Source organism: Sus scrofa, chromosome 7 (genome assembly GCF_054392235.1).
Source record: "Sus scrofa isolate SSC_HxYL_T2T_F1_AM1 chromosome 7, Sscrofa_HxYL_maternal_Yorkshire_Landrace_v2.0, whole genome shotgun sequence".
Taxonomy (NCBI): domain Eukaryota; kingdom Metazoa; phylum Chordata; class Mammalia; order Artiodactyla; family Suidae; genus Sus; species Sus scrofa.
The window spans coordinates 114,155,270-114,227,358 of NC_139389.1; the positions used below are offsets into that span (position 1 = coordinate 114,155,270).

The 72,089-nt window shown below is 37.3% G+C and overlaps 1 protein-coding gene and 1 long non-coding RNA gene across 2 annotated transcripts; one reads left to right on the plus strand and one right to left on the minus strand.

The window, feature by feature from the left end:
* Positions 1-25,534: 25,534 nt before the first annotated feature.
* Positions 25,535-40,159, minus strand: DIO2 (iodothyronine deiodinase 2). Its single transcript, NM_001001626.3, is given in 2 exon segments — positions 25,535-31,220; positions 39,635-40,159. Coding segments are annotated over 2 exon segments (798 nt in total). The 5' UTR covers positions 39,857-40,159; the 3' UTR covers positions 25,535-30,644.
* On the plus strand, positions 39,734-45,446 carry LOC146401867 (uncharacterized). Its single transcript, XR_014811241.1, has 2 exons — positions 39,734-39,872; positions 44,749-45,446. It is a non-coding gene; the product is annotated as an uncharacterized LOC146401867 (long non-coding RNA).
* The last annotated feature ends 26,643 nt before the right edge of the window (positions 45,447-72,089 follow it).

The following is a 72,089-nucleotide window of genomic DNA, read 5'->3' on the forward strand; positions in this document are numbered from 1 at the left end:
GAAGTCATAAAATCAAAGACTCAGAATACAAAGTAAGACATGACAGAGATGGTAAACATACTTTTAAAAAAGTCCAGCAAAATGTTAAGGAACTGACATTTTGTTAAGAGTTAATTTTTTTCTCTAATCACTGGCATGCAGCTCTGTCTTATGGAGTGACTGATTTTTCACTTTCTAGCAAGGTTTACACCTAGGCATTCAGAGGTTTTATAAACTCTTCAGGGTTATTCTCCATAAGTATCCTCATAGATCAATGGTTCTTAGATTTGGCCATGCATCAGAATAAAATGGATATCCAGGCCCAAACCCCAGAGGTTATCAATCATTGATCTAGATTAGGACCTCTGTATTTCTATGTATTTAATTCTACTGATGATTCTGATTCACAGTTAATTTGGAGAACTACTACCATAGAGTGAAGGAATACATGTAACTCCTATCTTAGTATTGACCATATATTTCCCATAGTTCCCCAGGTTAAACTTGAAATTTAAATCATTATAATACTGGGTTATAAGGATCATATGGCACATGCCCCAAAATATCTATAAGGATAATTTATGTAAGATAGTAGGCACTATGAATTTAGAGATGTTCCTGGCTGACCTGGGATGTACAGGCTTTGTGGAGCAAGGTTATTTGACCTGGAAGCTGGTAAGTAGGTAGAATTTTATATGAAGAGGCAGAAGAGCCCATTCCTGACAGATGAAAGCAGCGAGAACAAAGTCATGGTTGGGAAAGCACCAGGCAGAGTCAAGGGATAATAAGCAGGCCCAGTGCGGCTGGGAAGAAACAATAAAGGAAAAATACAAGGAAGCATAACTGAATGTTAAATTGTGCCTTGTGAGCTTAAAGTGCTTTGGAAATTCATTTGGTTAGAACAGCCAAGAAGACTTCATGAAGACAACAGAACTTGAGCAGGGTCAAGAAGGACAAGGAGGATTCTATTAACAGAGAGAAAAGGGAGAAAAATTATTTTTATTTGGATGTTTCTGAAACTCAAAAGATAAAATGAAGTACTATGTGACTATCCTATTTTTTGTGTAGATGCACTAGGGTCTTATATATCCAGTGTAACACTACTATAAATGTTTACTAGTTGTTTATTTATTTAAATGTCTATATCGTACATAGAGCTTGAGTCAGTTTTTAGGAAATTAAGATCATGATATTTTAAAAACTAAAATTAGGAAAAAATACAAATAAAACGGGCATTAAACAAAGGTGGGATTTTCAGCCACAATTTTCTCTGAGTTCCTTAGGGATTAAAGCAAAAACAGAAACACGATCAGTTACACAACTCTCAATATATACATGAAAATATATAAGAAATTATACTAATTTTTTTGTGGGAAGGAATATTTAGCCTCCAACCAGTACCAGAAGAAATATGTCACTTGCATTTCAAATATGGAACAATGTTCAATGAAGTTTTATATGTGTTCTTTAGTGGAACCACAGAAGACAAGCAAACCTCAGAAGTTACCCAATTATAGCCTCCCCAGTGAACTTCATGACACATCCATGGCTCACACATGGAGAGCCAAAGCAAACTTAATTGTCAAAAGATTTTCCTTACTACAGGCCCTAAAACTCTGGAGGAACCAGGATCATCAGAAAGGAATGTTCCTGATGCATCTATACAAAGTTGGTTCAGCTGCTTTGATTTAATTAACATCCAATGGATCCAATCAATTAACAATGTGGTTCATGAAAAACACTCCATCAAAATTCTATAGTATGAAAATGAAAGAGCCAACTAACATAGATTTTTATCTATTCAGATGGCTATGTATAATATGCAGACCATGCAAAGACAGCTTTTTTCTTTAAGTAGAGTTCTGAGTATTACTGGGAAGTGGCTAATCATCTGATGATAATAGCTTATATATGCAAAATGTTTGGGGAACTTATTCCCAAGAATAACCATCTTGTGAGGCTGTGTGTTTTTACTTATAAAACAGGAGGTTCAATAATGACCAAAGTCTACATCTAGTTATTAATAGAAGAGGAGGAATTATGGTGTTTTATGAAGAATTCTGGAGTACCGTATACAAGGTTCTCTGTCCAAATCCTGCATTTACTAGTTGGGTAGTTTGATATAATCTTCCTAATTCCAAATTCTTGACTCTACACTCTCAACTTTGGTCTCCAAGTTTACTCCTCTAGACTTATTATTTATTTTCATTCCCATTTGAAATTTGGTACTTGGTTCTACTCTTACTTTTTTTGACTGGGCCAACTCCTCTGGTCTCAGCATCCTCTGGTCTTGACTAAAAACTCTTATCTGGCTCCAGCAATAAAGAACAAAGCCATTCAGATGGCCCTAGATGGGACCAGCCCAAGCATCTACACATAACACAGGCAACTCCCAGAGGCAGTAAGGACGAAACAGGACTGATTTCAAATGGTAGGGAACTGGGGAAAGCTTAATCGGAAAAGAGGATTAAGTTCCATATACATGATATACACTAATACATACCAAAGAAAATACAGGCCCCTTACCCTGGGATAAAATGTGTTTAGTTGTATTCCAAGTGAGATTCGATGAGCAATGTATCATCAACAAATATAAATGCAAAATCCTCACTACTTCTGTTCGCTTTCTCAAATTATGAACAAATTATTTTCCAGCAGAGGGAGGCATATATTTAAAATCATTCTATCAGTTTCACTATATAAATAGAACCATATGGATCTCAGCCTCCTATTCTAGTATTGCAGTACTATCTCTGCCCCCCACGTCCATCCATTGACAATATCAGATTTAAGATATATTTAATTAAAGTGCTATCAATGAAAAAATAAAATGAGTGACACTGGATGGTAACAATTAAAGCAAAGTTACTTGGTGTCCTATTTATCTGTCATATTGGCTGATTTATAAGCTTCCTACAAGAAGTAATTTAACAGTTCTTTAATAGAAGGAGGCTTGATAAAATACCAGCAGATGGCATTGTGGGTAATGGCCCAGACTATAATGACTTAAGTAATGACTTGTCTTATCTATTTACCTTTACTTAAAGGCTGAACTTGCATATGTGCACACACATGGACACACATTGTCTTCTCGTGGACTAGGCTGCCTAAAAGCCTTTTAGTAGAGAGAATATAAACACAATTAAATAATCAAAATATATAAGACTCAAGAAAGGAGCAAAAAATGGAGAAAACTACAGTAATAATAAATGATGATGATGATGATAATGGTGATGCATTCCAAACAAAAAGTACTTAGTACTTTCATTCTAACTTGCCTTATCTGTCTATTAAAAGATACATGTCATCTTCCTAGAGAACATGCCTTTTAACTCACGGTAAGATTCACAGGGATCCTGAGTTATTTACTGCCAAAAAGGATGGATATAACTTGTTTATTTCCAAGAAATGGAAACTACCTAAATGTCCATCAACAGATGAATGGATAAAGAAGAGGTGGTACAGGTATATGATAGAATATTACTCAGCCAATAAAAATCATGAAATAATGCCATTTGCAGCACATGGATGGACCTAGAGATTATCACACTAAGTGAAATAAGCCAGAAAGAGAAAGACAAATATCAAATGATATCACTTATATGTGGAATCTAAAATATGACACAAATCAACATATCTATGAAACAAAAATAGACTTACAGATATAGAGAACAGACTTATGGTTGCCAAGAGGAAGAAAAGAATTGGGGGTCTGGGATTAGCAGAGGCAAACTATTATATATAGGATGGATAAGCAAAGTCCTACTGTACAGCACAGGGAACAATATCCAATATCCTATGAGAAACCATAATGGAAAAGAATATGAAAAAGAATATATAACTGAGTCACTTTGCTCTACAGCAGAAATTAACACATTATAAGTTAGCTATACTTGAATAAAAAAAAGTTTAAAGGAAATGGCTTATTTCTTCCAAATAGCCCTTTGGTATCCATAAACAATAGCGTCAACTCTCACAAGCAGTAAGGAGCTAGCATAGGACTCCTACCAAATGGCATCTCTTCTACTGATTAATTTCTCTTGGTCCCTATCCTCTCAATTATAGATCCTATAGCTACAGCCACATTCTGAGTTGCTTCCACTGACTTGTGGGAGTAAAAGTATAATTGAAACCTTTCCTTAGAGAAAAAGACCAGGTCAAGGATGTGGCGTCCTATCTACTGTTTCATTTTAAGTATTGGTAGTATAGGAGAGTCAGAAATTCAGCTGTAAACCAGGGGGCCAGACAGGAGTAGGGGTTCTGGGACAGAAGAGGGACAGTCTGCAATGACTGACTCCTTTGGCCAAACTATACAGTGGGACCCAGGAGCTTCAAAGACATGTTCTCTCTTATGCGTTGGGCAGAGATGATTTAGTTTTGAGCACTGTTTATGACTAGTCTCTATGGGTGGAAATGAAAGGATTTTATTTCAGGGAAGTTGAGCTTGCCTCTGACCCCTGGTCCTGGTGCCCTAGACAGTACTACTTGCCTCTGGCCATGATGAGATGGTGTGTGAGGTCATTTCTGGGCAAGGTTTCTATGGAACAGAGACAGGGTCCACTGGGGCTAATATGTGAGAGAAATTTCAGAGCCCTGTTTCCTAAGAGAGCTGGAAAAGACATTATTAGGTACTAAGAAGAATAGCCTGTGGGCTTTTAAAATAAAATTAAAAAGGCAAGGCAAAATGAACATTTTCTCAGGAAAACTTGACTTGGACATACTTTCTGTGGGTGGAGCAGCAGACGAGCACTGACCTTGCTGACCAGTTTTGGATAAAATCAGGAAACAAGCAAAGCTGGCCATCTGAGCCCATTCTAAGCACTTTCAGCCTCTCGACCCCCCTGGCCTTCCCTGGCCTCCCCTGTGATTCATTCCAGGTTTGCCCTCCCTGGGGGTATTCCATCCTGCAAAGTTAACAAGCTGGTTTTCTAAGCTGTCCAATACAGTAGCCACAAGCCACACTGTGTCTATGGAACATCTGAAATGTAGTTAGCCTGAACTTAAATATGCTATAAAGTATAACATACAAAACAGATTTCAAAGACTTAATACAGAAAAAGAATGTAAGATATCACCCAAATGTTTTTAGATTGACTACATGTTGAAACAAAAATATTCTGGATATACTAGGTTAAATAAAATATATTATTAAAATAAAACTGTTTCTCTTTACTCTTTTTTTACAATGTGGTTATTATCAAATTTAAGATTACATTTGTGGTTTTCATCTGTGGCTCATATTTTCTTTCTTTTGGACGCCATGATTCTTTATCCTCAGGGCTTTTATTCCTAATAATGATAAATTTACCCTTGTCTGTGACAAGGATGAGCTTTCTCAAATAACGTGCTTGATTTTAACAGGAGCTAGTGGAGAATGTATGTGAGGGATCAGGTAATTCTTCTGTCCTGAATGCTCTTCCAGTCTTTTTCATTCTGGTAAACTCTTATTCATCCATGAAGATCCGACCAAACGTCTCCTCCACCAGGAAGCTTTCCCTAATTCTCTCAGGCAGAGAGAGTCCCTTCTGTACTGTCTCAGCACTCCATCCCAGCCTCTACAAGAGCACTCTAAATCATGACCATGTACTTTAATTTAGATGTCTTCCCTTCTAAGCTGTGAACTCCTTCAAAGTAAGGACTGGGTCTTATTAGATTTAACTACAGTTATAGCTCTGAGAGTTCCTGGTGTAATGGGTTAAGAATCCCAGTGCAGTGGCTCAAGTCACTGTGGAGGCATGGGTTTGATCTCTGGCCTGGCACAGCAAGTTAAGGGATCTGACATTGCTGCAGCTGCAGCTACAGCTTGGATTTAATCCCTGGCCCGGGAACTTCCAAATGCCATAGGGGTGGCCATAAAAAAAATAAAAGAATATAATAATTCTGTAAGAGTCATGCTAAAAGTGCTTTCTTATACCTTAATTTATTCAGTTATAAATTCACTTATTCATCCTGAAATCAAGCTTTCTGAGCCATTCAACCAGCAGCAGGAGCCTGCCCATACCCCTTGTTCTTCAAACAACCCAGAGTTTGGGACCTCATAGTGAGTTTTTCTCTCATGGCCTGCCATCCTAGCTACTTGCAATGAATTCACTTAGAAATAATTATCTCAGGAATGACTGAACACAGAATTTTAACCATGACCCTTGACTGCCTATGTAAGTGTCCTGGATTTATCTCCTTGTGCATATTATATGTAATCCAATTCAGGCCAGCTTTGTGCCCTGCTCTTGCCCTGATCCCTATTCTCTTTCTAGTACTGTTCTCAGTGTTCTATTGTAAACTATCTTCTTACCTCACCCCTGTGAATACTCTCCTGCTTCCAAATGCAATGTTTATTATGTTGCTTGGGTGTTGACTCTCCTCAAAGCCAGTAGAATATGGGATTCATTAGTAAGATGATGAAACTATGCTCCAAAGACTTGGTAATTTAGCAGGATTCAATCCTCTTCTCTTTTCTGATAACGGCCAATCTGAGGGCTGACAAAGTCAGCTTTCTAACACATCTAAATTAGGCTGTCAATTTGTTAGTCCTTGTGATGTGGAGAGGTGTCCGGTGTGTAGTAAAAGGTGTCAGGACTTTGTTTAACTGCTTGGAAGTGTTGGAAGAGTTTCCCATCTGCATAAACACCCCCATGGAATACCCAGGAACAAGCCTTACTCCTGCAGCCAGCAGCCCTCTTTCTAATGGTTGCTGTGTGAGCCACCTATTCCACTTGGCTTTTGAAAAAGTAGGCCAGCCTTTGCAAAGGGTGGCCTCAAAAGAGGAGGCAGCCTCACGGTTCTTGTGAAAGAGACATAGTCAAAAGTCTATCTTTAATTATCATTGAGATAGTGAAAACAAACCAGATTGCCAGATGACTATCATTAAGTTAGTGAAAGCAAATCAAAGGACATTTTGAAAAGTGTTAAACTTTCTTTGGTCTTGAGGAGGTAGGGACAAAACACTAATATTTTTCTCTGGTCTTAAGAAGGTACTGACAAGACATTAAAAGGAAAAAGGAAATCCAACTGATGCATATCTCTTCATGTTTAAATATGAGATTACACAACTGTGGAAATTTAGTTCTTAGCTTCCTTGCCGAATTTCTAGTTTTCAGGTCCACTGGGAGAGTTTAGAGATTAAAAACTTGCTCTGCCTGGAATGCTCCCAGCCCTCCCACTTTGCCTGAATAACATCTACCACTGCTTCCCTTCTCAGCTTGGACACCACCCCTACCGCAAAGGCTTTTCTGATCTCCCAACACGGAGACAGAAGTGCACTACTGTGTGCCCAATTCCCAGCACAAGGCTTGACCCATGTAGTACTCAAGAAATGTTTGCTCAGTGAAGAAATGAATACTAGCAGAGGGTAGGCAAAAAATAAAACAAAACAAAAAAACACTTACAGGTCAAGTTCTACCTTAGCCATTTATCAGAGTCATTAACTTTTCCAAGGTTTGTGTGCTTATCAGTTAAAAATGGCAATAATAGTGTCTATTTCATAGAGCCTTCTAAGAGCAAGTAAGCGTAGGTGCTAAAAGCATTTTGTAAACTGAAATGTCTCATAAAACTTCCTTTTTATCTACATAACTTCCTTTTTATCTACATATTCTCCATGAGGGTTTAATTATAATGCAGCATTTCAGAGTTCCCATTGTGGCTTAGCTGGTTAAGAACCTCACTAGAATCCACGAGGATGCAGGTTTGATCCCTGGCCTTGCTTGATGGGTTAAGGATCTGGCGTTGCTGCATACTGCAGCATAGGTCACGGATGCGGCTCAGACCTGGCATTGCCGTGGCTGTGATGTAGGCCTGCCCTACAGCTCAGATTCGACTCCTACCCTGGGAACTTCCATATGCCACAGGTGCAGCCCTAAAAAGACAATGATAATAATAATAATAATGCAAGATTGCAAAATGTGAGCCGAAATTATTTGGGAAGCAGGTTTGAGAGACTCAAACATTTTCTATGCTAAGTGCAATTCCACAGTGGACTGCATATAATCCATGGCTGATATGCAGAGAATTCCTTCTGGGCAATCCAGGCAGTGTAGCCCAGGGGGCCCTAGAAGTCTGAGTAATGGAAGAGGAGACACTAGATAAAGGAGATGATTTTGTGCCTCTCATCACCTGTGTCCATAGTGAGAGTCAACTGAGTTTTGAGACCAGAGGTCAGTGAGAGAGCTCTGGCATACAGTTCAAACATCCAATATTTTAGTAGCTTTGTTAAATAATTGGGTGGCACGTGCAGTTTATTGTCTTGCCGTCCCATGGAGCAGTTTCTAGCAAAATCAGGAACATCCTTTGAATAATATATAATCAGAAGAGTAAAAGAAATGTATATAGAAACTTCACTCACTAACTTCTTAATTCATATAGCATTTAGAATCAACTAGGAAGGCGGGTGACTATAAAGGAAAGGAGAGGAAATATTTGTTAATCAGGAAAAAATAGATTTGTATGTTGTACCAAGGGTCTTGTGGATATTTTTGCTAAGTTGTTGATTCTATTAACAGTATTTATGAGCTTAGTATGAGAATAGTCAAAGAAAGAAAATCAAGCCAGGTTACCACACTCAAATCTCTGATCAATAACCCAAATGACCTTGACAAGCTGTTTAATCTCTCATGCCCCAGCATCCTTATATGAGAGACAAATGACCATATCTAGTAGAGTTAATAATTGAATCTTAAGAATAAGGGATTCTGTTCTCCCGGGTATAGTTGACATAAATGTGATTATTAGTTACAAGGATAGACACCCAGCAAGCTCATATACAAAAGATTATATAGGCAGCTGAGAGAAGAAAAAGATGAGCAGGTCCACACAAATATAATAAGTGGAAATAGGAATTTCAGGAGTGGAGCAACCCATCTGTTTCTCTTTTGGTCTCGCTCTGTCTCCTCTTTTTGTGTATGTGGGTGGCATGCACAAGTTCCTGGGTCAAGGACTGAACCTGTGCCACAGTGGTAGCCAGAGCCACAACAGTCATGATGGAACTCTAACTGCTGAGCCATCAGGGAACTCCCTGTCTTCTCTTTACCTTGACTGGCCTCCTTTGGTTGCATATGTCCCACATAATATCTAGGCTATCTACCATCAATATTTTCTAACACCTAGGAATATTGGCTTAGTTAACTCTCCTTTGATTCAGTCAGGTAAGGCCATCACATTCAGGACTACATGATAAAAGAATGCATAAAGCTCAGAGTAGAGGTAAAATTTTTTAAAAACGGGATGGAGACAGAGATGCAAATCATTTTTAAGTGTCTAAATCTGCTCTTCAAGAGCAGCTTAGGGCTTATGGATGGTACTAAGGATGTGGAAGGCAGCATGGATGAAGGAGGAATATGTGGGAAATGGTCTCTTTATTTAGGAACCAGGCCAATAAAGCATAAAGCCAGGGAGACCAAAATCTGATACATCCCGTCCCTTTTCTTGTGTTTCTCCTCAATAGGAAATAATGATTTCAGCCTTCTGTGAGTCACAAAGAGAAAGAAAACTCTTCAAGGGGGCCTCTAATTGTGGTTTAGAAAAAAAATGCCTTATAAAAATCTGTGCCTCATTTCCCCCTTACCAGCCAGTACACTCAACATATGACTACCAGTAACTCAAATATTAATATAACCCTAGATTTTATTTTTTTAATTTTTTAATTTTTATTTTTTGTCTTTTGTCTTTCTAGGGCCGCACCCGTGGCATATGGAGTTTCCCAGGCTAGGGGTCTAACTGGAGCCGCAGCTGCCAGCCCATGTCAGAGCCACATCAACGCCAGATCCAAGCTGTGTCTGCGACCTACACTACAGCTCATGGCAATGCTGGATCCTTAACCCACTGAGAAAGGCCAGGGATCGAATCCGCAGCTTCATGGTTCCTAGTCAGATTCATTTCTGCTGCACCATGACGGGAACTCCTAACCATAAATTTTAAATGCCCTTCAGTTGCCCTGTGATTGCCTTCTGCCAACTAGATCATGTGATTCACAGCAAAAGTACAGATAAACACCCCATACTGGCCCATTCACCTTCCTTTCCACATCTGCCTCCACCTTTCACCAAAAAGAGCCTTAGCCACATGGAGTGGATACCCACTTCAATCCGTATTCCTCCTCCAAAATGACTTTCCCTTGGCTACCACATGGGGTCAAGAGAAAAAGAACAATAGCCTTGTTCACTCGTGGGAGGACAGACTGGAAAAGCAGACTCGGCAAGCACTGAGTTCTCAGGTTCCCAGAGCAGTAAAAAAGTGAGAAGTCTAGTGTAAGGGTGCACATGTTTTTGGAGAGGTTGATCCTACAAAGCCCTGAGTCAAGGTCAGAGACCTTAGTTGCCATGGTCCAAGAGCACTGCTGGCTGGCCAGGAATGGCAGGAATTACCCAGGCACACTTTGACCTAGGTGCAGTCTTTGACATTGAATCTAGAACTATGCTTCTAAACTCAAAGCAGAGAAGGTAGCAGGAACTGTAAGAGTCATTAGCCATAGGGAGCTGAGAGTGTCTGTATTTCTGCTCATATGCTGTCCAGGAAGGGGAAGATTATTCAATGAGACTGTTATAGCTCCAAAAGAGGGTTTTTTTTTGATGGAGCACAGCCATTATTCCATAAAACCCCAAAGATCTGATGTGTCTTCAACACCAGAAATGTAACATATTTGAAATCAAATTCACCATCCTTTTCTTTAAAATGTTTCCTCTCTCTACTGTCCTATCCCTGCTAAGAGCACCATTGTGGTCCCAATGACTCTGATGCTGTCTTTGGTTTTTCTCTTTCCTGGTCTCTCTAACACTGAATACTGTCACCAGGTCCCCTTGACCATTCCTTTCTATTACATCAAATGTCTCTCCCCTTTCCTATCCCTGGTACAGAGACGTAGTTCTCTTATTACTTCCCGTCTAGACCATTACAATAAATTCTGGTCAATTTTCCATTTGAATCCAATCTAAACAATAACAAGACTTCTGTCTTAATCTTCTCAAAATACAAATCTGTTCACATCAATTCTCTTCTTTAAAAAGCTTCAGTGGCTTCCCACTGACCAAGAACTTATGCAAACCCCTTAGCGTAGTATTCAAGTCTTCCACAACACAGCTCCAGCTCTGGAGAGCTTTTTTTTTTTGGTTGTTATTATAATAAAAATCTCAGGAAGTGATAGAACAACTATGCAAAAAATATGAAAAAATTATATATATATATCTTAACCCTAATTTCACCATTCAAAGATTTTTTTGGTCTACCCACCTATGTCCTTATTTTAAAAAGTGAAAACATTTTTTTTTCTTTCTCATTTGATAGACTATCAGTAGCATTTTCCTATACTTGAAAATACTTTTTAACTGTTAAAATACGATTTGCTGCACTGGCTCGAAAATATAAATTCTTGTTATGTAATTATTTGTATTATAAAAAGCATGTAAAATATAGACAATCATTAATAAGTAAACAAGTAAACTTACTCTATACGTAAATAAAAGAACTAATAATGGTTGACACTTAGTATAATATAGCAACTGCTTATATTATTTCATTACTATGTCATGACATTTACCTAAGGTTATTTTCTCTTTTTTCTCCAGTGATTTGGAGGGTTTAAATCATCTTTTCTTTCCAAAGATGATGAAAAGATTAATTTCTATTTGAAAAATATTATAATCTAGTTATTCCCTAATTATTAGCATCAAGAGTGAAAAAAACATTTATTTTCCTGATACATAAGATATTTTATGTTATCAGTCTCTTGTTTCCTCATCAGTTTCCCAGTTTTTGCTTACATGAAAGTCCCTGGGCTAGGGACTGAATCTTAGCCACAGCTGCAACCTATGCTGCGCAGCAACGCTGTATCCTTTAACCCACTGCCCTGAGCCAGGGAGCAAACCCATGACTCTACAGCGAGCGACTGGAGTTGCTGCTGCTGAATTCTTAACCCACTGTGCCACAGTGGGAACTCCTATAGAATCTGAATTTTAAGACCAAATTATTATTGCTTTTTTATTATGAATCTTTTATTGTAATGATTATTCTTGATATCCAAAATCTTTTATCACCCAAGAAATAATTATTGATATTCAAAGAGTTTTATTGCTCAAAATCAAATCTTTTTCTTTTTTACTACAGTTTTCTTATTTTTGATTTTACTATTTTGTTTTAATGGTTAATTGTCTTCTTAGGAAGTTTGTTCAGGTAACTTCTCTTTTCAGGAGGGTATAGTGATGATATACTCTCCTAGTCCCTGCAAATCTGACATATATTTCCCTTGCCCAAACACATTAATAGCAATTCTTATGTGACAGTATAGAATTCTTATATGACAATCTTTTAAAATCCAAAGCCCTTTGAGGAGACCTATGATGGCAGCCTATGTTAGTTCCTTTTAACCCAATCTTTTAAAAATAGCCTCTATGCTTCTAAGTCTATTTATATCTTCACTCTTTAAAAATTTCAACAAGCTCTACCTAGGTCTTGATATATTTTCATTAAATTTACCTGATAATTGGTGAGTTCTCTCAATCAAAAACTTGGATCTTTCTTCATTCTGGAACAATTTCTTCATTTACTGCTTTACTTCTTTCTGTTCTTCCATTCTGTTCCTTATTGATTTACATTCTACTATGCGCAGAGTTTTTCCTAAATCTGTATCCAATTTTCTCTTTTTTTCTCTCGAAAATTTCATTTTTTATCCCATAGGTCCTTAGAGATATTTTCAAAGTTTCAAACATTATTTTTCAGTTTTTAGAGTACTCAAGTTTTCATCACTTCTTTATCACTAAGAATTTTTAAAAATTTCCATGAAATCTTTCATGATATAATCTATCCCTTCACAACGACTTGCTCAACTTTAACAGCTGTAGTAATTTCTTGAATCATCTTAATAATGAGAATTCTTCTAAATTTTTCTTCTTCCACTCAAGAAGAGGTGGTCTTATCTTTTTGAATAGAGCATCACTTTTATGTGTTTGGTAATATTCCCTATTTACATGTCCTTATACATGAAGAAAGAAATTCAATCATCCATGGCTTCTACTAGAAAAGGAGAAGCCCAATGTAATTTCTCCATTTCTTTAGGATAAAAACTTCTTATAATTTTTGCTTCTTATGACCTCTTACTGCAGGCCTGCTATTCCTGTGAACTAGAGTCCCGTCAATACAGTCCACCAGTGTCTCCTCTAATTTCTACTTTCCCAAGCAGAAAGCACTTGGTTTTTTTAGAAAGAGAAGTTTTAGGTCACTCTTCTATGCTTTCTTTAATATGATCTTTTTTGAACTTTATTTCTTAACATTTTTAGAAGATGGATTTCATGAATGCTTACTTTCCCACATTTTTGCATGACCTTGGCCATTTCTATTGGTATCTGGCAATGGGGTATCTGCTAATGTCACCATGAGTTCAAAACCTCTGTTTCATGAAGAAGAATTATATTTCTCATTAATGTTTTTACCATATATCATATGATTTCTGGAAAATATGATTTTTCTTATGCTGCCTCACCTTTCTGGAAGGTCTTTCCTAGCATCTCTTCTCAATTTACCTCTTCCTAATTAAATAATCAAGAGTCAAGGAATTTTCAATGAGGAGTATAATAAAAATGTTCACAAAGGCAAGATAGAATACAGAACTCCCTCTTACATATGCTCTCATGCATTGTTTGTTGATGTACAGTAGAGTCTACCATGAATGAAAGTCACATATAATTATACCTTATTTCCCTAGTTAGAGCATTCAATCTTTGAGAGCAGGCATCATGCTTTGTTCATATTTATTTCTTCTGTAAGACAATGACAGAAACATTCAAATAGGAGGGGCTTAAAAAAGAAGCCTAAACTTAGTTTAAGGTTGGCTATTAGTTTTTATACACTCCATATCAATACATACATTATTTCTATTCCCCATAACAAGCATCAGAGGTAGGTATCATTATTCCTTTTTGTAGAAAAGATATCTAAGGCACAGACAGATGAATAACTTTAAAATTATGCAGTTAATGATTGAAATTAGATTCACACCCAAGTATGACTCCAACGTCCATGTAATTTTTTTGCCACACCATTTTGATTCAGTTAAATTTTAATTAAGTTTAGATGACCTCACCAGGCATAAAACTCATTGAAGGAATATAGCCAGGTTAGCTATGAAACGGCATTCCTCCCTCACTTTAGCCTACTTCAGATCATCTCTTTTTGATCAAAACTGGGAAATAGACCCTAAAATTTCTACTGAATTGCTGCTTGTGGTAATTTTGAAGCCCTTCATAGTGTTATCTTTCCTTTTCTCAAATAATGTGACAATTCTTTAGGTCTTATGTAAAGTAACTAGCCATATCATACCTTGGGAATAGGAAGTGAAATTTAACCAAGAATATAGTTTTTCCTTATATCTTAACTACAGTGTCATCCTACACATATTATGATCCAATTCTACTGGGATAGGTCTATCTTTGATGGAAGCAGCAGAGAGATAATATGCAGCAGCTGTTGTTCACTGATCGGGGAAGTTTTTTTTTTGAAAACGGTAAGGGTAGAAAAAATTCTTTCAAAGCATAAACTGGCAGCCCATAGGCCAAACCCAGCCCGCTGTTGTGTTTTGTTTGGATTAACAGTGTTTTAAAACTGTTTGACTTTGTGGCTAATATTTGAAAGTTTGAAATTTCACATAAAAATCCAAATTTATATAAATCAATATATATATATTATGAAAATGAAGATCTGATCACACCAGACTTGCATTCCTGCATGAAAACTACTCAGGCTGTATAGCAGCAGGAATGGCTGGTGCCTCCAACTGCGGTCCAGTGAGTTTGGAAAACACTTATGGAGTAGATATGCAGAAAGAGCTAAAAGGAACCTTAGCAAAATTAAGCCAGTTTCCTCATTTTAAATAGGGTCAGGAAGGTGCTATTCCTCTGAAGTCACATAGTTGGTTGGCAACAGGGCTACAAGAAGCCAAGTATTTGGATCACACAAGCCATAAATCTGCTTACCGATATACTTAATAATGCAATAAGGACCTCTCATGAAATTACATTATTTGGTACTTAAAAATGGAGATTTTTAAATTAATTTATTTTTCTGTTTTGACTGCACCTGCAGTATATGGAAGTTCCTGAGCCAGGGCCAGGGATCAAATCTGAGCTGGAGCTGAGACCTATGCCTCAACAGCTACAACAACACTGTATTCTTAACCCACTGCACTGGACTGGGGATTGAACCAGGGACAAGCTGGATCATTAACCTGCTGTGCCATAGCGGGAACTCTCAGTGAGATGTATTTTAAAATGTTTATCTGTCGTTCCCATGTTCCTTTGACCCATTTTCCCTTCTCTCTTTGCTTTAGCATAGTACCTTACTGAATGACAAATAAATGCTTTGAGATAAGGATACAAAATTATTTGAGTGGCCATATATCCACATAGTTCTGAAAATAGGATACTACACAAGGTCCTCCCTATATAAACAAATATGTTGATAAGTATATTAACCTTATTATAAATATACATTATTTCATTCATTATTCAACAAATATTTACTGAGCATCCTCCATGTTCAAGAAACTGTATTGGGCATTCACTGGAGATAAAAAGAATGAACAGTACGCATAAGATCTCTGCCTTCATAGTCATAAGTTAGCAGTACTATCTGTAACAGAATCTCCAAAAGTGAGTAATCTATATTTGTGCTTCTCCAGATCTAAAAGCAGAACTTCTTTATAGTTCATAGAGTAAAGCAAATATAATACACATAATCCATGATGGGTTATTGTTTTTTTTAACATTATAATTTGTGGCAAATTAGAATCAGAAGCTCAAACAAAGGCAAGTAAATTAATGAGTCAAGGATAGAACACATTTTTTGGAACTAGGTAAAAACATTACTGTTTAATAATCCACATTTCTAGCCAGTAATTTTATTTTTTGTTTGAAGCTGAATTTTAAGGCATGCCTAGGATGCAAGAATATTTATACTGGAAGAAAAAGTTCCCGACCACCCATCAAGTCACAGAGTAATTGTCTTTGAAATATGCATGCTGAATCAAAGCCTTTACTGCAGTTGGTGGCAGATGTAAGAGGAACAAATAATTTTTTTCTTATTTCTCAGGGAACAGTCTTCTTGCCACAAGATTCAGTCCAATAAGTATGTACTGAGTACTAACTATGAATCAGGCATTATATTTATCACTGGGAGGACTGAAAGATATTTATAACATTTACTTTCCTATACTAAGTGTTCATTAAAGACAGTAATTAAGGGAGTAGAAAAAACTTAAGGCTTAGCTATATATTGTCTTATTATCTTGATCAAAAAAATAGAAAATGAGGAGTTCCCACGGTGGTGCAGTGGGTTAAGAACCCAACTGCAGCGACTCAGGTCCCTGTGGAGGTGGAGGTTCAATCCCCAGCCTGAAGCAGTGAGTAAAGGGATCCAGTGTTGCCACAGCTGCAGCATAGGTCACAGCTGAGACTTGGATTCAATCTCTGGCCCAGGACCTTACATATGCCACAAGTGCAGCTATTTAAAAAAAAAAAAAAAAAAAAAAAAGCAAGGACACAGTAAATTAGAGGATCCATGGCACACTTCAATGGGGTAATGAGTAATCTTGACGGATAGGTAACTATGGAGTTAAGAAGAAAGAGGGGACCTTAGGGCAAGATCAAAGCCTCATTGGTGGTGGATTCTTGCTATTATGGAAATTAGACACCAACCAGTTCCCTAAAGGGAATGAAGAATGGCTAGAATAAAATAATAGATTTGTTTTTGAAAGGTGAAAAAGAAGTTAACAAGAAGAAACTAAAAAAAAAATAAATAAAAGGAAGAAGGAAATTGGTTGACCTACCTAACTAGACTATGCTTGAGTACAGTTAGATGTAGTTACTGAAATGAGGGCATTGGTAAGATACTCTCTCAGCTCCACATTCCTTTACATTGTCTTTAGTGTAATTTCCTAACTTCAGCAATCTCTTCCTTCTTGTTCCTGCCCATACATGTATTACCTGATCCAGATATTTAGGCAAGTGGTTGTATTTAGTCAGTACTTAATTAAATAATAATATATAGAAATGTAGCAGATAACCTCTTTTTTATTAGTTATTTGAAAACAAGAAATCTCAAGGAAAGGGCCAAAAGTCTTTTGTGCCATTTATAGCAGCTTTCATGCTACCTTTCACAAAGCAGATGATCAATATATACTAGATGCAATATATACACTTTATGTCAAATTAATCTTAAATGAGGTATTTAGGATCTTGTATTCTGTAGGGATTTAAATGATAATTTATAATATAGATATTGGGTCAAAGATAGGAGATAGTGACAGATTGCATAAAAGGTATAAAGGTACAGTAATCATTTCTAGTATTTTCAAGGTTCACAGGCTAAAAACTTCAAATATTGTTGACTTATTAAAATAACAAAATAGCTACATATGATGGGAGAAGCAGTTTGTGGAAGATAAACTCCTCTTTGGACACTTTGATTCTTAACAGCTGATAAAATATTCAAGTTGCTAGTTAATATTAAAAAAAATGCCTATGGGAAACAGAAGATGAATGTTAGGTCTGAAGTTATAGGTTTGGGATTCCCTCCATCAGCATAGAACTGATGATAACAATTATTAGAATAGATAACATTCCATAGAAGCCAACCATATCAAGTTCTGCTTTCAGCAATAGGATCAACACATATTCCAAAAAAACCTATTACAAACCCTGAGAAATTCTGGATAAAATAAAACAAATAGACTTTTAAGTCCTAGATGAGCAAAGTGGAAAAAACTCACACATTAAAAAAAAAAAAAAAAAAGGGAAGACTGAAATAACCTAAAACCGAGTGTAAATATGTGTAAAAGTCACAGACTGCCCATGGGCATCTCCTGACAGCAGGAATCTAGAGGCTCAGGTTTTAATGGCCAAGACCAGGAAAGATGAGAAAGACCTCCATCTAGGTCACAGGAATAAGTCAAATCTGAGACTTCTGCTGAAAGTTGGGTTACTCAGAAGGATATTCCCTTAATAAAAACGTAAGTCAGAAAACAATTTATCCACTGGGAAGAGAGCAAAAGAGGAATGAGTTTGCCTTAGGTCTTGGTTGAAAGGAAAAATGAGTCTCCATACTGACAACTCATTATGAATGAAATTCATGACAAGTCTGCCTTCATGTGGGATAGGGAGTTGAACATGCATTCTCTTTGCATTCTGGTAAACAGGCTTCCAGGTTCCTAGTGGCCCAGGACACCTGACCGAAGGAAACACAAATCCTGTCTAGATAAACAATTCTCTGAACCCAGATTCTTCAGAAACTCCATAAATTAATATCAGCCAAAAGGAAGAATACAAAGTCAAATTATCAAAAACACAAGTAAAGAATGCACTAACAACAAAAATAAAAGAAAAACAGCCTAAGACCTTCAAATGTTGGAAAAATCAAATATAAATTTACCTTAACATATGTCTTAAATGTTTTTTGGGGAAAAGAGAGAATTAAAAATAAGATCATAGAAGATGGTAATTTCAACAGATAACCAGGAACATTTGAAAAAAACTCAAAAGAACTTTCGCACATGAGTAATATTAAATTTTGAACTTAAAAACTCAGTGGATTGGTTACACAATAAATTAGACACAAGTGAAGAGAGAATTGACTCTTCCATAAGACAGATCATAAGAGTCAAAAAAATGCAGCTCCCTTGATATTTTAAAAAGTATAAAAGACTTGGAGAATAGAATAAGGAAACATCATCTATTTGGAGTTAAAGAGGAAAAAAATAAAGAAATGAAGGAGAACTGATATTCAAAGAATTGATGGCTTTGAATTTTATATGTGTATCTTCAATTCAGGAAGCACAACAATACCAATAAAAGTAAATAAAATGAAGTCTCCATTTTAGTGCATGAGAGTGAATTTCAAAGCATTATTATCAAAGAGAAAAATAAAAATGTAGCCAGAAAGAGGGAAAAATGTATACAAACTGCTAACAGACTGTCAGCAGATTCTTAACAGCAATACTGGAAACACCAGTAAAATAATATCTCCAAAAAACTACATGTAATTACATCCCTGCCTAAAGAACAAGAACGAAAAATCATATTTTTAGATAAAGAAAAAGTCTACTACAAATGCACCATCACTAAATAAATTTCTAAAGAATAAAATTTAGGAAAAAATAAAATTAATTGTATTTTCTATGAGGTGGGCCCGATAAGAAAGACTGGTAAGCAAATAAATTGGTAAACATGCAAGTAAATATAAATGAACATCTATGTATGAAATAATAGTAATTTGAAAAAGAACTAAAATACTGCACCAAAATATAACATTTCAGAATATGTGTGACATTTATTGAGAAAATTACAAAATTTAATTGATAAACAGTAAAGAATACCTAAACAAATGGAAAGATATGGTCATGTATAGAAAGATGTAACACCACATAAATCTCAATTATCCCACAAAGCAATTTTAAATGCAATAAAATTTCAATTAAAGTGCTAAAAATGTTCTTTCTTAGAACGTGGAAAACTGATTCTATTTTTTTTTTTTTTGGCTGCACCTGTGGCATGTGGAAGGCCAGGGATCAAATCTGAGCCACAGCTATGACCTACCCTATAGCTGCAGCAATACCAGATCCTTAACTCACTGTGCCACAGCATGAATTCCATATCCTAAAATTTATATGAAAAATCAAAATGTCAAAAATAACCAAGATGCTCCTCAGGAAGACAAGTATGTTTGAGGATAGTAGGAGAAGGAATTTGTAATAATAAAGCTTTTTATGAAACTATAGATTAGTTTTCAATTACATGAAACATTTCACAGGTCAAAAACTAATACTGGGAACTTGTCATGGTTCAACACAATAATAAAAAAAGGTGTAATATAGTATTGGTTTTGAGAACAACAAAGAGACAAGGAAAATTCAGAATAGAGAACACTGGGACAGACTCATGCATATATGGAAATTTGTCAAAACTGGCATCATAAATCATTGGATGAAAAAAATAAAGATGTGATAATTATTATATGTTAGGAAATAAAGTCAAATTAGATTTCTTATTTAATGCCATAGAAAAATTAGCTCCAGGTGGACAAAACACATACTTAAGAAAAACAAATATTAAAACTACTAGAAAAAATTTAGGAGAAGGTCTTACAAATATGATCCCTCCTTCTTCTTCAGTGATAGAATCTTCAAATGGGCACACGGCTATTTAAACTAAAGACAATATTTTATAAACTTCTTTGCAGGTAGGGTCATTTTGTGACAAAAGTTCTGGCCAATGGGATATAAGTGAAATGTCCATAAAACATTTTATAAGAATCTCCTTAAAAGACAGTTGGCAGACCCATATTTGCCTTTTTTTCCTCTTCCTTTCTGCCCTTATGCTTGGGATATGGGTATCTAAGAACTATACAGCATCATGAGGGCTGGGAAGAAAGCTAAAAGCCTAGATCTCTAAGGACTTGATGGAACTGAGTTTTCATACCTGCTGCACATCACCTATGTCTGGATTTTTACATGAAAACATAACCTTCTGTCTTATTTAATTCATTATTATTTTAGGTCTCTGCTCCTCACAGGCTAAAGCAAACTAAATACTAACTAGTGCAATTTGCAATAGCATGTCCTCTCTCCTTACTTCAGAAAGCCTATAAGAGAAAAACAGAATACACAGGAATATTTGGGTTGTTTCCATGTCCTGGCTATTGTGAATAGTGCTGCAATGAACATGCGGGTGCATGTGTCTCTTTTAAGTAGAGTTTTGTCCAGATAGATGCCCAAGAGTGGGATTGTGGGGTCATATGGAAGTTCTATGTATAAATTTCTAAGGTATCTCCAAACTGTTCTCCATAGTGGCTGTACCAGTTTACATTCCCACCAACAGTGCAGGAGGGTTCCCTTTTCTCCACAGCCCCTCCAGCACTTGTTATTTGTGGACTTATTAATGATGGCCATTCTGACTGGTGTGAGGTAGTATCTCGACATGGAAACAACCCAAATGTCCATCGACAGATGATTGGATTCGGAAGATGTGGTATATATACACAATGGAATACTACTCAGCCATAAAAAAGGATGACATAATGCCATTTGCAGCAACATGGATGGAACTAGAGAATCTCATCCTGAGTGAAATGAGCCAGAAAGACAAAGACAAATACCATATGATATCACTTATAACTGGAATCTAATATCCAGCACAAATGAACATCTTCTCAGAAAAGAAAATCATGGACTTGGAGAAAAGACTTGTGGCTGCCTGATGGGAGGGGGAGGGAGTGGGAGGGATCGGGAGCTTGGGCTTATCAGACACAACTTAGAATAGATTTACAAGGAGATCCTGCTGAATAGCATTGAGAACTTTGTCTAGATACTCATGTTGCAACAGAACAAAGGGTGGGGAAAAAATGTAATTGTAATGTATACATGTAAGGATAACTTGATCCCCTTGCTGTACAGTGGGGAAAAAAAAAAGAATACATAGGAATAATCCTATAGGAACATCCACTTTCAATAGACTAAATGGGAAGAGAAAACAGTGAGAGAAAGAACGTCTAAGAATTAGAAGGACCACATGCTGTGAAATACAAAGAGGGAGGATTATCTCTGGGCTTGTCTAGATTAGAAGGAGGTCACTGGTGACTTTAGAGGACCAGTTTCCAAAGAATGACTAAGTCAGTGAAGCAACACAGCACTCATGGGATTACTGCCACTTGCACGTTACTTGGAGGCCTTCCAACTCCACACACAACCAGTATACAAAACACATTTGGTGCTTTCTGGGCTACAGGTATAACTAGATGTATCTGAATCATCAAGAAAAAGACAGAGTCCTTACCCTGAATAATTTCTTGATATCTTTTCCATAATTGTGGCACACCCAGTAGGAACATGCCTGATCTACTCTACTTGGTCACAATTGAATTGACAATCCAAATGGGGTCCAATCTCTCTCTCTCCTTCGCTATATAAGGGGATCATTGGTTTCCTCTGTGGTTTAGAAAGTAATCATTTATGCCATGGAATGAACTACATACATCGCCATCAATAATGTATTGTAGATGTGTATATGAGTGTCTACCTGTAACAGAAAATCTCAAATCTTCTAAAGGTGTTAACTAAAATGTGGGCCTGATATCACTCACCATCTGTAAGAAGCCCTGGGCACCAGAACAAGAGAAGAAGTGGATGCCGGCCAGAACATAGAACTTAGCAAAATATGAACAGGCATACCTCAGTATACCCAAGGGAGATGCTTTTTAAAAATGTGTTCAAACCGAGAATACATATGCCAAAAGAGATTTCTCCATAAGAAATAGTGGTAAGGAATAAATTTAGGGGATTTCAGTCATTACAACGTATAGCCTATACTTACAATCCTTAAAGTATGATGGGGCACACACTTAAATGTGTAGAATCAGTAGTAGAGTTGACCCAAAAAAATAAGCGTTGGGTTTTATGAAGGGAAATGCAGCCATTACAAAAGCAGGAGAGGTTTGTCTCAGTAGGATGACTGCTGTCGGAAATGGGGGGTTAGATTTCCCTTTTCCATCAAAGGGTGGGAATTCCTAAATGTTGCCTTAGGATTTTCTTCACCTCAAAGAAACTTTCCTGTGCCACATATTTACAGTGCATTCCTCCCAGTAGAATTGATAGAGCCTCTAACCCTCAAGCTATTAATGTAACAAGTGTCATCTATTAGGCATAGACAAATAGAAACAGAGAAGGTAGTGAAAACTCTGTAGTGGAAGCAGGAAGACCTCATGAATCACCATTCTGCAGCATTAAGTGGAGATGCCACCTCCTGTGGAAGTGGCCTATGAGGACACCGAAGCCTGTGGTCTGTACGTATGTTATTCAGTTGCCTAAATTGCCTCACATATGTTGTCTAAACTGTATGAATCAAAAATTTTGGCCTGAATTGCAAAAATTAAGTCAACAATACAATCCACTCCATCCCATTTCATATCCACGCTCACCGCATTTGGATGAAAGTTCTCACATTGGGGAGGAGGGAGAGGGAAAATAAGAGGGGAATAGCAGCAAAGCCAGGAAAGGAAACAGAAGTTAAACTCCCTTTTCTGAAGCAGGAATGCGAATAAGAGGGTTCCTGGATCCCTAGAATTCTTTCAGTCCAATCTCCATGGTTTGGGGCAGTTAAAACAGCTACCATTTATCAGGAGGTACCTGGAATCTCTGCCACCACTCTAGAAGACCTAGGCAGCTGCAAGACCCAGAATTGTTCCCTGGATATATAAGCTACACAATACAAATGTAAGTTTGAGCTCCAAGGGGAGCAAGGTTCTAGCCAGTCTTGGCTCCTGCAGGTAGACCCAGGAACTCCCAATGGCTATATGTGCAGGTTCACTTCCTGATTAAAAGTTTTCAAATTTTTGCACTGGTATATGGTGGGGATTTATTCTATGCTTCTTACTCTAGCATATCATCCTCTTTTCTATTTCACAAATATAAGCCACAGTAGTTGACCAAGATGACTAAGCCACAGTGAATCCTCATTCATGTGAAAACTGGGAATGAATTGTGAATGCCTTTGCAAAACGCTCCAATACGACACATTATTACACTAAGGAATTTTATTACAAATTTTCCTGGAATATCTTTCAGGGCTCAATGTTGGCTGGAAAATCCTTTTATTTTTCAAACGCCCTTTTTCTATGTTTCTCTCCAGTTTCTTCTAGAAGTCCTTCTGGATGGAGTTAAATGGCAAAACTTCAAGGTTTTAAGGCTCAGTACATTTGGAGATTATATCTGTTACATAAGATATTATTGTGTTTTTATTTTTTATTTACCAGTTACACTATAAGCACAGTGTCAAAAAACATATTTTATACCATCTGTATATATACCCACTGAAGGTAGTGTTTTTATGACTAATGCTTTATTTATGACAATAGATGCTCAAATATACATTGGTGATTTAATGTTAGTTGTTTAACTGCCTGCTCACCCAGGAGAGGAAGAAATAGAGAAATATAAAACATACCTCCTATCCTCAGTTCTCTCAATTTTTGTGAAATGGATTGAATTATCCTTCTAAAAATGATTGACATATTTTAAGGTCTTATTTTTTTTGACTGATTAGGCCTTAGTAGTCACAGCGAATGAACACTGTAAATATATACTGACTTACTAAATGGAAGACAGTCCACCTTCTTCTCCATCTAGATCTTGCCCATCATCCTAGGTCAACTCAAGTCCTTTCAAACTCCACAAAGTCTCCTCTGAGAGCTCTATCCTTTCTCTGAACTTGTTTTCAACAATTATACACATCTAGTCACTTACTGAGGTGCCCTTCATTTTTAGGGAAATAAAAATAATGGCTACTGAGTTAACTTCTGATACTTTTGTGTATTATCACCATTCCTTGCTGCCCTTCTGGTAACAGACCCTACCCTCATGACAACAGAGTGGACATGTAACACAAGCTGATCCAGTTCAAGTCCTTCCCTTGGGAAAGGTTCAAGCTCTGAACCATCTTATAGTTAGAATGTAAGCGAGGCACTTCCCCTAGCCAGGTCACCCAGCATAAGGAGAAGCTGGTCCAAAAGAAAAAGCTGACACTCAAAAAAGAGAAGAGACAAAAGACCTAGCAAGTACTGAAGATTTCTATGTCACTGGATTTCAATATCCCTGGGGCAAGTTTCATTCCAACCATTCCCAGGGTTTGGTTCTATCAGCCAGTATATTCACTTTTTTTATAAACTAATTTCAGTTTATTACTTGCAGTTTTGATGAGTCCATGACAGGTCCCTTGAGGGAGTCATGTCTTTGTGAGTTTAGTTTTACCGCTTTTGTGCATTGCATCGCACCTAGCACAGGTGCACCCTGCAAGGAATAGAAACTCAATCAACAGTTGTCAAAGTAATGATTCTTTACATTTTCATTAAAATTCTGAAATATCATATAAGGCATTACAAATATCAATTACTACATGTAGGAAATCAAGACCAAGAGTCTCAAGAGATACTAAGACTTGGGTTATGTCACCTGTTTTCAGAAACAAAACACACGTTTAACTATGTTACTAATTCATTATTCGTTAATAGACCACAGCCATTGTAAATCATTCTATCCTTTATATCTTCTTATAGAGGAAAGCACTTGATATAAATGTGTTCAAGTGTTGCTTTTTTTAAATTCCACACTATTGCATTGCCAATCATGAAACAAATTATACACACACACTCACACATATATACTGTGTGGGTAATGTATTGCTTTAACCAGCTTCCTGGAAAGTTTATTTATTGCACTTAGAAAACCAGAGGTGTAAATATAACAAAGTAAAAGTTTGCTCCACAGTCTCTAACAGGCCCCTTTCCATGAAATCTTTGTGCAACTTGTTCATGAATATGGAAAGTATCTGAAGATTTTCTCTTAACTTGTCTTGATTTCCTTGAAGACTCTGGCACACAGCATGAGATTAAAATAACCTGGCATCACTGGCGATTTTGCCCACAAATACCAAGGAATAAATATTAGAATGATGGATTCTCTTTCCCTTGTCAACCATGAATGTGTTCCAGCCAGGGGCAAGTTCTAGAGAGTAATTTAAAAATAAACAAATAGAACCAAAGAGTAACTTTGTTCTTTTATTCAAAGTTTATTAAAATACAAGAACAAATTTAAAAGCACACGTACCACTCAGCACCAATATAATTACACTCTTTCTACTGGCAATCTCCAGAGCATTTCTGATTCTGCAACTGAAAAGCAGAGATAAACACACACGCATTCTCACCACATTTACCCAGGACTCATAGCATTGTGCCCCGAATAGTCTCCTTGCTAGGGAGACAGAGATGGGCAGAGGCAAACGAATGTGACTACATCCAACCACTAACTGAGCCACTGACTCTTTCGTCAGTAGTTATCATTTGCACATTGGTAACCTCTGCACATCTCCGTCTCCCTCTTCGGGTGCCCGATTACTTGGGCTAGTGATAGCGTCTGGTGATAATGTGATGCAAAACTAAACAAAACTGGCCAACATTCCCTCCCCGATACCTTTTAATTGCTTTGGTTATAAAATACTGGATACTTATGTCTTCACATCTTCCAACCTTGACACAGAAAAACCACACCAACCAGTGACATGGTCTAGAGAAGTCTTGGGAAAAATTTATTTCTCATTCCCTTCTGTGGGCTTCTTTCATTTATATGTTTACCTATTTGCTTTGGGATGGGGGAAGGATGGAGATTTGAGCCAAAATAGAGACTTCATTAAACATCTCCTGGGTCTTCGAAGTCTCCTCGGTAAATACGCAATAAACTCCCTGGAGCTCCAGAGCTGCTGCCCAAGATAGGCAGCAAGCCCCAACTTGTGTGAGCAATATTGTTTGGATATCTGTACATGTTTGCTTTCTATTGGTTCAGATTAGCCTTGGAGCAGAACTGGATCTCTTAAGTCTGAGACCTTGCTTCTGGTGCTCTCCAGAATGCAAGGCGTTAGGAAGTAGCCCAATGTTTTGCTCATGTTTAACAAAACATTTTAGCAATGTTTTGCTGAAGTCACTCAATGACACTCATCAGTCCTCCTCCAAAGGTGGGAAATTCTTTTCAAATCTTCCCAGATCAGCAGACCAAGCCCTTAGGGTCTTTAAAGTTAGCTACTTCCTTGATCTCCCAGGTCCTGTTCCCTTTCTCTCAGAGAGGACCTCAGGACTACAAAGAGAGCGCTGGTCACTAAGCAGAAGCTGATACTTATGCCCCATTCTGGACTTACACAGGAAGACTGTGTTTAGCTTCTATTTTCAAGATTAAAGGAGGAAGTAGAGAGACCGTCAGAACATAACTAAAAACACTTTATCTTTGATTTTTGGCGATATCATTAAAAAAAAAAAAACCTCCTGGAATTAAAAGCCTCAGTGTTAATCTCCACTGCTCAGAAATCTAACACTGGGCATATTCCAAAAAGCTCTAAATGCTGGTAAGGTGTCTGTTAATCCTTGAATGGGACAGAAGTTGGTGCCTACATTTTCCCCTTTGTCAATGGCCATGTGATTCTAACCAAACTCATTAAACTTATTTCCCAAACTAGGTAGACTAAATGCCCATGTTTATCTTCTTATGATTTACAGAATGGGAAGCTCTGTACATCAGTGCATTCTTCTTGCTGTGAACATTGCCCATAGGATATGCTGAGAGCATCTTGTATCTGGCTAGGAATTTTCCCAAACGCATAGACATTGTCTTTAACCTGCTTCTCTGGTGTTTTATGCAGCAAGGCAGCACCCATGAATGACCTCACCATTTCATAATTTTTATTCAGGGGCCCCCTAAATTAAAAACATTCAGGCAAAATGAAAGACAGCAGGGCTTTCTTCTCTCCTTGATCACAGAACTGACATTTCCTGGTGGACGGCAGAAGAATTTAACTAAATCAATAGGCCATTTCAAAGTTGATATTACCAAAAATCGGGAGTACATTCTATAAACAGGGTGAAGACAAAGGACCAGAGATCCAAAACATGAATATGAAAAGCCGTATGAGTTAAATGACTGTCGCTTTAGCTATACAAAGCAAGAACAGCACTACTACCCTCCTCCAAGGACGTCAGTTACATTTTAGTATCAAACACTCCTACCCTATTTTACAGGCATTTCATTCATGCCCATTCAGGAAAGTGATCACTGACTCCACTAACATTTTCCCTAAACAATAAAATAAATGTTGAATAGTTTCAAGACATAAGGCTTTCAAACACTAAGTGTTTGAGTAAATCCAGATGCTATGATAATACCTAAAACTGCTTGGAGACTATTTCAATAATAGACAAGCTAACTCAGTTTAAAAGGCTAACCTGATAGCTTCATGTAAACATAGCCTATGGGGGTGGGAAATGTTAGGTACTAAGATGATGAAATTATATATATAAATTTCACTTTGTGAGAATAAGAATTACAGTTCTTCAAAGGAACCTACCTTATAAAAGATAGGATAGGTGGGGTGGATATTGAAAATCTAATAATTTTTCTGAGCATACCAGCTAAACATTAAATCTCCTCTAGCTCAAATAATGAGTTCTTGTTAAGTTCATAAAAGATATATCACAGGAAATCATAAAATTTTATGTTGAGATAAATAAGTTACATAACTATAGGCTTATCATAACTCTGATAACACCAAGCCATTCTACATAGTGTAGGATTCCTGAGCTTTGTCAATTCACTTTCTCCATTGGCCCCTAACAGCCTTTCTTCCAGTAACTCTTCTATGTTCCACTGAACATAACTTTTTCCCTGATATTCAGCCTATGCCTTTGTATTTTTACTTCCTCTGTTTCACTTCTCCACTGGTCTATCCTCAGGGAGAGGAATTACAGCACGCAACCTTTTCTTTCTTTAAAAATATATCACAACTGGGTAGTTTTTCCATCATCCTTTTCCCCAGACCCTAGCACTGACTGCCTTAGCCAAATCTCATCCCCCCACCAGCTTCTCTGACATCCTGTTCCATTATTGTACATGTGGAACAAAGGGGAAGTTTGAGGACAACAGTGAGAGAGTGCTGCCACCAAGTCTTCATTTTTCTTCTCGAGGGTACCACACAGATCTCAACACCATTTTGAATTTAAAAATCAGTGGGGCCCACTGATAAGCCTCGAGTTATATAGTTTAACAACTGAGGACTCAGAAATAATCTATTCTCAATGTGATTTTCCAGAAATGTATTCAGTAGCATTGCCTTTTCAAAATTTGATTTGTTTCTTTGTGGGTGTGTTTTGCAGAATTTAGAACACCAGGAAGCTTCAATGTTGCAGTTAAAAACAATCAGTTAAAATGGTGCTTTAATATCTAAACAATAAATGATGAAGTGATATGACTTGCTCCATTTTTTTTTTTTTAAATAGACTTTTGGTTCTTGCACACTGAGTTTCCACTTTTTTCTCATTTCAGGCAACTAGTTCAGGAAGATATTTTCAACTTTAGATGTCTTTTTCTATCAGTTTTATTTTATGATTCAATTATTAATGGAATGGTCATAAGAGTCTTGGACTGTACATAAAAATATAACCATATACTGTGATTTGATAACATCCTCGAATTTACAATAGAAAATGTATGATACAAAATTGGTTGGTCTATTCTTTTAGAGGTTAGGGTATTAGTTATTATATTACTTATAAGTAAAACTATAGTATTTCCATTTTAAAGAGAAATATGGTATATATATATATATATATTAAAATTGTATAATCATGTACTATAGAGATCTTAGATTACTACAACTCAGCTAAGAGGAACAAATTTGGAAGACCCAAGTCCAAATTCAAAAATTTATGGGAATTCCATTTTACCAAATTCCATGATACTGAGAATTGCCTTACATCAAAGCCTCCAAAAATTACTGATGGGAATTGTCTCAAACTTTCTCTTAACTCTATTTTGTACCAGAAGAAACCTTGTTTGTTCTCGCCTCTCATTCATTATAGTTCACCTACTTTGGGAGGAAAACAATGCTGCAGCTGAATGGCCACGGCACCTATCTCCCATAGCAGCTGAGAATACATATATATTTATATATTGCTGAGCTCAGCATTCAGAGAACACTACCATAGAGACTGACACCAAGAATGAGTGGGGCCACATCAAAACTGTAGGGATATGGAGAGGGACAGACCAGTACCACTGGACCCAGTGGTTTTACCTTTCATCAGTATTATGGGGTGTAATTCACATATTGAAAATATACACACCAAAAACCTGTTTCTAAAAGTAATAAAAATATTAAACTATGTCTTTTCCCTCTCCATCTGCCATTCTCTATCTAGGAATATATGATAGATTCACTGATTTCATATGTATATTTTCTATGCTACATTGGTTGGGCCTCTTTTTCTGGCCTGGTGTTATGTTCCCATGTTTCTGTAGCTAACAAATTAGTGCCACTCAATGGTTTCAAGATGAAGCTCTATGAAACCTTCTAATTGTTTTCTGCCTCATTTTCCTAGATTGTCAACTTGATTTTCTTCTAGTGCTTCCCCCCACCTGCCTAGCAAGTAGCCATCAGATTTCGGATGATCATTCTAACCCTCCAAGCAGGGATCATTCTTGATATCTGCAAATATACCTGTGAGTCCTGGGATATTCAGGCCAACATAGAGCATTACATGGCTAGGCATTAGAACATCAGAAAGTACTCTAACATGTTAAACACTAAGGTCCTAGCCACACGGCCTGGGTCTGAAGACTCATTATAAGTACATATTTAGGACTTATCCAGTTGGGCTCTATCCATGCTGAAGAAAGCCTAAGCAATACCCTTTACTAACAATGATGGTAGCTCCCCTAGCATAGTAGTTGATAAGGTAAATCTTTCCTTCGGGTCCCAAAGCATGCATCAGCTGTATCACTTCTTTCTCAGGGAAGACTGAACACATGCTGAAATAAGATTTCTTCTTTTCCATCTTGGAATCTTTTCATTTCAGGGCTTTTCACTAGGAAGAGAAATGATGGGGCTACTTTTGAGCCCAAAGCCATTTAAGTGGTGAAAGTTTATTGAGATGTTAGAGGTTTATGCTCTTCTGACTTGTAAATTCCTGTCTTTCAGTGAGATAATAGGACTCAGTTGAAACAGTGGATTCAGTTCTTAGTTTCCTTTTCTTTACACACACACACACATATATATATATTTAAAAAGCTCTGTTGCAATCATACTTTTAACCAGCTAATCTAGTTTTCATCTCTTGCTGAAATTCTTCTCCAGCCAACGCCGGACTTCTTGAAGGTTGTAGTAGAAGGGGCCCTTCCCTCCTAAATAAGCAATTTTCTGTCTCTGCACAATACACACACGTTCAAACGCTACCCCATAAGCTACGTTGGCATTATTGTCCATGCGGTCAGCCACAACTCGGCACTGGGGCGGCAAGGAGAAACGCTCCAGAAGCTGATGAGCTGCTGCACATCGGTCTTCCTGGTTCTGGTGCTTCTTCACCTCAAAAGACAAAGAAGAATCCCCAGGTACTGCCCAACCATCTGAAGGATGAGCCTCATCAATGTAGACCAATAGGAAATCAGCCACTGATGAGAACTCCTCCACCAGTTTACTGAAGGCTGGCAGCTGGCTAGTGAAAGGAGGTCAAGTGGCTGAGCCAAAGTTGACCACCAGTGGGCGCTCAGGGTTGGCAAAGTCCAGAAGGTGGCACTCAGCTCCATCAACTGTTTTCTCCTGGGTACCATGTCCATGGTTGTTGCTTCCTTCGGGATTGGAGACATGCACCACACTGGAATTGGGTGCATCTTCACCCAATTTCACCTGGTGGTGAAAAATGAAAGAGGAAGAGATTAAACACCTTGTCACTTCAAGTCAGATCATCTAGAAACAATTGACTCTAATAAATTGTGGTATTTTCTTCAGAGGATATGGTAAACATGTATCAATTTGAGGAAAGAGCCATCATGGCAGGTAATGTAATGAATGGCACTAAAGAGAATAAAAGTCTTTTTCATTCTGTGGAGTCACTAAAGGTAATTATTTTCCTCATTGAAGACACTGGAGCTAACTCTCTTCATAATTAAGTTGAGACTGGTATTCGTTACTATCCTTTTTGTGTGTGTCAGTGCTTAGCACACAACGTATAACGAATGATTAATTGACCATTTTAAAAGTAAAAAGTGAACGGTCTACTTTAAAATAAATTATCAGAGTTGTGGGACATCGTACCTCTTTTTGAATTCTCACTTCTGAATTCTAAAGTACTCAGAAAAGACTTTTATTTTCTTGCCTGATGCTAAGTCATTTAATCTTAAACAATGGACAAAGAGAGCAATGGGCTCTCTTCCTGGCCAGAACTAGAAAACCTGGGGTTCCCATTTATAAGAAGGCTTCCTCCCACTTAATCTCTTCAGCACTTCAGCTTTCCCATCTGTAAGATGGTGGTAATGGTGCCTGTCTTCTTCAAACAGTTATAAGAGGATAACACAAGGAAAAGAACTCTTTGCACACTAGTAATCACTGCAGGGGTGTAGGCTGCCATTATAGATGCCATCCAAACATGTGAAACAGAACACCATTTTCCTAGGTAATTCTATGTGTTTTCTGTTTTCTTTTGCTTTTTAGGGCTACATCCATGGCACATGGAGGTTCTCGGGCTAAGGATTGAATCAGAGCTGTAACCACTGGCCTGTGCCACAGCCACAGCAACATCAGATCCAAGCCGCATCTGCGACCTACACCACAGCTCACGGCAATGCAGATCCTTAACCCACTGAGCAAGGCCTGGGATAGAACCTGCATCCTCATGGATGCTAGTCAGCTTTGTTTCCCCTGAGCCACAGTGGGAATTCCAGTTCTACGTTTTTTAACGTAGAAGTGATTTGAGCTGTCCTCAGCAGGATATCCTTCTTGGAGGTGTTTATGGCTACTGCATACTTTGGAGTTCTTTTGACTAGGGCCACACTATTTCCACTAAACAAACAAATGAATAAACAAAAACATCGTTTTATTTTTTGTAGAATTCTACTTTTAACTTCTCATTTTTCATCTATTTTTTTTTTTTTTTGCTTCCTTTGTTAGAAGTCACAAACCATTTACTTTTTTTTTTTTTTTCTATCTTTATTTTTATTTTTTTGGTTTTTAGGGCTGCAGATGTGGCATATGGAAGTTCCCTGGGTTAGGGGTTGAATCAGAGCTGCAGCTGCTGATCTATGCCACAGCCACATCAACTCAGGATCCCAGCCGCATCTGCAACCTACACCACAGTTCATGGTAATGCGGGATTCTTAACCCAATGAGAGAGGCCAGGGATCGAACCCACATCCTCATAGATACCAGTCAGGTTCATTACCACTGAGCCACAATGGGAACTCCTCATTTACTTTTCTACCATACATTTTATTAACAAATTACTCTGGATTATAAAATCCTCAGGCAGAAGAGGCACAGAAGAAAATTGTTGCATTGGCTCCCTTTGCACATGGTTTAAATAGGTGAACACAGACTGAAAGTTTGCTGGTCTCTGAATCTACAAATTGATAATAAAAAAACAGGCAACATAAAAGAGCCAATTACTTCAGTTTGAATTAACACAACTGGACCTTCCTCTAGAATGGTTTAATCAAAGCCAATAACATTGGGGACAATGTACAATAGTACAATTGATTTTTATACACTATCCTTAATATTGCAAAACACTTCCAACTGGATCGACTTTTCCCCTCATATAAACACCACCACATATAACATTGCTATTCACTGAAGTCACTTAGAAGTAAACTGTTGAAAACTCAACAATCCAAACTGATAAAAAACACTCAAGGGCTTTTATTAAGAATTGTCTATCCAACATTAATGCATATAACTCATTTTAATTATCGAGGAGGAAGAAGCCCTTTCTCTCCATCGTGAAAAATCTTAGCAGAGCAGGTTTGAAACAAGTACTATTAGTTTTCTAAAGTAACCTTAGAATAATAATCTTCTTTCTTAGAAAAGGAAGCTGTTGGTATGATTTAAATAAGTATGTTTGTTTTCAGTTATAATCAGAGAGGAAGTTATTTTATTTATATTAATTTTCTTGGGGAATTTGCAAGTGACACTAGATGAAGGAACCTAATCAGCCAATTTTAGATGGACTGTTTTATATAAGAGACACTTCTAAGGTTTTGAAATACACTTAAAATTTAAATATAGATTTTTAAAGGTATTATCAACCTTTTCATCCACAGGTTCTTTTTGTACTCCTTTGTAGATTTAGGGAATACGCAGTATTAACATCACCTTCTTGTTAGATCTTTCCCACTTAAAATAGCAATAATGATCCTAGGATGGCTGCTTTTGACAATACTTTTGTGCTATGTTTCTCAACATACTGTGATATAAAGATCTGAATGCATTCAGATTAGTCTAAATCCATTAGCTGCGGTAGCAACCTCTCTGTAAGTGAATAACCCATACACAGGAGAGAAATCATCTCTGGACTAGAGATTTGTAGGTTCTTGGTAGGTGAAAACATCCATCTGCATTTTGGAGTCATTTTTAAGAACTCTGAACAATTGTGCAGTCTTGTTAAATGGGCCTCTGATGCCCCTGACTCTCACCCAAGCAAGACTGTTCATCCTTACATTATTCCTGACTATTCAACTGAATAATCTAACCTGACTTCAGTCACAGGTGACTCGCTTGTTACCTGTAATTAATTTTCTTGGAAAGTTAAAGCACCTTCTCCTTCTTAGTAACAATGTGGAATTCAGTCATGTAATTGCTTTCAACGTGCAGATTAGTTCACCTTAGAAGACTTAGAACAAGTCCAACACCTTCACTCTAACATCAAAAATTAGGAAAGCTGCCAAATATATAATGCCCTTTCTGTATGTGGGGGGGGGGGGCATTTTGTTAAGATGGGAAAAAAATTTATACATATACTTAAAAATTTGGGGTTGAATACATTCTTGAATGAGTGATAGTTGCTATTATCCTAGTTAGAGATCAGTGAAGAATTTTACACTTAATAATAACTCTGACCTATAATGAACATAATCACATTTGGGTGATGGATGAGCTCACTGAGACAGATTATTTAGAAGAGCGAATCCTGGAGCCCCACAGTAGAGCACACTGCAGCAATCAACACCTAATGCTGCTGTTCTGTTCTTGATTATCTCAGCTGAGTAGTGCATAAAATGAAAGCAGCCAGTCCTCTTTATTTTGCTGAGTGGCCATAGGACTCAACTTCAGATGAGAATATCATAAACAGAATTATCCTTTTCATGAGGGTGACTCGGTAAGAGTAAATGCATAGGTAAGAACAATGTTGTTAAGAAAACATGAGGGAACAATATACACCCATGACTTGGAAGGCCACATCTGAGTAGAGCAGTAGTCTGCTTTTATTGGTATCACATACTAATCATAAAACTTGTCCATTTTGCTAAACACTTCTGTTAGAGGACAATAGAGCAGCAATAAAGAAAAAAAAAAACTTCAGCAATTAAAAAAAGTCTGCTTTAAAAAAAAAATCTTTTAGATGGACATCATTGTCCATTTCTTATCTTCCCATTCGGTTACCATGAAAATTAAATTCCTGTTATGACCAACATTTCAAATGGAGAATTTCATGGTTTGCTTGGCATTACACCCAGCTGAGATGGAACGGGAGAAGCACCATGGTCTTCAATGATGGAAGATTCTTTGCTTTCCCCAGGAGCAAAGCATTCCTTGACAAAAAGCCAAAATGATGAAGAAAATAAAGTTGGTCCCATAATAACACTGAGGCTGCAGGAAAGAAGCTCAACAAAAACAAGTTATCCCCTGGTACTTCCAAACTTTGTTTTAATTTCCCACAGTGGCACAGAAAGTCTCCTGGCCACAAGTTACCTATCATCTTAATTTCTCCTTCTTAGAGGGTTTGTGTTTGGTTTTTGTCCTTAATGAGACATATTTGCCAAAGAGGCATTCAAAAGGCATTTTTTACTCTTGCGGAAGAGTAATTAGGTCGGTACCTCTTTCCCTGCCAGCATTAGCTGCTCTAAAGAGAACCCTGCCCAGTATTTAATGCCCAAACACAAGAAGCATCATTTCCACTAATTGGTTTTGAAGTTCCGATGTTCCCAAAGGGTGCCTTTATTTTGCAAGGATCAGAAAGGACATACGTAAAATGTAATATCATCACTGACTTTTATCTCTCTCATCTGCACTATTAAGTTGTCCTTTCTTATGGTTTTGTATTCAACATCAACACAACACCAACAAGAGAGGTAAATAAAGGGTTTATAATTTTACAAGAGAGGACATCTCTAGGCCAAGCTCAAATGTTGCAATACCCATATTTATAAATATGAACAAGAGTGTAAATACATGGCACATATTTAATTCCCTTGATGATAGGATTCCTTTTGCTGACAGTTTTGCATGGGGAAAAGGATAATACTGCTTTAGCATGTGGACTGTGAAATGCAGGGCGAGAAAAAAAAAAAAAAAGAAAGAACCATTCATTAAGTAGAAGCTGGAAATAGAGCATATACTACTAACCTTGGTTTTTTTCTTTTCTACAGCCTGAAAAAGGCTTCTGGTCAAAATATTACTTAATCCCATGATAGCAAGCAAAGCAAATGATAAGAATGGGAGGGTGCATATATGGCAGAATCATTTTTACACATCCTTCTTGCTGTCCAAAGCCCTGGAATGGTTTTATTAACTACCAGGAAATTTCAAATTCTTTGACATAATAAACAGCCTACATCAATGTCCTCAGAAATGTGGCCAAAAAATTATTAAGGAGTGATTTAACCATTTACATTCAAATTGGCCAAATGAATCAGATTTGAAGGATAAGCTTCCTACTCTTTCCTCTGAGTTCAATTCCCTGTTGGCCATTCTCTTTTTGATTTGTAATGTGAAAATATAGCTCTAAGCTCTATCATTTCCCAGTATTTTATCCAAGTGATGAACAAGCTCTGGCTGTAGCCTTCTTTGTGTTCTTTTGGGAATGTTTCTTTCTTAAAAGAGCCATTTTCCATTGTAGAAACGAGTGTCAAAAGGCTGAGGTGAAGGAAGAGGAGGAGGAGAATGTCAAAGAGACCCTTTCAAAACCAAAATTATATGTTCAAATGAATATGTTTTCTGTGCCACAGCAATATTGACCATGTAGAAGCTAAACTGCTTGTCAGCATCTATACTGTGTGTTTACTTTTACACTTCATTTAGGTAGGAGCCAGGCTCCCAGACAGAGTAGTTTGCTTATTGGTTATATTTTTGAGCCTTTGAGCACCAGCACAAGGATGCAGTGTTAGATGCAATGACACTGACTAGGGAAATCTTAAATAACAAACATCTATTAAACACATCGATCTCTCGCAATTTTCAGGAGAGTTTCTATTTTATCAAACTGTACATGGAGCTCCCTCTAACCAAACCCAAACTGTCTTTAAAGGTTTCCCCATAAAGTTAATTTTAAATCCCATTTACCATTTTAGTGAGGAAGGGGTTTTTGCTTTATTTTGTTCTAATTTGTTTTAATGTTTTTGTTGCCACTACAGGAACCAAACACAGGGAAAACACTTTTTACTGCACTTTCTCTAAATGCTTTCCCAAGTAGCTGTCACTCAACAATAAGGAGAATTAAAAACGACATGCCTCATCCTATGGCATGTGCACACACCCTCATCCTGGAAATCTCCACTTCTGGCAGTGGCAGCCTCAAAATAAGGCAAGACAAGATTGTGAAACACTGTGATGCCATCCCAGAGCCTCCTCTGGTGTGCCTCTGGAAATGGCTACACCCAAAGACAGAGGCGCAGGTGACAAGAGCATTCAGGGAAGTGACTCAACCTGTTTCAGAGATTCTGAGTGACCCTCAAAAGCCACCACAGCCACTGCCACTCTTTCTGTATTTGGAGACAGGAGACCTAAATTAAGTGCCAGCTGTGTGCACCATGTTTCATTCATCACAACCTAGTCCAGTCTTATCTCTGGATATATGGGTACTTGAGGTTGCTTCTCATTGCAGCTATTATAAAAGTCATCAAAAGTAAACGTTGTAACATCAGTCATGAACTTGGTCAGTAATCAAGTCAGTAGACAGAAACAATACAGAAGAAGAATAATATGCAAACCATGTGTGAAAAAAGGAAACGAACCACTTAACCTACTCAGTCTCCTGGAAAAGGAATAACAAAATATTGCAACATAATGAAACACTATACATTAGTGAAAAAATAAACGATAAAGTTTATTAAAGAGGTACTTTTTCCTTTTCCATTTTTATTTCAATAAGCTGTTTAATAGGAGAAACAACCTCATTTAATATTTGTGGATAACATCACAACCTTCATTATTTTATGTGAGAGTAGGTATGCATATAAGTGAAATTCTCCAAAGCCGTGACTTTTCATTTATAGGCAAAAGTCAGCTAGCTTTCAAAAAAGTAAGAGTTTAAAACACTGAGATCAAATAACTGGCATTGCCATGTTATCTCCTAGCATCTATGAATCAGATATAGATGAGGAAACTTCCTAATTAATAATATGTCTGACATACTTATGTACACTCCACTCTCCTCCAAATTTTCTACTCCTCCAAAAAAAGAAACATACACATTTCACATTCAATGTATATATTTGTGGAAACAAAATGATCATCTCCCACATCTCCCATTCACCCCATGTACACAGTATAAAATGGGCCTTTACTGGCAGAACCTGGAATATCATTTCAGATTATTATAAAGAAAGTTTCCCTTGCTAACAAGAGCTCTTACTATTACCCTGTCTTTAGGACAACAAATGCAGACCTTCATGTAGGTTACTCTCAATAACAAGGACACGTGTGGTAGTAAAACGTCCCTAATTTAAAATGAATATTTTCTTCTTGAGCACTTGTTTGATTGTCAGTGGAAGGATCCTACTCTGGGTTCCTTGTTACTAGAAGTTACCTCTTTTCCTTTCCTGGTGCATACATTTATTTTTTGAGTGTACTATTTATGGAGGACTCATCCCCTTCCCCCTCTTAATCTGAGTTTTCGGCCTCTGTTTCTGAGGTGCTTGCCTGCCTAGAGTGTACCATTTCACTGGCTTCCATATTCCTCTCAAATTCACTTGCCTGGCATCTTGGGCAAGGTCCTTCAATACTATTATGAAAAACCAAGAATGTCTGCTTGGACTGTAGCTTTTGTCAGATGAGTCAATGCTTCCTAAGCCCAGATACCCTCAGCAGTCACAAGGGTGAGCACAGGCAGAGGGAGCAAAGCGACAAAGGACCAGTGCTCTTTCCTCTTTGCCCCTGAGCATCTGAGCTGAGGATGTGCCACCATCTCCCAGTAGCATTCTTCACTTAGAAACAAAGATCACTCTGGTTTTGAGACAGCAGCCCCTGGGACAGGACTCTTGCACGTAAGCAAGAGGCCATTGTTCCAGTGTTCCGAGCATGAGTTATAACAGCTTTGAGATTGTCATGAGCTGTAGACTTATCTGCTCTTCCCTAGACAACTTACTTCACTTTTGAGAAACAAAGCAAATGTGGTTTCCAGAACAAAGTCTGGAATTTTGACAGCTAGTTCTCAGATGGTTCTGCTGCCAACTGATATCTGGTAACTCGGGACTCAGTGCCTGAGAACTGCTTCAAAAGGTTCAAATCCAAATTGAAGTTGAGGATGGTACACACAGGCTTGCTTTCATTAACTCTTACCTCCACCAGAAATGAAGCAGCTATTATGCTAAATCACACCTGCTGTGACTATTTTGTTAAATCCTGTCAACTCCCTGAGAGTTTTGAGTGGCACCTTTTTTTCCCCTTGCTATTTAGTGTCTACCCATTGAACTGTCTTTCCTAAAGCACCTCACATAGCCTCTCAACAAGCAAAATATCATGCCAGTTTATGACAAGAGCAGAATAAATTCAGCAGTCTGCCCTCCCCCAAGATTTTCTGACTTTTCCCAAAGTTAATCTCGGGCACAAATACCCTCTACTCCACAGCAAGCATGAATGACTCTTATTAGAAAGGCTCCTTCTTGGGTTACATAGAGCCATTGTGGCTTAATGCCTGTCATCCCCAAATCTAGTTTGTGTCACAGGTGTAGAGAGTAAGCAGGGGAGCTCACTTGAGCATAACCGCTACGTCCCCGAACAGGGCTCCCGAGTCCTCAAGCCAATGCTCCCTCCAGGCCCCAGTCCCCAGCATCCCCACTCCTGCCCCTGCCGGCTGCCCTGCAAAGCCCCTCTGCTCTGGCGCAGCTCACCTGTTTGTAGGCATCGAGGAGGAAGCTCTTCCAGATGCAGCGCATTCCCTCTGAGGTCAGCATGCGCCTCCACTCCCCGCGGGTGGACTTGGAGCGGCTCAGCAGCAGCACCACGTGCTTGAGGAGAATGACCGAGTCATAGAGCGCCAGGAAGAGGCAGTTGGAGAAAAAAACTGGCAGAATTTGCAGTGTGATCAGCAAGTCTACGCTGAGGATGCCCATCTTCTCTGCCTCCTGGGTCAGTTTCCTTGTGCGCTCTGGTTCCCTTTCACCCTCTTATTTAACAGGGGGGTGGTGATAGAGGGGAGTGGGGGAGGTGAGGGGGGAGGTTGGGGGTGGGGGAGAAGGAGAAAAACTAAATTAAAAGGAAGCCCAAGTTGTCTCCTTTTTCAAAGAAGCAGAAATGGCAAGACCAAGTCCAGTCTCTCCAGCCCAGTAGTTGGAGTGTGCCCATCAATTCATTCAATACGGAGCTGCTGCTTTTTTTTTTTCAGGATTTAAGATGTTAAAAAAAAAAAAAAAAAAAAAACACTGGCGTACCCGTCCCTAATCCAGTTACCCCTCTCAGAGTCGGTTAAAGACAAGCAGTTCTACTTTCATTTCCAAGCACCTATGAGACTGTGGCAGAGATTTGCAAAATTCTCTTTAGCGTCGCATTGTTTCTAGGTTCTGAAACGTAGCCTGTTTCTTTCTAGAATTGCCAAAGTTTTTAAAATGTGCTTTAAGGGTAGTTTTTTCCCTTCTTTACTCCGTTTACACACACTTTCTCTTCTTCTCCTAGCCTGTCTCACTTTCTCCCTTCTCCAGGAGCGACCGGCTCCTCTCTTTTTCCTGACTCCCTCTGGCTGTTCCTTCGTGCTATCTGTCTGTGGTGCAAAGTGCCTCTCTCTCTGCAGCCCAGTGAGGCTCCCTGAAGCCTTTTATACATTCCCTGGCTAATTGCTGCAATAGAGAAATGAAAGCCTAATCTTGGTAAAGATCTTGACGTCATTGAGAAAGAGGGCTTTACTTTGGCCAGGACTGCAGTGAATAGAAAAGCAAAACTCGACAAGTTTTTTTTTTTTTTTTTTTTTTTAAGAAGTGGGGGGGGGGGCAGAGAGACAGTGGAATTTTGCTTTGTGATTTAAAGAGAGAGAAGGAAAAAAATTAATACCTTTGAGGATTTTCAGGAAATGCTCCCAAACTTTGGGAAGTTATTTAATATAATCTGTGGATTGATAGGGAAACTACCTCTCATCTGATTATTGTTAGTGTGCACTTAAAAGGGGTTTTTGGAAAGAAGGAATCCTGGAAGGCAGGTAGAAAAGAGGAGAGTAATCTTAGACTGTCTCTGCTCTATTTCTTAGTGGATGTGAATACTTACCCTCCGTTTTTATGTCTGTATACTATGATGGTCTCTTCAGATTTCTGACCTAGGTTTTTTAAATATTTTTGAGTGATGATCTTATTTAAGAAAATTCAAAGTGAGTCGTGAGGTGGAAAACTTTTTAAACTCTTTGAGTACCATCACAACACTTCTTTAAAGCTTCTTGTAGAAAACTAATACAAGTTTTCTTTTCAGTTTTACTGAAGTTTCCAAGGCAAAGAAAGAAAGAAAAGAAAAGAGAAAATCTCCCAGTAGCTAGATGACCAGATCTTCCTTTATTTCCATTTTGCCTATACACAGATTAAATTAAAACTTCCCATCAAATGGCATTAAGATGCCATAAGGATGATAAATAAATTCCTTTATAAAAGAGCTCTTTAAATTTGCCCTGTTTCTGTTAACCTAACCCCTAAAACACCTGACACTTTAGGGAATCTTCCTTTTTGCTTGAAAAAAATTAATTAAATTTGTAGGTGGTTAAGAGCAGACTTTGAATTGGCTCAAGAATCACACTGACCATGCTCAATGGCTTGCTTCTCCCATTAGTCTCCAGAACTGACAGGTGCTTAGGCAGACAATGCTTTGGCAGAATGCCATGACCCTCATCTCATTCTAATTTTCCTTCCTCACTTACCTAACAGATCACCTCTAGGAATTAAGTTTTCTTGGAAGAAGGAGTGGCAAGTACAGGCACTGGGGTGGGGATATAGAATGTTAATTGAAAAATAATTAGCTTACTTGATGTACAGGGAGCTCTCATTAAGCAGTGGGTGCAAATATATGGTCAGTACATTTCTGTGTTTTGTCCCTGTGGTTAAAACTTGCAAGATCACAGAGGTAATTTAAAAGCCTAGAGCGGGGTCATTAATTGGTGGCCCCATGGGCCATATTCTGCATGCACAGGCATTTTATTTGGTTGGCACAGTACTTTTTGCATTTAAAAAAATAATTGAATGAAACTGTCTCTAGGTTCAGAGAGACCAGAGTTTTCTGCTTGGTTCATTGCTATCGCTCAGCAGTTAGAGCCATGCCTGGCACACCCTAAATCCGAGGATGTCCTGAATGGATGAATGGGCGGGCATGCATTGCTCACCACTAGGGGGCACCATCCACATACAATATGATGTGACTAATGTAACTGGGGTGCCCCAGAATTGTGCCTTGGTGGACGTGGGGCGTGGCCCTCCCCATTAACACAAACCTCGCCCCTCCCTATTCTCCTAAAAACCCGATTCTTTCATTCTTATCATCGGTTTAGTCCATGATGAGTTTTGGATTTGCATCCCATAGATTATATTTTTGGAGATGACTTTAGAGCTTAGAAAAGTGAACGTAAACCACCTAGAAAATTATTTTTCCTATGCCTAGCATACATCATTAGCAAAAGAAGATTATGTGTATACATAACATTTACTTCATTCATTCCTTCAATCTTGATGTCCCTATGAAAGAAAAGAAGGGACAAAGAAAGGGAGGTGACAACATGGTATTTTAACTGGTGTAGATGGGAAGGTTACAGTGGTAGACAAAGTCCCAGCCAACAATGACAGAAGAAGGTGTGGACTCAGGAAATGACACTTCCACTCACTGCCCAAGCCTTAAAATCACCCATTCTCAGACATTCATTTGGTCTGTTTGAATTAAACCAGTGCTCCTTCCAGGTAGAGACTTTTTGGCAGCTATAAACCAATTCTCCCTCACTTGTCATTTGCTTTCAGTGGGGTAGGGGTGGGGGGCTATGTTTAGAAATGGTAACCTAAGGAGAGGGATTGGTAGAAAAATCAGGGGGAAAAAAAGGCTTTCTTTCTTTTTAAGTGAAAGTTCAAGGCAGACCACAAATGGTTATAAATCAGACTGGCTTCTTTTCCTTTTTACCTTTTTTTTTTTCCTTTGAAGTCAGAAGAATTTGAAAGGTTTTTTTAATTGAAGAACAGATAACCAATCTGATTGTGACATTTCTCAGATTTCCTCTATCATTTTCTCTAAATGAATGAATAAATAAATCACCAAACCAAGTGCCTTTATTTTGCCTGTTAGACAATCTGACCAATCTAGAGATTACATTTCTGCAAAGAGATTTCTTTTTACACATGGGTTCACAGTTGCTTGTCCTAATTATTAATAATATTTAGCACTTTGATCTTCCAAGTAATTTTATACCTATTAACAAAACAACCCATAAGGTGACAGAGTATGATTTGTCCCATCATGTAAGTGAGAGAAAGTAGATTGTCAAGGTTGTAGAATCAGAACTGGATATTTTTCCCAATTCTAAACTGCAGTTCTTACTTTTTTTTTTCCTTTGGTTTTTAGGGTCGCACCTGCGGCATATGGAGGTTCCCAGGCTAGGGGCCTAATTGGAGCTACAGCTGCTGGCCTGAGCCACAGCCACAGCAATGCAGGATCCAAGCTACGTCTGCAACCTACATCACAGCTCACGGCAATGCTGGATCCTTAACCCACTGAGCGAGGCCAGGGATCGAACCCACATTCTCATGGTTCCTAGTCGGACTCGTTTCTGCTGTGCCACAATGGGAACTCCTCTTACATGACTATTTTATTGGTCCCAATCATTATTCTGAGAATGAAAACCCTTGCCCAAAGTGGTAGCACTAAGCAATCTTACCTTCTGAATGGCAAAGGATATTTGGGCTTTCACAACTGTTTTATACCACCCCAAAAGTTCCTGGTTCCATTTGAAAGGTTTGGATCTCTCCTTGGTCATGTAAGTGTTCTTAACAATGAAGCCGGCAGTGAGTTCAATGCAAACAAATGTGTGTCTTAATGGCTGAAATTCCCCTTGCAGTGTGGTACACAGGATTTAAATTCCAAAGAGTGGCAGCCTAGAGCAAAGATTTAGGCTTTTTAATAAGTACAGAACCACTGTAAAATTGTTCATTTTTTATTTTTTTCTTAAGCCGTAATGTCCTACCATTGCCTCCTTCTTGTTGGAAAAATAAGCCCATGAGTGATTAGGCTTCCTTTAGTCCACTTTTTGACTCTGAAATTGAGACCAAGGAAATGAAGTTGCATAACATGAAAGCAGACTTGGAGATTTCAAGAATGGAAGCTCTTTCCTTATTGTTATCTGGAGACACCAAAGAGCATTTAGGAATTGTGTGGAACCCAGGTTGTGTATTTTCAAACCATCGTAGTATCACAGAATTTTATTCCTTCTGATAGAATAAAGTGTGTTGTTAAATATAATTTTTAAATGGAGATTAAATTTTACTTTATACAACTTTGTCAAATAAATATATTACAGATCAAAAAATGTCTGGTCAGGACAGGAGCACTGATTCTGCATTTGGGAATATAATTACCCTACATATCCCCCCCCAAATACCTTTCCCCTTATCAAAGAAGGAAATCAGACTGTACAACCTTCCATCTCTAGTGACTCCTAGTTGTGCTGAGAGAGTTATAATGAAGGGTTTACACCACAACTACTGAATCACTCAAAATTCCCTGTGGGCCCATCCATTCTACAAACACAGCCATATTCCCTGCCCTGTGATGAAAGGAGAAGCTCCATGGATAAAACAGACAACCCCAGAGTAAACTCTGACACACCTTAAGCAAAGCAACTTAGGGCTGGAGCTGAGAAGACAGACACTGTGGGTGGTATCAGCATTCTATCCCAATAGTCTGCTGTGTCTTAGGTCCCTTTGCAAGCCTTGGCAAAGAGCACAGTCTGAGGTGTTAATGCATTCTTCCCCTGAACTGCAGCTGCTCTTTTTTCTTCCAGGCCACCTACTGGCAAGACAGAGAAGGAAAGGAAGAAGGAAAACACAGGAGGAGAGGGAAAGCAGAAACGGAGAAAAGGAAGATGAGAGGGTGGAGAGGAGAAAGACAAGAAGAATTCAATGAACTGCCTGCAGAGACTGCCAGCAAGAGAGCCAATTAATGCCAATTGTGGCAATGATTTTTTGAGGAAGACAGCTGTCCAGATACTGGATGGATGCCAGCACCTCATTTCACAGAGGCCTCTAAACAGCTGTTAGGAAACAACAGCCTTCATTTGCTACTGACCTGGTCTAAATCTAAATTGATGGCCAGTCCCCACCCCACCTGCTCAAAACTCTCCAGGTGCTGTAAGGCTCTCTGAGTGTTAGTTTTGAGAATAGTTTATTAACCTCTAGAGACAGCAGGGTTGGATAGAGGGTAGTGGAGGAGACGAGAACACTCTGTAAAGTTATACACGATGAATTCCTTCAGAACAAAAAGTCCTCAGAGGGAACAAATTGAACTCACCCTCTCTTTTCCAAAAAATTTGACTCAATGTCTTCATTCACCCTAAATCCTTGATCTAATGCAACAGACCAAAAGAAACAAGGGAACATGGTCAAAATCAGTCATCATCTTTGGAACAACTTTTCCTCTACTTTGTTTCATTCCACGGCTCATAGGAAACCACCAGATGATAATAAAATTTAAAATAAAATAGGTCATTCTTTATAAGTGGTCTTACAGTAGCTTTTTAAAAATCACTTATAGATCACCTCCCTCATATACTGAGTACTTAAACACAGAGCATGACAAAATATGTTAAGATACATGCTGGTTCATGCCATTCCAGAGGTAATAATGTAGCTTGTTCCCACTGAGAGCAAAGGATGCCACACCTCCACTCTCAAGAATCAACAGACACTGATGCACAGAGAAAAACTAGATGTTCTATTCCAATCTCAGTGCAGGTGGTGAGGCCAACAGAATTGTAGCATGAAAATATCCACATTTATTATGGGGAAAAATACCTACAATGAGGAAGATTGTACATTAAGATATGTGACCAAAGGAGTTTATTAAAATGTTATCAGTGGACCTAATCTCAAGGTAGGTAGAGAGGGAGGCCAATAAGATAATCTCCCAAAACCTTTTAAAGCCTCTGGTGCTATTAAGGTAATAGTTTAGAATAAGTTAATATATGACATACACATAAAACCATCCAACTGGGCTAATGGCAGAATACCATAATCATAAATTATCGCTGTGTCCATTTCAATTTTGAAGGCTAATTTTTTGTATGATTAAGTAAATCCTTACGTTTTTCTAAAAGGTAGTCGATGGGAAAGGATTAGCATTCTTCTAAGGACAAAACATAAGGCATGAAATTTAAATCTATTTTTAAAATTCAGCCTCATTTATTAGATGGACACTGGTGGTCTTTTGTCAAGACACAACTACATAGCTAAATGATTATTTTAAAAATAAGCATATACAAATTCCTGAATGGACTCATTTTGTTTCCTCAGGGAAATTTTCTATCATGTTTTAAGATAGAAACCAAAATAGAACCAACACTCTTTATGATTTTTTTTATCAATAATGACCTAAATGATATACAAATCTAAGATCTCAAACTTCTCAGAGCAAATATCTCTATTGCTTCTTGATAGATGTTAGATAATACTCACTCATTCATAAAATTGGCACTCACTTCTTATCAAGAGATGCCTTGTTCTGACAATTATCAGACTTGATCTATTTTGGGGGCCATACAGGCCCATTCGACCAAAAGCAAATTTTGTCTTTTTGTCTTTTTTTTTTTCTTAGAGCCGCAACCATGGCATATGGAGGTTCCCAGGCTAAGGGTCGAATGGGAGCTATAGCCATTGGCCTACGCCAGAGCCACAGCAATGCCAGATTCGAGCCGCATCTGCGACCTACACCACAGCTCACGGCAACACCAGATCCTTAACCCACTGAGCAGGGCCAGGGATCAAACCCACAACCTCATGGTTCCTAGTCGGATTCATTTCTGCTACACCATGACGGGAACTCCAAAAACTTTGGTCTTTCTATGTGTAAAATGGAGATGAAGACGGAGCTAAAGATGTCTTCCCATCTTTATATTATCTCATGTTGGTAGCTAATACATTCATATTTTTAAGAAACTTAGTCCTTTTTTAAAAATACTCAAAATAAAAAGTAATCTTGGCTGATAAGTTTCTTGGGACCTACCTATGACAATATTGATTCCCTCTAATAAAAACTTCTTTGGAAAAGGAGGGCCAGATCTGATTTTAGAATGAATTACCAACCTGCTCTACCTGATTTTAATGAAACTTTGATTACTTAGTGGAAAACAGGAAAGCTTATCTGTAATCAAGGGTATTAGAGATAGATACATTTTGCCTAAAGAATACTAATAATCAACCTGAATAATCTTTGCCCGAACTCAACCCTGAGCTAAACCTTTTTGAGAGCTCTCTAGACAAGCATGACCTTACTCTAAATTATTTACCAGGTCACACTCCTGCATCTTCCATGGTTCTAGGGAGAACAGAAAGAAAGGCTACTCAAGTATTCCTGATCCTAGAAAACAATTGTTCTCCTAAGTTTCCTGGACCAGAATAAGGTAGAAAAACATTCAATAACAAAGGAGGAAAAAACTGACATTTTAATGGATAATGTGCTTGTCAAATTGAAGGCTTAACAAAATTCGATGCCTGCCAATATGTGTGGTAGTACTGTTTTATTCATCCTACACAGAAGCATGTCTCTACTCTCCAGAACTATAGTTTCAAAAGAGTTATCAAAGCTATTTGTTTTCTTGTGTGACAGAATGACTCTTCCAGAAGAGAAGGCTTTATGGGTTGAGAGGAGACAAGAGAGAGGCAAAGCAAAAAAGGAAGACATGGGTGGATTTAGAAGAATGGACCTAATAATTATGGGGTGGGGAGTGCAGCGCATATTCAATAGTATTTGATTCCTTGAACACAGCAAATGCTAAATATTGGAAAAACCAGAGAAACATAAAGAATGTGGAGGTTAGTTCAAGGAAAGGATATGAAACTGGAAGTCATTGGGCAAAATACTTGATTTTTCTATATGAGGCCCCAGTGAAAGTATATGGGAAACATGAGAAAGGGAATAGGAGAAAGCTAGTGACACTTGCTTACATTGTAATATTAGCATAACTTCATTATCATTTATTCAGTTAGCTATCCTCTTAACCACAAACATTAACTGAAGCCTACAAAGAGCTTGTCGATGTATTTGGCACTGAAAAAGACCCCTGGGTCTCCATCAAATTCAGAGTTTAGTAGAGGGAGACAGACATATAAACTAAAGGCAATTCAATGTTCTTGGGGCTGTGATAGAATTGCAATACACAGTATGGTATCAAGAAAGAATTAGCCAATTCTATGAGAGATAAGGGTCAAGAAAGAGTTAATGAAGAATATACACAGATTCCACTAAGTATGGTTCTGCAAAATCAAAATCAGAAATGTGTTGTTTGTTAATAAAACAAGCTTTATAACTGGTCCACTTTTTCCCATAATTTCCATAAGATTTATTAATTCAGGTAAACTACATTTTTTACTTACATTTCAAATAGTCTGAAAGCCTCCTTTTCCTGAAGATTCAAACTCAGATTTTCATTTTCTTTTGTTCTCACTGGAAAATTGTGTTTATCATGGCTTGTAATTTCATTCCTGGGTGATAGACTAAAGCACATGCTACTACAACTTGCCCAAAGTAAGCACAAAAGGGTGAAAATTTAAAGTATTTTCTCCAAATAGCCCTCAGAAGCTAGAGAATACAGCTAATGTTCAGCTAATGTTTTTCTTTTGAGAGATTATTGAAAGATGGGAGTAGCTTTAAAATGAAAAAAAAAAAAGCTTTAAGCAGTGTTTTAATATACATCCATGTCTGTAATATTGTATCATTAATATCTACTAGAGGAACATACATAGTATTTTTTGACCCTAGAATATAACTTGTGTAGGAATCAATAACCTTTTCTTTTGATAAACAATAAAGCTGTTATAGCTTTACACAAAATGAAATAAGTGTGCTTAAAGCTTTGTTTTGACAGATCCTATCAGTAACAGCAAGACACAGAGACTGGGGTATATCCTTTCTCCACTTTTCAATTGACAGGAAGTTACTATGTCCAGGTTCAATCTTAACATTTTAGTGTTTGGGATATACCATGGGAGCTAGGAAGCACTTCTTGGTAATCTGTTCACTTTTAGTTAAAGAATACCTCAGTAACAGGGATAGCACTGACCAGATCAGTTAAAGTTCTCCAGGACATTATATGATTTTGAGGTATTTGTTTCACTTTTAGGTTCTCCAGGTACTTTACCAAGGCAGGCTCATACAGTACATTGAGACTCCTATTAGTGACCATGAAACAATGCAGCCTTTGGAAACTTTAAACAGTTAAGGGGGAAGAATGACTTAATCCAAATTTTCATTCCTTCTGTTCTCTTCAGTCTATAGCTTAGGATAGCCCTCTTGCTTCTTTATTTGTGGTTTTTATTACATTTGACCTCTCATGACAAATCACCCTGAGAGCATACAGAAAGCAGGATGAAAAACACAGAATGTTTACTCGGGAAAATTTATGAGCTGGTTCAAGAATGATGTGGAAATCAAGATTTTAGGGAAATAGCAAATATTTATGAAATGCAAAACCTATGGTACAGGTGCACAATGAACATTCTTGTTTTCTTTCTTTCCTTTTTTTTTTTTTTTTTCTTTTTACGGCCATACTTGCAGCATATGGAAGTTCCCAGGCTAGTGGTCAAATTGGGGCTACAGCTGCAGGCCTACACCACAGCAACAGCAATGAAGGATCTGAGCCATGTCTGTGACCTACACACACAGCTCACAGCAACTCATGGATCCCTGACCCACATCCAGAGGCCAGAGATCAAAGGCCAGAGATCAAACACACATCCTTATGGATACTAGACAAATTCGTTTCTGCTGTATCACAGTGGGAACTCCTTGTTTTCATATTTAAAGTATAAAGAAAGAAATAGAATACAGACCTTCCTCCTCATTATTTCTGAACTTGAACCCAATCTTTCATTTGCGTACCCTTGTGCTACAGTGATGGTTATCGTAAAAAAAAAAGAAGAAAAAAATACAGGAGTTCCTGTTGTGGCACAGCGGAAAGGAATCCAACTAGGAACCATGAGATTGCGGGGTTGATCCCTGGCCTTGCTCAGTGGGTTAAGGATCCAGCATTGCCCTGAGCTGTGGTGTAGATCGCAGACACAGCTCAGATCTGGCATTGCTGTGGCTCTGGCACAGGCCGGTGGCTATAGCTCCGATTAGACCCCTAGCCTGGGAACCTCCATATGCTGTGGGTGCGGCCCTGAAAAGGACAAAAGACAAAAAAAAAAAAAAAAAGAAAAAATGCAGACATAGATAACTAACATTTAATACAAATTATTAAACCACAATCATTTCTTTTTTTTTTTCATTTTCATTGTATACAGTATACATGCTAACTCAGAGTGAGATTGCTTTTTAAATTACAAGGTGGTCTCAGAATACTCATTTGCATCCATCCCAAAATGCAGGTTACTACAAGGTATGACATGAAATTTCCAACTAGATTCTAAAAATCTGACAATTCTGATAGAATAAAAGCTTATGATCATTCATGGAGGTGATCAGTGACAAGTTACTGTGTTTCTTAATGTGAAATTTCTCATAGTGAAACTTCACTGATACAAGAAAATCATGAAATTTAACATTAAAACAAATATCATGAATATTAAATTTATTTTTTTTTGTCTTTTGTCTTTTTTAGGGCTGCACCCACGGCACATGGAGGTTCCCAGGCTAGGGGTCGAATCGGAGCTGTTGATGCCAGCCTATGCCAGAGTCACAGCAATGCCAGATCTGAGCCATGTCTGCAACCTACACCACAGCTCACAGCAACCCCAGATCCTTAACCCATTGAGCAAGGCCAGGGATCGACCCCACAACCTCATGGTTCCTAGTCGGATTCGTTTCCACTGCGCCATCACAGGAACTCCAAAATTTAATTTCTTAGTGAAACCCACAATAATGGGTCTGTACACCTAATTCCCTTAAGTCATTCTCCTTCATCAAACCATCAAACATTCCCCAAAGGTAATAATCTCTTCCACTAGAGATCTGGCATCTTTTCAACTACTTACTATTCCAGAACAACCCCCAGACCCCAAAGTGATGAATGGATGTTGTGTAGGGTTTTTATGGAAAATATAACACCTTTCTATATTATACCATATAATACTATATTACTGATAACTAAGAAGAGGGTAGAGGGTAGGAGGGGAAAAGTATGTGCATCTATTTGATTCTCTGCATTTTTTCCAACAGGAAGTATAAAATTGTATCTGATGCTATGCCAGAATAGTGTACTTGCATATGCATGTACATTAAATTTTGTAGGTGTGCTTTGCTATATTGGAAAACATATTCAAATAATAAATCTCAATAAATGAAAATGACTTTCTTTTCCTACAGTACATAAAAATGCCAGGGCAATCTGCTTTCCATGTTCAGACACCAAAGCGCTAAACATTGAGTGATACCCAACTTTATGAGACACATAAAAATGAAATAAAAACAGGTAAGAAGATAAACATTTAAAGAAATAAACATTGTCAAACAGAAATGATTACAAAGTTTGTAACAATTTGCATTTTTCATTGTTTTCTGTTTACCTCGTCTCCCCACTATGAATTTCTTTTGCTCATTTCCCTTCTTTTAATAATGTATGTTTCCGTAATCACTGCACTAAAGTAAAGCATGTAAAATAGGATGTAGTTTGTATTTATTAGGAGAAATATAAGTAACTTGAAAATGGAAAATTTTCCATATATACTTGAATGTTTCATCTAGCTACTTTCATTTAATAGCTCTGGAAAATTGAGCTCTTTTTTCACAGAGGTAGTTTACCCCTGTGAAACTACTGAATATGGTAGTGAAACCATATTCAACCTTTTTGACCTACAAAAGCAGCCATTTCATATTGTTTAACCTAGCAGTATTTCAAATAGTGGAAGGTCTACAGATTGCCATTTTTCTTGAGCTACATGTGACATTTCTTGGTGAAATGCACAGAGAAAAATGAAAGTATTATTTTCCATGATTAAAACCTTGACATTATGGAAATTTTGATTTTTAAATCATTACACATTAATAATAAAAATAAATTATTTTTAGTCTGGTTAGTCAATGACTGTCATTGTCCTAATGCATCCCCTGAAAGAAATTACATACCCCACCAATTAGTGTATGCAATAAGCACAGTAGTTCCTTCTTCAAAATGATGACGCCTACACCATATGTAAGAATATAGAATGTCACTATTTAGAAGACCTAGTAAAACCTTGGCTGGAAAAGGTTTTGTAGATAATATGTTGCTTTGTCATTAACAAATTAGATGGGCTTATTCTATTGTAATGATGGTAGGGGGAGGAAAATCTAAAGCTTAGCAGTAGGAAGGCCAACTCGAATGGGAGACTGATAGTGTTGGAAATTAAGATAACTCTGGCTCGGGTCGCCAGTGTTGGAAGGTGAGACATATGGACAGGGAGAAATCTCAACAAGGCTCTTTACTTCTGCAGAAGGGCTCGGGTACTCCAAAAAGCGCACGCACCAAACAAAGGACCCTCCCCTATTTATCCCTAATGCAGGTGATTTACCTGTGCCCTTCCCATTGGTCAGGTCAGGGTGCACATTCTTCCTGGTTGGCTAATTTGAAACAAATTGTTACTGGGAGAAGAGGGAAACAGGAGGGGGTTGCAGGAAAGCATTTCAGCAAAATGGAGTAACCAAGATTTCCTTTGATAGAAAAGACATTATGTTACTTTTCACAATATTAAACAAGTTATGTAAGGATGATAGACAATTTAGTAAGAAAGGAGTTATGTTACAATCTAAAAGTTGGAGATTTTACTTAGGACCATAAAATGTTGAAAAGGTGACTCAAATACTTTAAGAGCATGGAATAATTTCTTCTCTGATCACATAGTTTATCTCTGCTACTCCTAAGGCTATTTTTTTTTTCTTTTTGTTTTTTTTAGGGCCACACCTATGGCACATGGAAGTTTCCAGGCTATGGGTTGAATCATAGCTACAGGCCTACGCCACAGCCACAGCAACACAGGATCCAAACCACATCTGCAACCTACACCACAGCTCATGGCAATGCCGGATCTTAACTCACTGAGCAAGGCTAGGGATCAAACTTGCATCCTCATGGATGCCAGTCAGATTCACTTCTGCTGAGCCATGATGGGAACTCCCTAAGGGCATTATCTAATGGGACTTATATAAGACTTGATTTCTGAATTGCTTTCTCAATTTGGGGGTTAGTTTACTCTGTCCTATTGTAGAAAAAGTTCACTAAATTCCACAAAGCAGATCAAAGGCATTCTTTAGACACCAGGTCACCACGTTACCTACCTTTGTGATATACCTTCATTAAATTTGCCAAAACAAAATTACCAAGGTAACAGTAAAGAAATGTGGATTTATATAATAGGCCACCAAGCAAGTGCCCCAATTATTGTCTCACCTAATCCTTTTATGATAATGATGATCAATACAAACAGCACCAACAGGTAAGGATAGCTGACACTTACTGAGACTTCTTATGTACCAGGCACTCTTCTAAATTATTTAATTATACTAAGTCATTTAATCTTCCTAACAATCTTATTGGCCTAAATACCATTATTAGGCTAACTTTGTAAGTGAGAAAACCACGTCTTAAGGAGGGGTGAAGCAAATTGCTAAAAGTCAAAATCTTCGAATTACAAAATCCTAGTGCTAGAAGTGCTCATGAAACACTCAATCAGTTTATCCCTCAATTTGTGTAGCAGACTAAAAACAAAACATCCCCCTCCCCCCAAAAAAGATATTAAGTCCTAATCCCTGGAACCCATAAATGCTACCTTACTTGGAAAAAGGGTTTTTGCAGATGTGATTATGTTGAGGATTTTGAGATGGGAAAATTATCCTGGATTATCCAGGTGGGCCCTAAATGCCATCTCATGCATGTTTATAAAAGTGAGGCAAAGGGAGACTTCACTCACACACACACACACACACACACACACACACACACACACACAAACACACGAAAAAAGTAATAAGAACACAGAGTAAAAAGAGATTTGAAGATGTCAGCCTTGAAGATCAGAATGATGTGGTCACATTCAAGGGATGGCAAGTGGAAAAGAGCCTGCAGAAGGAGTGACACTGAAGGGATGGCAAGTGGAAAAGGCAAAGGAAAGATTCCTCCTTAGAGCCTGCAGAAGGAGTGTGATCCTACCCACACCTTGGCTTTGGCCCAGTGATGCTGATTTGAAACTTCTGGCCTTCAGAACTCTAAGAGAATAAATTCCTATTGGCTAAAGCCAACCACCTGGTGATAATCCATTTTAGCAGCCATAGGAAACTAACACAGGCTGCAATTAGAATATTTAAAAGGTTAAACCTAAGTTAAATATTCCTGTTTTTAAAAACTCCATAGAGATTTAAATTTTTTTCCCTCAGTTAAAGTACTGCAACACTTAACCATCTCAATCTCAGGAAATAATCCCTTCTAATTTGTAAATCATTCACTTCCTTTTGCTCTGCCTTCTAGAGGAACAGATATTAGTTTATTTTTGTCCTTTATGATGTCCTTCATCCTCTTAAGTGAGTTCATGTCACTGTTAAATTTTATAGGATGAATAATGCTCATGTATTTAGGCTCTTTATTACAGGACCAATTTATGGCATTATGATTATCTTTCTCGTTTCCCTCTGAAATCCCACCACAATTGCAAAGCTCAGAAATGGTTACAGATTTCTAATAAACTATATAATTTTCAAAATCTAAGCTTAAGAGAGAGGTTTAAGGAATGGAATGAGTGCAGTTGTGTGATTTTCAACATTAACAATGGATCTTTACCTTAAAAATACTTATATTAATTTAGTCAAAATTCCTCTAACATTAACAGTGTTTATATATTCTATAGGCATTTCTATCAATTCCACAAAGTTGCTTCCAGTCATCCAAATAGACTGTCAAAAAATTGTTAGATGATAACATCTGTGATTTTTATACATAGAATTTAATCTATAATTTAATGTATAACAAATTGATACGAGCATTTCCTTAGTGCTGGTAGACAAGATTTTTACATAACAACAAGTACAGGGGACATCGTGACCTCTAGTTTCCTTATGAAAATTAAAACTTAACAGATACACTTATTTGTCCTAAGTTCTGGAAGGTTTTATACCAACCTGACTGATGACTCTGAAACCACAACTAGATCATTCCATTACAGGATGGCCAACCAGATGCTAGTTGTACCACCTCACCTAATTCCCCAACCAAAAATGTCTCCAGCACTGTCAAGTGCTCCCTGGGGAACAGAATCAACTCCACTTAAAAATACTGATTTAGAACAAGCCTAAATGATAATTAATGTAACCAATTTCTGAAATGGAATAATTTAAGAAACAAAGAGTAGAACTAGTGCCTCTTTTACATTGGTCTTGCTTTAAAGGAAATCATAAAAGTTGTAAGGCAGGTCAACAAGGACCCCCTTTGACACTAAAGATAGACTTCCTTAAAAGAACAGAAAGCTTATTCTTATTATTTATTTTATTTTGGGGGGCCGTGCCCATAGCATGCCAAAGGTCCTGGGCCAGGAATTGAAACTGCGCCACAGCAGTGAGCCTAGCCACAGATGTAGGAACAATGCAGGATCCTTAACCTGCTGCACCACAAGGGAATTCCTGAGAGTTTATTTTTAATCAGATGATTTTGTGATTGATCTCTAGCCCCCTAAACAGCTTGTTCCTGTTCCATACTTTTCAATAATTCTTAATTTAGTTTCCTGAGAAAGAGGATTTTAAAGCCAATCTTTGATGTACATGGATTACACTGACATTCAGGGCAGGTGGGCATCCACAGAAGTTCTATTCATATATGTATCTAGAGCATACAGAGTCAATGTTTCTGTATTAGACATTAACATTTTCATTAGTTTAAGTGGCCAACAGGCGTATTTTTAATTCCCTGGGTGATTTAGAAATGGAAGTAAGGGGAAAAGGACTTAGTAAAAGGCCAACTGAGATGCTTTCCCCCTACTTCACCCCCAAATTTGATCTCTGATATTTATACAGCAGAAAAAATAAACCTAAGTGATGTTGGTCAACAGGCTCACAATAGCAATAAGAGAGCATGACCTTTATTTCTATTTCTTTTAAAAGAAACTTAGGAAGCAGATTTTCAGCCTTTTACTTTCAAACTAATAGAACAAATACAAAAACCATTTTTAAATCCATGAATAGAATAGATTTTTTATAATGTAGAAATGACACCGTTTGAGCTGCTAGACTCTAAGAAGCTTCTACTTGTACTGTGATTTCTCTTTAATCATGTAATTAAAAAAATAATACCAGGGGATACATTATACTCTCTAGACATCTATCCTATTTGCACCAGGGTCAAAAAGTTTCAACTCTGCTTTCATAACTAAATAATCCACACAAGCCCAAAAGATAGTCTATTACAGCCTTCCTCCTATTACCAAGTGAGGGCAAAGCTTAATAGCTGGCTTTCATTTCTAATACCTTCAGCCAGCAATCCACTTCTGCCCATCCTACAAAGATAATGCATGTACAAACAAATGTAGGCATGTGTTTATTGTTATTATTTTTAATCAGGCATCATTTGTGAAAGTACACAGGTAAAGTTGTCATAACCTTCCCATTCCCGGCATTACAACCACTCCCTTCTAAGGCAAAAAGGACACAAGCCCTGCCCCAACGCTTGTACCAGCAAGTCAAGGACTTCTGCTGAGGATCTCTTTCATAGTCATGCAAAAATGAGTACAAGAAGCTTTGTAAACTGAAAGTCGATGGGACCAGTTCATGTTGCCAGGGATATGTAGCCCTGCCCCTCCTTCTGATTAAATGTTTTGCTTTTTTAATTTAGGGAGCTTCAGTGGGTGAGAAAAGCTACCCTTGAATTGCCATCTCTTAAGAGGAAGCTGACAGTGCTAATAGTTCAAGCACAGGTTGAATGATAAGACTGTCCCAGCCTGAGAGGCTGGCAGTCTTTGTCACTGTCAGGATCAGGTAAGCAGTTTCACCTGCCAAAATCTGAGTCCTCCTCCTCCTCCTCCTTCCCGACCCCAAAAGAGAGAGGAGCACTACTGTTACTGAAAATAGAGGTCTCATTTGATTTGAGTTTTGTTGACTTTGCAGATCCAAGGACTTTGGCTCCCAAATTGAGAAAGTTCTCTACCAATTTTTCTTAGGCAATAATGTAGCATAAGGGAGAACACAGGGGGTAAATCCAGGTTTTAGGAGGCCCGAAGTTTCTATAATTTGGGAAAGTCCTCTTTAAGAAAAAGAATATATAGCCACACAATCAAAAATTGGGTACAAAAGTGAAAGCTACTCAGAATGTTGAAAAGACATCACAACAAATTACAAACTTTAAAAGACTGAGAAACACCACAAATATCACAAAAGTCAGAAAAATATCAGTGTTCTATACTAATTAACTACTTGATACACATTTCTTATATTTTGTCATTATACATTTTTTGACCACCTCTTCATATATAATAATACTCTCAATTTTCCATAGAGAATAAAAGATAATAGACTTTTCTGTAAATCTACAATAGCAATAAAATTTCTTTTTGTTATTGACTCTTTGGAAGATTTTCTTTCAGCTTTACTACACATTATTAAGTCAATGTAAAGTTTTAGGAGGAATGTTCAGGTTTCCCTTATATGATAGCTTACATGTAAGACTAGAATTTCTAGTGATGAGTTTCTGATTTTATACACTGCCAACCTTATTTTTCCTCCACAGCCACATCTCTTGGTCCTCTGGTCCTATACCTTGCTGTCATAATGCCAGTTGATTTGTCATTAAGGGCAGCATTCTTAAAAGCAACCACATACCAAGACAGCTAGCAATAACTTAGAAGCACAAGTGACTGCAAATAATATAAATACATCCCATTAAATCTGAACTAAATGCAATTCTTCTAAAAATACCTGCTACTATCCAATACCAGCCAAACACAAAAAGTATAAAAGAATTAAAATCACGATGTAAAGAGGCAGTTATTTTAACCAGTTATGGTTAAAAAAAACCTCACTTGTGTAAATTTTGCACAAATGACTGAGTATGTAAACACATCGAAAGGGAAGAGCCTAAGACTTAGCCTCATTAACATGCCATAAATCTGCCTTGGGGAAAACTGTAAAGGCTGTACCCTCTGCCCACACATTCTTATCCCTCCCTATTTTCTTCTCATGTACTTAGCAACCCTTTGTACCACAAAAACAACTGGCAAGAAAGTTAATGTAGCTTCATCAAGAAAATCTGTAATACGAGAGTGACTATATTCATTGTAAAAGGAAGATCCCATGAGGATTTAAGCATACATTCATCAAACACACAGGATTTCAGGAACAGGGGAAAGCAAAGATACAGACACAAAGTAGTTAAAGAAGTAAGTACACAAAGAGAACTTCATTCTGTACACATTTATTTAACTGCAGGTATTATGTACTTCTTGGTCCAAGTACTATACTCTGTGTTAGAGATAAAAATATGATGGCAATTTGGACCTTGCCCTCTGAGGGGTCCTCATGTTAAAGATAATGTGTGTAATCAAACACCTATGTGTGAAAGATGTTCTTACCTAAAAACACGTGAAATCATGGCAAAAAAACAAAAAAAACAAAAAAAAAACTATAAGAAAAGATAGGTAAATACCTCTTTTGGAGAGTGAATAATTAAATGGAAGAAATCACAAAGGAAAATCTGTAGATTTAAGTACATTACAATTAAATAAATTGTGCTTACAAAACTATTATCAACTAAATTAAAAGACAAAGAAAAAATTGATTAAAAAAGTCCAACCTATTTATTGCAAATAAAGGATAAATGTAATTTCTCTATAAAGAGTTATTCAAGTTATAAAAGATCAATCCAATAGAAAAATAGGCAAAAGACACGAATAGACAATGTAAGAAAAAATATGACCAAAACAAATGTATGAACATATTTTTAAAAGAAATATAATACAAGAAATATAAATTACATAAATTCATGATATTATTTTTCACTTATAAAATTACAAGTATTCTTGAAGTTCCCATCGTGGCTCAGTGGTTAACGAATCCGACTAGGAACCATGAGGTTACGGGTTCCATCCCTGCCCTTGCTCAGTGGGTTAAGGATCCGGAGTTGCCGTGAGCTGCGGTGTAGGTTGCAGACGCGGCTTGGATCCGGCGTTGCTGTGGCTCTGGCGTAGGCTGGCGGCTACAGCTCCGATTCAACCCCTAGCCTGGGAACCTCCATATGCCGCGGGAGCGGCCCAAGAAATGGCAAAAAGACAAATAAATAAATAAATAAATAAATAAAATTACAAGTATTCCCAAGACAGAAATTAATCCTTATGAAGATATGTTTAGATGGAAACTGATGTGTTGTTAGTAAGAGTGTGTCTGTTGGTATAAATATTGCAGCAGATTGAATAATGGACCCAAAGATATATAGGTCAAAAATGAAAAATTACTTCTACTTTAAAAACAATCAAAGAAATAATCAAAGATACTAAAAAGGTGGAGAAATTCTGTTCATAGTATTTCTAATAGCAAAATAGTGTCTAAAACCTGCATTCCAACAATAAAGAGTGATAAAAAATTACAGTATATACATATAAAGAAATATTTTAGTCATGGATTTTGTTGAGGAATATTCAGCAATATATAAAAATTATGCCATAAGTATAATATGAAGATGTTTTAAAGTAGGCCACAAGACTTTATATGCATGACAAATTTTACAGAATCAGGTTCATCACAGCGTGCTTATCATAATGGAAAGGTGTAAAAACATGACTGTGCAGCAATAATTAAACTATAACCTACTTCAGGATGAGAGACTGTGGAGCTATACTAGAGGATACAAATTACTTAGCCTAAACTTATTTTTTAATAACATAACCCCATTTTATTTGAGATGACTTTCCAAATAAAATACTGTATTTCCCAAGCTCTTGTACAGCTAGGTATCATGAGACTACATTCTAGCCAATGAGATAAAAGCAAATATTTGTTGGATGGAACTTCTGAAAACATTCCCTTAAAGGTCAGATACTGGTAGGTTTTCTTTTTTCCATTCTTCCATTTATGCTTTAAATGAGGACAATATGGTTAGAGTTCTGGCAGCCATCTCAGACCCTGTGACAAACCTGAGGACAGAAGCCACACGCCAAGTCTAGTAGGACAGAAATAGTAAAATGTCTTGGGCCCTAATTACCATGAAATACCAAACAATCAGTAGACTGATTATTTCTGGACTTCTTTAATATGAAAGAAATATAAACCTCTCATATTTAAGCCACCCATCTGAGTTTGCTGCTCTGTGCAACTAAAGTTAAACTCAAGTAGCACAATAGCTTTTTACATTGCATTGGATAATATTTCCCAAATAGCTAATTTAAGCAAAACCCCCCACTGAAAACAATAGAAAAGTTCGACTATATATATATATATTCGACCATATATATATATTCGACCATATATATATATATATATATATATATTTTTTTTTTTTTTTTTTTGTCTTTTCTAGGGCTGCTCCTGCGGCATGTGGAGGTTCCCAGGCTAGGGGTCTAATCAGAGCTGTAGCCGCCGGCCTACACCACAGCCACAGCAACGCGGGATCCAAGCCGTGTCTGCAACCTACAACATAGCTCACGGCAATGCTGGATCCTTAACCCTGTGAGCGAGGCCAGGTATTGAACCTGCAACCTCACGGTTCCTAGTCGGATTCGTTAACCACTGAGCAACAACAGGAACTCCTCGACCATATATTTTAAAACATTTCTTGAAGCTGGAGATCTAGGGAAGATGGCAAAATAATTATGTGGCAAAGATTTTGGAGAAAATGTCCCAGAGAGATGTGCCTGGCCTTTGGGGCCACATTAACTGTAAAAGCGTTTTCAGAGTCTAGAAAAGCAGCTGAGAGGCTACAAAAGCAGAGTTTGTTTGTTTATTTTTGGCCACACCCATAGCATGCAAAAGTTAGGCCATGGGTCAAACCCACACCATAGCAATAACCAGAGCCAGAGCAGTAACAATATGGGATCCCTAACGCCCTGAGACACCAGGGAAATCCACTTTTGTTTTTTTTGTTTTTTTTCCTAAGAAGAGTTTTTGAAAAACTTTTAGGATAAGGAGATAAAACTTAAATTCCAAGATCCCAATGCTTTATATCAAGACCCAAAAGAGCTGCATTGTAAGAGTAAGAATTAATCAGAAATATACTAACTCTTATAGGGAAGAAAGATAATAATCTCAAAACCTGAAATTAGATTAAGGTTATCTCAGATTGTGCCCCTAGCCACATGTCAAGCTAGTGTAAAAAAACTTCCTTAGGAAGATTTATGTTATCCTTGTTAACAAATTATTCCACAATTATTTGTATACAATGCTTTATGCTCAATCAAAAATAAGTAGCCACACAAAAAAAGAGACAAAAACCATGATTGGGTCGGGGCTGGGATGATGGTCAATAAGAACAAAGAAATTAAATATCCAGATAATGGAGTTATCAAAAATAAATGCAGAATAAAATATTTAGATAACAGTCTTCAAAACTATGCTGAATATGTGCAAGGAAATAAAATTAAAGATTGAGAATATTTCAAAAAAAGAACCACTAGAAATTGTAAAATCAAAATTTCAGAAAGCAAAAATATTATAATCAAAGTTAAGAATTCAGTGGATAAATTTAAGACAGCTAAATTACAGTTGAGGGAAGAATTAGAGAATTCAAAGACAATTGGGCAGAAATACATTTTTAAAAGTATGAAAAATACAAAAAAATAAAGAGAATAGGAGACTTAAGAGATACACTAAAAAGGCCTAACATATCTTTTGGGTTACTAGAAGAGAAGCCAAGAGCTGAGAAATTTTCCAAAATAATAAAAATGTCATAGGTTATTAAGTTCACCATTTTTCTGATATTTATCTTGCTTGAAGTTTGCTGTACTTCTTAAATACCTAGGGTAATATATTTTAATCTGTTTTGGAAAAATCTTGTGCATTATGTCTTTAAATCTTTCTTAAGTCTCATTCTCTTTTTCTTTCTTATTGGAGACTCTACTTAATGTTTCAGTATTCTGAGTCCCTTAAGCTCTTCTCATTCATTCGTTTCAATTTCTATTGGCTTGTCTTTGAGTTCACTAATCTTATCTAGTGTGTACAATCTAATACCAAGCCTTCCAATGAGTTCTTAATTTCAAATACTGTTTTTTTTTTCAGATCCATAATATCCACTAAGAAAAAAAATTTTAGATAATTATCTAACTTCTCCAATTTTTATCAAATGTGTTAATTTTTTTTCCATTTCCATAACAAATTTTAATAGTCCTTGCAAAGTCCTTGTCTGTTAATTCCAACATCTAGATCATCTGGGGGTCTGGGATATATATTTCTCTTTGATTATGGATCAAATTTTCCCCTTTCTTAATACATTGTAGAATTGTGTTATGTATACCAGAAAGGACAATATAGACTGGAGTCAATGATATTTTCCTTCAGGGAGGACATGCCTTTTCCCTTGTGAGGCAGAGGGGGTGACTAGCAGACATTTTGAAGTAGCTAGGAGTTGAGCTGGGTGAGAGTTCGGTTGCCACTTCAGTTAAACAAGGGTGTGAGTTATCCTTTGTTCATGATAAATCCCTCCGTCTTGCAGAACCTTGGCTTCTAAGTGTTGGGATATAGAAATAGTTTTTACTGAATATTTTAGCCCAATATCCCTACTGCACAACCCTAGACAAGAGTCCTGTGAAGAAATATGGTGGGGTAAAAACATCTATGCATTTAGGACTCATCCACTTTCCAAGGGGCTATGCCTTCCCTCTGCTAAAAGCTCCTGATTTCTCCTTCCATCAACAATGTCTGCCTCTCTGTATTGAAACCTCAGCCTATAATCAGACTCGAAAAAAGCCTCAGAAAGAAAGACGTTTGCCAAATTTGCCCATCTAGATTTCTTCAGTCTCTGCAAAGTGATTCCTCTACTTGTTCACAATTTCCTGATGACTTTATATATAATTTATATACATATATATGTATATATACACACATACATATAACTTCTAATTCATTCAGATTTTTATAGTTGTTGCAAAAGAAGCAATGTTCTGTCATGTATCTTAAAGGAAAGTATAAATTCTTATAACTATAAAATAACTTAGTTTTCATTCAAAAAACTTTACATATAGATGACTTTATAGATAAATTATACCAAATATTTAAGGAAGAGTAATGCCAAACTTAAACAAACACTTCCATAGAATAATAATTTAAAAACTACCCTCTATAACCTTGATATCAAATCTTATAAGAAAGGGAAATTATGGTTCACACTCTAATAATGATAACTGTAGAATCAAAAGAAACCTAAACAGACTATTTGAAAACAAACACCATAATAATGTGTGAAAATAGAATGTGTACATGTATGTGTAACTTGGTCACCATGCTGTACAGTAGAAAAAAAAAATGTATTGGGAAATAACTATTAAAAAAATAATAACTCCTAAAAAAATTTTTTTGTTGAAAGCCAAAAAAAATAAAATAAAATAAACACCAAAGGAATAAGACCTCACAACCTATTTGGATTATTTCAGTAACATGAGGTCTATCATTTGAAAACTTCATATAACTTCCTACATTAATTGAAAAAAGGAATAAAATCATATGATGATCTCATATAGGATAGGAGAAAATAAAGGCAGAGAAAATATTTAATGAAATTCAACTACCATTAATATTAAAAGCTCAGTGTAAACTAGGAATACGAGAAACCCTTCCTTAATCTAATAAAAATTTAAAAGATTACAGCAAACACCTTACATAACAGGGACACATTGAAAGCTTTCCCTCTGCTATCAATAACACCAATTTAATAAAGATGTATGAGAAGTAGCAAAGAAGAAAAAACTGATGGGACTGTATACGCAGAAAAGCAAAAAGAATTTACAGATTGGATACAAAGTACAGAAAAATCAGTGGTATTTTTCTAAACATCAATGAAGAGAAAATGAAAATTTAAATGATATCATCTACAATAGCATCCAAATATGTTAGATTTATAGGAACTAATCTTAGGAAATGTGTAAAGCATTTCCACATAGGAAAAATGAAAAAAATAAGCAGTATCCAAATACTTCTATAAAAGATCGGATAATAAATGTTTTAGCCTTTGCAGGCTAGACGTCTCTACTTCCCAACTCTGCACTATAATGGTTACAACTATGCAACTCTGCATTATAATGCCAACTCAGGATAGATAATAGGTGAACAAAGGGGTGTGGCTGGTGTGCCACTAAAACTTTATTTTCAAAAATAGCCAGAGAACTGTATTTAGCCCAAGGGTTATAGTATTCTGCCCCATGATCTAAATAATCAGAGGAATAAAATATATTAATATATAATGAATATATAACAAAGATATCTATTCTCCTTAAACTGATCTTTCCATTTAAATCTCTTGCAGTCAAAATTCAGGAGGTGAGTTTTTGTTATTGTTGCTGTTGTTATTTTGTGGTGTGTTTTTGTTTTCATTTTGTTTATTTTGGGGTTTTTTGGTAGACATTGGCAAATTAACTCTAAAGTAAACATTTAAAGGGTAAAAGTTTGCCAAGATAATGTTGAAGAAAGAATTAAAGAACTTTAACAGATGTCAAGACTTATGTTAAAACTCCAGTAATGAAGAGAGCATGGTATTGCCAACAGAGTAGATGCCTAGATCAGCAGAACATATTAGATAGTCCATTAACACACTTACATATACATACAACTGGTTCATGACAAAGGTGGCAATGCTGAGCAGTGGAGAAAGGATGGCCATTCCAATCAATTATTCTGGGCATAGATATGAATATTGTAAAAGAAAATATTCGTCATATTACATACAAAAATTAATCATAGGAGTTCCTGTTGTGGCGCAGCGGAAATGAATTCGACTAGGAACCATGAGGTTGCAGGTTCTATCTCTGGCCTCACTCAGTGGGTTAAGGATCCAGAGTGGCAGTGAGCTGTGGTTTAGGTTACAGACACAGCTCGGATCTGATGTTGCTGTGGCTGTGCTGCAGGATGTGCTGTAGCTCCAACTGGACCTGGAAACCTCTATATGCCATGGGTATGGCCCTAAAAAAAAAAAAAAAAAAAAAAAAAAAAAATTAATCATAAGTATATTGTTGATCCAAATGTGAAAGTAAAACAAGGAAGACTCCAGAGGAAACTATGGAAGAATATCTTCAGTACTTGGAGATAAGCAAAAATTCCTTAACTAGGACACATAAAGCACTAATGGAAAGGAAAAAAAAAAAGAGCTTTAGGCATATTTCAAAGAGAAATACATGTACACATAAAAAAGAATGTTCACAGCAGCATTCTTCATGATAATCTCACACTGGAAACAACTCAAATGCTAATCAATGCTAAGAGTGAATACATAATTGTGGCATACTTATTCAATGGACTATTGAACAATAATGAAAATAAACAAACCACTGTCCCACATACAATATGGTTATATCTCACAAACAACATAGAACAAAATAATTTGCCAGATACAAAGGAATACACATTATTTCACTTAAATAAATTCTTTTTTTTTTGGTCTTTTTGCCATGTCTTGGGCCACTCCTGCGGCATATGGAGGTTCCCAGGCTAGGGGGTCAAATCGGAGCTGTAGCTGTGGGCTTACGCCAGAGCCACAGCAACGTGTGATCCGAGCCATGTCTGCAACCTACACCACAGCTCACGGCAACGCCAGATCCTTAACCCACTGAGCGAGGCCAGGGATCGAAACCACAACCTCATGGTTCCTAGTCGGATTCATTAACCACTTAGCCACGACGGGAACTCCTAAATAAATGTTTAAAGAACAATCGAAACAAACTATAATATCCTAAGTCAAACAGAAATGTTTGGAAAGGGGAGAAAATGACTATGGAGAGAGCATACAAGGGTTATCTAGTATTCACAATAATCACCATCTATTTCTTAACATGGGTGATAGTTACATAGTTTTTTACTTTTCTGATTTTTGTTTTAGCTATACACATTCACATTATGTTAAAACTTCTGCTTATTTGGGTAAGTGAATAGCGATTATGTCTCTCTAATGCACGGAACAATGACTAGCAGGATAAATGCCAATGTAACAATGCTCATTTCTAGATGTTGAGGTTATAGATTTATCTTAATTCTTATTTATATCATTACACTTTTAATTCTCCTCTTTTTTAAAATAACAAGATCCCAGAGTTCCCGTCGTGGCTCAGTGGTTAACGAATCCGACTAAGAACCATGAGGTTGAGGGTTCAATCCCTGGCCTTGCTCAGTGGGTTAAGGATCCAGTGTTGTCGTGAGCTATGGTGTAGGTTGCAGACACGGCTCAGATCTCGTGTTGCTGTGGCTCTGGCACAGGCTGGAGGCTACAGCTCTGATTCGACCCCTAGCCTGGGAACCTCCACATGCTGCGGGAGCGGCCCAAGAAACGCGAAAAGACAAAAAAGTAAAAAAATAAAAAAATTAAAATAAAATAAAAAAAACAAGATCCTACCTTCATCTATACTAGGAAAAAATCAATATGATTTTTAATTAAAAAAGACTTACTTTGAGGAGTTCCCGTCATGGCTCAGTGGAAAGGAATCTAACATCCATGAGGATGCAGGTTTGATCCCTGGCCTCGCTTAGTGGGTTAAAGATCTGGCACTGCCATGAGCTGTGGTGTAGATGGCAGGCACAGCTTGGATCCTGTGTTGCTGTGGCTGTGGTGTAGGCTGGCAGCTATAGCTGTGATTAGACCCCTAGCCTGGGAACCTCCATGTGCCACAGGTGCAGCTCTAAAAAGCCAAAAAAAAAAGAGACTTACTTCAAGTTTGTCAGGACTGAACATCAGAGACTGTTAAAGCCATTAATCAACATGGATAATAACAAATGAAAAGAGGCAGGTTTGAGTATGAAGAAAATCTTGCATATAGCTTTGCTTTGTAGAGGTTGAGGTACAAAACAGACAAGTCAATTCCAGATGAAAATTCAATCAAGGCTAAAGGTATAGATTTAGGTCTTGTCAACAAAAACATGAGAGTTCATGTGAGAATGAAGAAAAATTTAAAGGAAAATGATAGGAAAATATGGACTGTAAATCTATGTGCCAACTTTTATCAAACATCAAAAAAATTTTGATTATGGGTATATTGACTATTGGCAGAGAAATATTTACTTTTGGATATCTCCATTTTAAATTTTTATTAACTACTGGGATGAATATACATTACCTAGCACCTAGCCTCATACATGTAGTTTTAAATAAAAATTTCATTAATCAAACAAGTGCTTACCAAATTTGCTGATGACACAAATATAGGAAGCAAATTTACAGATGTAAGAAATCAAGACTGAAAATATCTCAACAGGCTCGAACAATGTAATTGAGTTCCAATCTTACACCAGCCAGAATGGTCATCATCAAAAAGTCTACAAACAATAAATGCTGGAGAGGGTACAGAGAAAAGGGAACCCTCTTACACAGTTTGTGGGAATGTAAATTAGTACAACCACTATGAAAAGCAGTATGAAGATTCCTCAAAAACTAAAATTAGAACTACCATATGATCCAGCAATCCCACTCCTAGGCATCCCTCCAAAGAAAACCATAATTTGAAAATATACAGGCATCCCAATATTCATTGCAGCACTATTTGCAATAGACAGACAGGGAAGCAACCTAAATGTCCACTAACAGAGGTGGATTAAGAAGTGGTGGTACATATACATGGTGGAATACTACTCAGCCATAAGAAAGAATGAAATAATGCCATTTGCAGCAACATGAATGGACCTAGAGATTTTCAGACTAAATGAAGAGTGAGTCAGAGAAATGCAAACACTATAACATTTATAAGTGGAATCTAAAACAAGGATACAAATGAACTTATTTGCAAAACAGAAACAGACTCACAGGCTTCAAAAACAAACTTACTGTTACCAAAGGGGAGAGGTGGTGGGGGGATGGACTGGGCCTTTGGGACTGGCATATGCACACTGTGGTATATGGAATGACTGGCCAATGGGGACCTGCTGTATAGCGCAGAGAACTCTACCCAATATGCTGTGATAATCTACGTGGGAAAAGAATCTGAAAGAGAATGAATGTACATGTATAACTAAATCACTGTGTTGTACAGAAGAAATTATCACAACATTGTAGATCAGCTCTACTTCAATAAAACTTTAGGATGGGGGGAAAAGAGCAAAATGCAAAGTCCTAAATATAGTTTTTTTTTTAAATTAACCTCACAAGTATAGGATAAGAAAATCATATTATATATATCTTTATGTGAAAAAGACTTAAAGGTTTGAAATGACAAGGAGTCCAATATAAATTAATGAGGTATACAAGTCTTCAAAAACCTAGGTCAGTTTTAGTCTATATAAATAAATGCAGTGTCCCAAACAAGAAAGTTAATAGTCCCATCAGACATTTCACTGGCCAGAACAAATTGGAATGTTGTGCTCAGCTCTGGCTGCATGTCCAGGGGAAGGTAGCCAAACTGTCGAGGTGTCTGGAAACCCGATTTAAGGATGGTTGAAGAAACCTAAAGGGAGATAACCGCCTTTGAGTACTTAAAAATCTGCCATATGTAAGGATTTGATTTTCCATGAAACTTTATAGACCAAAGAACGAATAAGTGCTGAATACTTCAGCTTAATGTAAAGAAATAGATTATAAAGTAGACATGTCCAAAAGTAGAATGGGATATTTGTGAGAACACTCTGTCACTGAAACTTTTATTTTTTATTATCATGTTGAAACATTTCATAAAATGGTACATTAAACAAATATCAACAGTTCAAACGATGGTAATATAAAATCCCATGTATTTAGCACTAAGGTTAAGAAAAAAAAATAATAGAATTTTAAAAGCTCCTGTGGGATAGAAATATCTTGAATTCATATATATATTACATTTGTTTTTCTTATAGTTTTCTCTCTTATGTTGGCTTTCCTAAATGATATACTTTTAGCATTAAACTTTATAGGAATTAATCACGCTGTATATATTACTGTCTTATGTTTTTCTCCTTAATTTGAAGTTTTTCTGTTTAACCATAATGATGCTGATGCATAGGGATGCTTCATTTATTTTCACTACTGAACACCCTTCTTCTGATGAATACATAGAATATTCATCCATGGATGTACATTTCTTATGTACTACCCTATTAAGAACATGCTTGTATACATTTCCTGGAGCACAGTGAGGAGTTTCTTGGGGTTCTAAAGAAAGGAGGATACACACAGTTCACATTAATACCAAACAGCTTCAATGTAGTGGCGCCAATTTATCTGATAAGAGTTTCCATTGCTTCAAGTTTTCACCAGCCCCTGGTATTTTTCAGACTTTTAAAGCTGCCCACCTTGTATGTGTAAAATGTTATCTAATTTTGATTTTACTCTGTTATTCCCTTAATGCAAATGGGGCTGAGTGACTTGCATATGTTTATGAACCATTTGTGCTTCATTTTCTGTGTAATACCCCTGTATGTTTTTTCCTCTATTTTTCTACTAAGCTATCTTTTTCTTATTGCTAATCCTTTTTCGACTATTTATTTTGAAATGATCTTCTCTTGGAATTGTCTTGATGATTTGCATTCTTTATAAAATTTTGTGATGTTAATCAACATCTTTAAATATTTGGTGCCACTTGTCAGTATTTTCCTTTTTGGTTTACCTTTATGTAACTTTTTAAAGCGTTCCTTATCTACCGTAAGTTAATAATATGTTCTTCTTCATTGACTCTTAAAGTTTTCTTTAGCTTTGGCTTTGACATTTTATCTTTACTCAACCTGGAATTGATGGTTGTTTGTGGTATATGGTAGGGATTCAACTTATTTCATCATTTTCATATAATCACTGATATAAAAGACCGCCTTCTAATAAACTGTTACTATATGTGCATGATTATGCGTGAGGACTCTCTTTTCCATTCCATTTGTGGATGAGTCCATCTTTACATATATATCATACTTTCATAACTACTACAGCCATTTTAGTCTTGATATATGGCAGGGAAAGATGTCCTCATACACATGTATATGCACACAAATTCATGTGCAGACGCATGCATGCACACACGCATACACACATACAAACACTGGCTTTCCTCTTTAGGAGTGTAAAAGGCTTTAGTTTCTTAGACATCTGCTCTACCACCACATACATTTTAGAAACCACTTATTGATTTCTCTGAAAACAAAATGATATAAGAAATCCTACTGAAATTTTGTAGAGGATTCCTTTTAATTTATAAATCAGCTTGGAGAGAAGTGACAACTTTACACCACCAAGTCTTCATATCTAAGAAGATTATTTAGATTTTTTTCTCCATTTATTGATAATGAAAAATTCTTTTTTTTCTTTTTTGTCTTTTTGTCATTTCTTGGGCCGCTCCTGCGGCATATGGAGGTTCCCAGGCTAGGGGTTGAACCAGAGCTGTAGCTGCCAGCCTATGCCAGAGCCATAGCAACGCGGGATCCGAGCCGCGTCTGCAACCTACACCACAGCTCACGGCAACGCCGGATCCTTAACCCACTGAGCAAGGCCAGGGATCAAACCTGCAACCTCATGGTTCCTAGTCAGATTCGTTAACCACTGATCCATGACGGGAACTCCAGATAATGAAAAATTCTTAATCACATAAATTTTAAATACCTTCAGTAGGTTTACTCACCTTCAGACCCTTTGCTGTTGATTTTAAAAGAGCATTTGTATCAAACACCTCTGGTGCATCATTTCATAACCACTAGGCTCCATCTCTTACTCCAGCCCTATTAATTTCTAAACAAAATTGACCAGCTTTATTACACACAACCTTACAGTGCCTTTGTTTTTATTTCCACAAGGGCCAAGATCTCCCTGAGCCTCTCTGACGTAATAGTAGAAGACACCCATGGAAATTCATCACACTCCTCTGCAGGCATCTGGAAGTGAAAGGGAGTCTGCACTTTTGGGGCTATTCTTGAGTGCTGGTGATAGAAGCACATGGATAAATGCTTCCCCCTTTCATACCACAGGAGCACATTCCTGAAATGAATTTCACAAGCTCCTCACAACTCTTGTGACCAGATCAATATCACAGACTCCTCTTGGCTTTTTTCTCTTTCTTATCTATCCCCCATGTCTCATAACTGCCACATGGAATCATGTTCTCAACTTACCTAACTGCACAAAAACCTTTGTTTCAGGCTCTGCTTCTAAAGAAATCAGGATAAGATAGTATTTTCTAATGGTATTATCTGGTTGTGGCTGATGAATAGGGATGCCACTGACTTTTTTTTTTAAAACATTAACAGTAATTCTTTCATTTGAGTTAACAAATGATAAGTGCTTTATATACATTATCCATTTTAATCTTCACAAACTCTCTATCATAGTTATGTTATTTTTTTTTTTTTGTCTTTTTGCTATTTCTTTGGGCCGCTCCCATGGCATATGGAGGTTCCCAGGCTAGGGGTCGAATTGGAGCTGTAGCCGCTGGCCTACACCAGAGCCACAGCAACACGGGATCTGAGCCGCGTCTGCAACCTACACCACAGCTCACGGCAACGCCGGATCGTTAACCCACTGAGCAAGGGCAGGGACCGAACCCTCAACCTCATGGTTCCTAGTCGGATTCGTTAACCACTGCGCCACGATGGGAACTCCCATAGTTATGTTATTATACCTAACAGTAAACTTTAGTATATACTTTTACATATAGAAGTGTTCCTTAATTTGTATCAATTGTAGTAAAACTTCTACAGAATCTTCATATTTTTCTATCTAAACAATTTTATACTTTATCTTGATATAAAAGGGAATGCTTTCAACATTTCACAGTTCAATAAGATGCTTACTGTAGGATTTTTGTAGATCCTTATATTAGCTTAATGAAAGTTTCTTTTATTACCAGTTTTAGACTTTTTATTTAAAATAGATATTCAGGAGTTCCTGTCGTGGTTCAGTGGTTAACGAATCCGACTGGGAACCATGAGGTTGCGGGTTCGATCCCTGGCCTTGCTCAGTGGGTTGGGGATCCGGCATTGCCGTGAGCTGTGGTGTAGGTCGCAGATGCGGCTTGCATCCTGCGTTGCTGTGGCTCTGGCAAAGGCTGGTGGCTACAACTCCGATTTGACCCCTAGCCTGGGAACTTCCATATGCCACGAGAGCGGCCCAAGAAA